The sequence below is a fragment of the Uloborus diversus genome, chromosome 7 (assembly GCF_026930045.1).
Source record: "Uloborus diversus isolate 005 chromosome 7, Udiv.v.3.1, whole genome shotgun sequence".
Taxonomy (NCBI): Eukaryota; Metazoa; Arthropoda; class Arachnida; order Araneae; family Uloboridae; genus Uloborus; species Uloborus diversus.
This window is the reverse complement of record NC_072737.1, coordinates 136506979-136576170: the sequence shown is the minus strand read 5'-3', so window position 1 is coordinate 136576170 and position 69192 is coordinate 136506979. Positions and strand designations below refer to the sequence as shown.

The 69192-nt window shown below is 33.3% G+C and overlaps 1 protein-coding gene across 1 annotated transcript; it reads right to left on the bottom strand.

The window, feature by feature from the left end:
- Positions 1-33714: 33714 nt before the first annotated feature.
- Positions 33715-54019, bottom strand: LOC129225630 (uncharacterized). The gene is made up of 4 exons (XM_054860097.1): positions 53526-54019; positions 50304-50444; positions 42336-42453; positions 33715-38898 (listed from the first exon to the last, which is right to left on the bottom strand). The coding sequence occupies exons 1-4, from the start codon at positions 53684-53686 to the stop codon at positions 38788-38790; spliced, it is 531 nt and encodes a 176-aa protein (XP_054716072.1). The 5' UTR covers positions 53687-54019; the 3' UTR covers positions 33715-38787.
- Positions 54020-69192: the final 15173 nt, after the last annotated feature.

Genomic DNA, 69192 nt, shown 5'->3' with positions numbered 1-69192 from the left:
CACTTAAATATTGTGATGTAGACTTTTCATTATTATTTAGCTACTCAAATATTTTAAAGCTAGTACAAAGTATAATATATTTATTTTTTAATTGTCGGACATGATTGTGTATTGAAAAGAAAAATGATTTTCGTTGCTTTTTGTATTTATTTGCTAGTCAATTACTCGTTCTGTAGATCTAGTCATTTTGTCGAAAAGTCTTCATGTACGAAATATTGTTTCTCCGAACTTTTATTTTGTGTTTTATTGTATGTGTGTATGTGGTAGTATCTATCAAGGGCAGGGAAAAGTTAAATGTCATATGACTTGTGCCCTTTTTGCCGTTCTGAATAGATGTATGAAATGAACTAACCACTGTAATGTAGAATCAATACAAACTACCAAAATTAAAATATAAAAAGCTTAAGTGAGACTGATCTCCTCCTCAGTAGTGGAAATCTCAAAAGATGCATTAGTACCAAAGTCACTGCTAGTGTGCAAGTGATGTAGTAGGCTAAATGCACCTAACACCCAAAATTTGAGCAGGCATTGTAGAAGCAGCAAAAAAAGTTGACCATTGTTAAATCAATAATAATAAGCACGTTTGAATTAATTACACTCATTTTTTCCTGCTGCATCTTCACTGTCTGCATGCATTTAGGGGGCATTCATTGCTTTTAGCTCAATACTTTACTTGTAAAGTAGCAGTAACTTTATTTGGTACAAATGAACTTTTTGAGACTTCCACTGCTAAGGTCACTAGTCTCATTTATTTTTTTCATAGTTTCGTAACTTGTCTTAACCCTATAGTTATGGTGGTTAGTTTCTTTTTATCATTTATTTTATCTATTTCTGTCTTTGCGCATTTTCAAGGGAAAGTTCATTTTACATTTTCTTTTCATATTTCTTCCATGTGTTTGGTTGTATTTGTCTATTTATAAAAAAACAGGGTTGGAAAAATCTCGGGCAACTGAAAAAAAAACCTTGACAACATGTTTTTTTCAAACCAAGAATTTTTCAGATGCCACATTACACTGAATTTTCCAATGAATTCAGGCTCATTGTATGACTCCTAAAACTTTTTTCTTGGCTTCCAAAATATTACCATTTTTGTCCTTTTTTGTGTAAAAAATAGCTAAAAAAGAAAATGCAAGAGTTACAGATTCTACTTATTATATTTTTCTGGATGTGTTATTCTTACACCCCACTGTTTTTCTTTGCGACAAAAAAAAAAAAAAAAATAAATAAATAAATAAATAATAAATAAAAATAAAAAAATAGCAAGAGACTGGAGTCACAAACACAACATATATATAATCATTTTCAAAATTTAATCATTTAGTTGTTAAAATGCTATAATATATAATTTTACTTGTTCTTAATTCGTTTGTTTTAAATGTTTGAAAGGAGTCATCATATTTTTGTGTTTTGTTTCTTATGGAACTCGCCTACTTGTTACTGATCATGTATGCTCACTTTGGGTTGAAGGGACCATTTTGTCTTCATTTTCATTTTTCTCAACCAAAATCTTACTTACTTTAATGTCTGTTGTTGTTTTATTCTTCTTACCAAATACTGAAGCTTCAATTTGAAGAGTACTAAGGTGTAACATTTAATGAGAAATAATAATCAATAAAAACTGATTCTAACAATTTTGTTTCTGCAATAACCTAAAATGAAATTTGAAATATACTGTGTAGGTATGTACATTTGGACGACAGGAATTGCTGCTGCTTTTTCAGCGAATTCAGAAGAATTGCTTCCTTTTGTTCATTGACAAAATAAAGAAGAAAGAGACCTTCTCTGTGCAATACTATATATTTCCAGAAATGGTTTCAAACTTAAAGCAAAGTTTTTTTTCTTCATATTTTAGGCTTTATTATTTCGGGAGACAGAAGAAAAGAGCGATATATATCTGAATGAGCGATATAACGAGGGGCTACTGTATGGGCATTTGCAATGCTTATTAAGAAAGGCAGCTGTTAACATCTGTAGGATTTGTGTATGAACTGTATTGACAATCTTGGAAATTTTTCAGTGTAACACAGCAGTTCTGTTTTCCATTTTGTCTTGAATTTGTGATAGACAAATAAAGCAAATAGGCTGTGGCACAAATTTGCAATGGAAATTGCTGTTTTTTTTACAGCAAAGTTGTTTTTTTAATTTTTACATGGCAGTTGATTATAAGGTGATTGTACCTAAGTTGCAAGACTATTATACCTTGGTCCTGTATCAAAAATGCCACTTTTTTGTTCGTTTTTTAACTAATACGAATTCTTGGTGGCTTTAGTTGGGATGTTTGATGCCATTTTTTAAAATTAATTCTTTATTTGAAAATGCTCGTTTTTTCTGCATTAAGCTTATTTACTCTTTTTTTTTTTTTTTTTGCTGCCTAATATTTCAACTTCTCCCTGAATCGCATAAATAACCCTTCTTAAAGCATAGAATCAGTTTTTATTCATTATACAAATTGTGTAAAACAAATATATTTTTAAGTGCAATTAAACACTTGAATTTAATTCAATTTTAACAGAATAAGATTTTGTCTGTGTGCTGGTTTATTTGTACTGGATCGCCATTGTTTTGAAAAAATGTTCTGTGATTGCAATTTTACCTAACATTTTAATAATTGTTCTCACACTATGGAAGGATATTTAGTACTGTAATGTCCATGCAGTAAGATTTAGATTATACTTGCCTTTGAAACCATGAGGTACAATTTACTATATCATCACTTTACTATTGTTAAGGAATGCTAGTATAGAACTGTGATTTTTGTTGTTTTATTTATACTTAATTGTTTTATGTTAAATGGAATTTTAAAAGTTTTAAATTTTTGTTTTGTGACTGTACTTATTTATTAAATGCATATTTAAATTTTGTTGATGATATTACTGTTAAAATATTTTAGAGTAATAAATTTTTAAGAAAAACTGTTAGTATAATTATTATTTTTCATTCACAACCATATTATATACAGTACTCCAAGTATTTATTTTTACTCATTTATCAGATTATATACATTAGATAGCAAAAAAAATATATATATATTTTTCTGTATGAATCAACAAAAACATTTTTGAGCCAAAGCTGCAGCTTTAATATTTCATATTAGTGGCGTGGTAATTATCCAGTTTGGGGAAAACTCAACTCGTGTTATTATTTTTATTCTGCTGTCTCTCAGTTCTTCATTCACTTACTAATCTTTAAAAAAAAAAAGTTTTTATGTTTTTAAATGCTATTCAAAAACAAATGCAATTGTTATGCTGTGATACACAAAACACTACAAAACCTCAATTAGTTTGAAAAACCATACACTATGCGCACAAAAATTTTAAACCTTTGTACACTGCTATATTTTCTCCCCAAAAGTGTTATTGACAGTGAGTGTGAAGTGGTGTAAGTCACGAAACGCTACGTTTCATATCTCGGTGAATATTGGTCGTACTAATGTCAAACTCTTTGTGTTGGAATTATTTTTCAATGGTGATGACTTCCCTGAATATAAGTTGGAGGATCTAGGGCTTGTATAAAAAGTTAAATTTTGTATTATTTGACTCATTTTTATTTTTACTTCAAACTTTCAATACCTTAACCCTGTACCTGATTTTGAACATTTTTGCAATTGGAAGTATGCATCTAGGACGAACGGTTTCAAATATAGAGGACTTGCAGGTGAAAATGGAACACCCTGTACAATCAATGTACACACAAACCTGTTTTTGTGCGGTCTTTCTTTTGTACATTTTTTTTTTCTTTCCATTAATATAGGCCTAATTGATCCATTTTTCATGGGAAATTATTTTTTCTTTGTTGCTACAATCTGCACATGTTAAGCATATGAAAACATGTTCACTTCTTTTTTTACATTAATTTACATCCCTGAAATTCATGTTCACGGAGGTGAGAAGTCAGAATAACCATACCAAGTTTTTGAAGCAAAATCAATCGTTTTGTTTTTCGACGAAAATCTCACAACTTCAACTAAGGCTGAAAATAAACAAAGGGGCGCCCTTGTATCATGAAAAATAAAATTTGATGTCATCACTGTTACGTGTTAATGAGGAATGGCATTTTGTGTTTAGGTAACGGAAGTGAGAATTTATTGTGTGACATGACTCCTTGTCCTACTAAAACGAACTAAAACACAATATTAAAAAAAAATATATATACTTAAACAATTAGCATTTGAGACACTTGTGAAAGGAACAATAAATAAATAAGTATATACTTTTAATTAAACAAGTTATTAAGCAACAAAAACAATCACATAAGGTATGTGACATGCCACGGAGGTGAGAATTCACATGTTGTAAACCAAAACTTTTCTAAAATAAAAAATATTATTAAAAAATTGTTGTGAGGTTTAAATAGCATAGCTGCCAAGTGCTCCGTTTTTCCCGGAGTTTCTCCGATTTTTATTGCGTACTCCGAAAATCCGATTTATTTCAAAAAAACTCCGTTTTTTGACTTGGCTTGTACACTTTTCGATTTCTGAGGAAAAAGAAGAAATTTCCCTATCCTGGAAGGTAGGAATTGTGCACAAACTCAACAAAAGAGGAGGCAATTTTATGCGCTGGAAGCATTAGTGTCAAGATAAACACTGAGTGGGAGCGCTAATCGATCGGAGAACATCGTTTTTTCATTGAGCATTTCAGCTGCGTGCAAAACGTAGCCGCCATTTTTGGTCATTCAGAAGATGGAAGTAGACGATGCTTAAGTGCTTCCATTTTCAAAGACAAAGCAGAATTGGGGGTTTCTTTTAACTGCAAACTAATGAAAATCAGCAAAATGTGCTGCAAAATGTTTTTTTTTTTTTGGTTATTATAAATAATTTTATTGAGAAATGAAAACAAGTATACTATTTAAAATTTCATCTTATCCCTATTGCTTTGGACACGAATGTGCTAAAGAGTCTCAATTAAATTGTAGTTTCATGGGGATTTTTTATTTTCAAATTATTTTCATACTACAAATTCAAAATTTTATATCTGAATTTTTGACTTAATCGCCATATTTGGTCATTTGCGAGATTTAAGTACACAAAACTCTTAAAGTGGCCAAGTTTTCAAAATCGGAATTAGATGTTTATTGCAATGCAAACTATTGAAAATAATGCGAAATGGACTTCTTTTTTTTTTTTTTTTTCGGAAAATTCTTAATTTTTTTCTTGAAAAATGGAAAAAAATTTTCTTCAGAATATTATGTTATCCTGATTGGTTTGGATGCTAATGTGCTAGAAACTCTATTTCATCTAAATTTTAGTTTTTTTTTAAGGATTATTAATTATTTATAATTACTTTTAATGCAACAAATTCAAAAATCTATCATCTTAAATTTTTTGCATTGTTGCCATGTTTGGTCATTTGCAACATGGAAGTAGACAAGACTATTAATAGCCTAAGTTTCCGAAAACAGAATTGGTTGTTTGTCTCAATGCAAACTATTAAAAATAACAAAAGGCAAAAAGTTATGGTTTTTTTTTTTTTTTTTTAATTATTTTTTTGAAAGAGAAATTGTATCTGTATTTGATCCTTATTGCCTCGGAGGCTTTGTTATAAGCTGAAACCATTTTCATCTAAAATGAAGGTTCCTGCTGACTTCTCATTTATTTATTTATTTTTTTTTTTAATAAATCAGAAATCTATTTTAACTTGAATTTTCCATGTACAAAAAAAGTATTGAATGACTCTATTTTAAAATGTGTGAAGTCCTATTCATCTATTTTTTTCATGAAAGTTGTAAAAACTGCCCCATCTCCCCTCCAGTTTGTGTTTCAAAACTTGGTGACAGTGGTGGCCACTAAGTTTTTGGAGTCTAGTGGCCACTGGCCACTTAAAAGATTTCCAAGTCTTTACCTTTACTATGAAGTTGCTTTACTTCCAAGTATGAGAAGTAATCGTGTTTTTTTTTTTTTAAATCTTCAATATGTTCTTATGCAATGCATTTTCAATACATGTAGGATATGTATAAAGGAATATTTTTAAAAAGGGTTGCAGTTTTATTAAATCAAACAGTAATCATGTTTTTTTTTTTTTTTTAAATTTTCAATATGTACCTACGTAATGATGCTTTTTTAATGTAAAATATTTTTATCTTATACTTGGTTGTAGTTTTGTTGAAAATCTAACATGAAAATTCAGAAACACATTGTAATGGTGCTTAGAACTTATAGAAGCTTACGGTACAGAAGGAAGGTTTAGCACAGGCCACGATTTGGTGCTCCTATTTTAACCCTCATTGCTCCTATTTTTTCCCTTAAGTGCTCCTATTTTTTTTTTTATCTTGAGGTTGGCAGATATGAAATAGATATATTTTTGATGAAATTAAAATTCATTGTTATAAGTGAATTCTTCCCTAAAGTTTTTACTGTAAAAGCCGTGTGACAGAAAAATTACTTTTTGAATAATGACCCTTAAACATAACTGCGGGCCCACCCACTAAATTAAGGCACGAGCAGCCACTGGTAGTAACTGCCACCTAGATGTTTTACTGTCGTCAAATTCCCATTTTCAATGTAATACGCCGTTCCGTAAATGGAGTGAGTTCCATAACAGATAGTTTAAAAAGAAAAACTATCTCTCCCATTCAAATGCCACACGGCTTTTATACTGCTTTGGAAAGTTCGACAAAATTCTACAACTTTTTCATATTTTCTTTTTATTCATTCACAAATCTTATCTTTCAGAAATGGAGGGACCATATACTTCATTTGAATGTAAGGGGGTTGTGTATTCATTACAAGAAACTATTTACAGGTTACATTACTAGGACAATTTTAGATGAAAGGTAATGGAATAAACCCCAAATTTAGCCAGACTACAGCAAATTAATCACAAAAATAATTACTATTTACAGAATTTGTAACAGTATTATATCATTCTTCAATTTATATGCATATATTTTTCTTTTAATGCCTTTTTTCAAGCCTCACAAAAACACATCCCTCCCCCACCCCCTTTTTTTTTCTTGTAAGACAATGTTTTTAAATATTCTGCTCTCATTTCTACTACTAAGTTTTCCTATAATATTGTCTATTTTGACAATCTGCAGCAAAAGTTTGCTCTAATTTTAGCTTTATTATTTTTTTGAGCAGACTATTAATTTTATAAATTTTTCTTTTTTCGGTTAATTTTTGGTTCACAAGTTTCAGTCTGGCGCATAAGTTGAAAACAAGCTCAAGATATTATAAATTAGACTATAGAATGACAGTTTGATGCTATTGACTAACTTCAAAGTCCGACCCAGATATAACACAGGGTGATATTTTTCAATTTCGATATTTTCAAGAGAAATCCCTAATTTCAGTTAGCTCCATTTCTATTTGCCAGAACTTTGCATCAAATAGCCTTTATGCGTCTTTTATAGTGTTTTGAGTCGTACTCATGACTGAAACCATAAAACCTCAAAGTAATTGAAAAAGCTCAAAATTATGAAAATAATGTATTCTATTTATAGCTTTATTATTTTTTCGGACAAGCTTTGGCAGCAGATTATCAAAGTAGACATTCTAAAGTAACATAGGGTATAACATTAAAAACACTCATTTACACAAAAAAATGATATTTTTGTGGGTTTCAAGAATTGCATTTAAAAAATACTTACGGTCTGAAAAAGTAAAAATTGATAAATAACAGAACACTAACCTTCCCTTAACCCATCCATAATAAATTTTTCTTCTAATATAATTTTAATGCGAAAAATGAGACGTTGAAAGTTAATTGAAAAACTCGAATGTCGTAAACAAAGACAACCGAATCATCAAAGTGCTAAGTTCCGACTGCTGGCAACTTTTTATGGATAGTTTCAATGAAAAAAGAACACTTCCACATAATCGTGTTTATCCACCTGTTTTGAGACTTAAGGCCGATACCAATAAGCAAAGTTGACATTTCGACTTTTGGCCAGCTTTTTGGCTCAAATACCCTCTGTGCGATGGTAACTATATATTTCCTTTAACGCAGTCAGTCTTTTATGTTTTAATTTACAATCAGACATTGTGAAATTATTCCAAGTGTCGGTTTTTGTTTCAATGGTATTCTTTTAAAAGAGTTGCACTGAAGTCTGGAAAAAATTTGTTAAAGTCTCTTTATTTCAACGGCTGTTTATGGAAAATTTGTCCCATGTATAGGTCCCACTTACATACCACGCAGCCAAAATATGTCGCCTTTATTGGAGTACCATTGCATTAATTATTAATATAAAGTAAAATGCTTAAAAAATGGGGACGAAGTTCCCAAAATTTTCGAAATTCAGTTTTCAAAGCTTTTTTCTGAATCTGGCGACTTTTTTTCTTTTTTTTTTAGAGATTTTTTTATATTTCAGGTTACTAAAGCTAAACTTTTTAGTAGCGAAACTCATTGGCAGCTCTGTTATTAAACTTAAAAGTCAATGAGCAAATTCGCTTGGAAAACAAGTATCGGCTTGCTTTGAAAGATTTTTGAACAAAACAAAATCTGAAAAATACAAACCAAAACACTTGGTAAACATGTTTAATTCGTTAAAAAAAAGTTTTTCATGAAGGTTGTCGCTTTGATCAGTGTTCTTGTATTATTATTAGTACTGAAAAATGAGGCTCAGTGACGGAACTTTACGAACTTTTGGAATATGACGTTTATGTGTGACGTCTTCAAAATAGATTTTTATTTATTAAACATTAAGCATTTTATGTTTAAATAAAAAATCTTGCGTTGCTTTGAGGACCTCCTTATCCCTTCCAAAGTGTATTTAACTTTCTCATATAAGTTGAAATCTTTCTTTTTTCTTCACACTGATAGAACAAATTCACGATATACGTAGAGGTCAGGCCCGGAACCAGGGGTACGCGTCTAGGGCGGCAAATTTCGAAATTGAAGCTTTTTTTTAAGTTTTTAATATCTGTTTCAGTGCTATAAGATACGCAGCTTTAATGCTAAAAAAAAATAATAATTTAGAGTTTGTACCGGTGTTTGAATATGCAAAACATAGTTCGGAATTCAATTAGAAATTCAGTTTAATTTGAGAGGCGGCAAATTATGCGATTTAAAAGTCTGGAAAATATAAATGCATGTTTCAGTGCCACAAGATGCGCTACTTTAATGTTAAAAAAGATAGTTTAAAGTGCGTATCAGTGTTTGGATATGCAAAAACCAGTTTGGAACTTAATTAGAAACTCAGTTTAATTTTAAGGGCGGCAAATTACTTGATTTATTTATCTATTAGCGGCTTTGCACGGTCTACCTCGAAAATATAAGTTATGTCAAGTGATGCGTGCTCAACAACTGGGCTCAAATAATAAAAGAAAAACCATACTGTAAAATTTCCCGTAAAAAATGATTTTTAAATTATGTTAATAGTTAATCTTTAAGTCCTGAGTAAATTAAACGCAACCCTCCATTAATGCAACTAAAATCCTTGATTATCTTACACTGACAGTAGAGCCCGAAAATATGCAAAAGGGAAAATTTTTACCTCAAAGCAAAAGCAAGAATTTTGTTTCTTCACAGTCGAGAAAAAAATTGCAACAGATCCTAAATGATTTTATTCACGTTAATTTAAACTGAGCTCGTTGGCAAACGATAAATTTCCGACTTGATATGGATGTTCCATCTGGCTTAAAAATGCTTATAACTCTTTTGCTTCGAAAGAAGTAAATCAACTTGAGCAAAAATTTTTGCGGGACTTCGAACAGTCCTAAGTCCAGAAAATCGGATCATTATTTCGGGTAGAAAGAGCCATTTAATGCCATTTTGCTCCACAAAATGTTTGTCAGATTCTGGGAAACATTTTTTATATACATGTTTACGATTAAAAATGTTACTTTTTACTTATTATTGTAGAAAAATATCAACAATGTTTTATAGTTTCCATCAAGGACTTTTACTAAAATGTATCTGAAAAATGTTACATTAAACATTTCATTTGAACCATTTCAGGCGTACTGGTTCTCCGCCCTCTTCTTTCATTTATTCCCCTTTTTCTAGTTCTCAGAAAATAAGAAAGTCTTCTAACGACCCGCGAAAATCGTCTCTCTGATATCACCAAAAGGACGATGAAAATTGAATTTTTAGTACTACAATTTCGAAAAATTTAGAGGGAAGGAATCTCTAAACCTCTTCCGATACCATCATTGAAGAACGCTATCTAAGACTTCAATTTCGAAAAGTTTCCAGTGGAAAGCCCTAGTATCTCCTTTTTCCCTGACATACTGAAGATTTGCTACAATCGTGTTTTTGGAACTTCAATTTCGAAATGATGTAAGGGAGATATAAATCAAATTGAAAAATCGATCAAGTACAATCTCTGAGACATATCATTTTCCATAACGGTCACCAATGTAGTAAGTACAGGGCCTGATTACCGCACAGGTCAACTAGGCCTAGGCCTGGGGCCCTATGTTCCTAAGGGGCCCCGAATTTTTTAAAAATTAATTTTTTTTGGGGAAAATTATAAAAACTAATTATTTATTGATTGAAAACATCCTCTTTTAAATAATATTGAATATTATTTTGCATTGACTTGAAGTGATAGAATAGAGAGGGGGCCTCCATATTATTGTGGGCCTTGGCCCTCACTTTCAGTTAGTCGGGCCCTGGGTTAGTAACCGCGTTTTAATGACATCAATTCCGAAAAATTTCCAGGGATGGTGTATTCAAACCTTTTCTCCTTTTAACATTACCATAGATCTTCAAAAACTTCGTTTTTAGAACTTGAATTTCAAAAAAAAATTCCCTGGAGAACCCCCGGACCCATCTATTTCTACCTGCTCCGTCTTCGAGTACAGACACCGGCCGCTTCCAAAACCAGAAGTTTTAATCACCTCATTTACTCCACACACAATGTATACATTAGATGATTGAAAAAATTGCTGGGGAAAAAGAGAGAGATGGAATGGAGGATTGACGTCCATTTTAAAAGAGAAAATCTTGTTAAGTACCCCTCCCCCTTAAATTATTTTCTGGTTGCGCCATTGCTTCTGCCTCTTGGATCCCAGACACTTCCCAGTATGAGATCCTGCTCCCTTTTGTTTTACAAAGTTTCTATGCCACTGATCGCGACTTGTTTAGAGAGTCCAAACCGGTCCCGGCACTGTTTTAAAAAAATTATAAGTTTTTATTTATTTAGTTTTAAATGACAAACGGGAGAAAAGCAACAGTTTGAAGTTACAGGATTACTTTTAATGTAACACCAGTCTATCTGAAGTATTTGATTCCGGAAACACAGTGTTAAGGCTGGGATATAAGTTAGGATTTTATTTCTTTGTTTATTACCGATTTGTATTTGAAAAACTTACCTTAGAAAGAGCAATATGCAGGCCGATCCTAGGGTGTCGGCCGCCCATGTACAAAGACCTAATGTGCCGCCCCTCAAGAGTAATTTGCATATTTTGACTAATCTTTAACGTCTATATAAATCTTTCTTTAAATTTCTATGCCAAGTTCGAATTAAAAAAAGGGGAGGGGGACAGAAGAATGATCTTATAAAAAGGAAGAAATTTTTATAGTCAGAAACTCCTTAGGTACAATTTATATCTTTGAAGAAAGTAATAGATACCAAAATTTACTACTCGTAAAAACGCATTTTATAGTAAGATAAATAAATACCTTTGCGCTGTTGTAAAGTAACGAAAAGTAACAACGTATAAAAAGCACAAATTCGCAGATTACCATCTGCGAATTAGTGCTTTTTATTCGTTGTTACTTTTCGCATTTTATAGTCTTTTTTCGGTGACATCAGAAAAGGGACGGAGGAAGGGGAAGCGTGGTGGGAGGTGTCAGGGGTTCAGGGGAGGAGGATTGCTCCAAGAAAATTATCGAAATTGGCGTATGAAAAATATTTTTAGTTAATCTTTTATTTGTGTTTGGTTGCAAGGACAAAAGAGTCAAGTATATTCAAGGTGCATGGAGAAATTTTCGAAATTGACGTCAAATATAGCAATTTTAGGAACTTTTTCGAGACTTTAGGTGAAAGTAATGTTGCAGTTCTTTCCTAAAATTCTTTCAAAATTGAAATCAATTTGAAGCTATTTTTTAAGATCGTAGCTTAGGAAAAATCGGCGTTCTTCCCGAAAAACCGTGAAATTTTAAACCCGCAATTTTGGGTTTCCTTTGTTGACGTTGCAAGAGGGAGGGAGATTTAATCGTCTCCCATCGAAAGATTCCGAAATATAAGTTTAAAACGCAAATTTAGGCCATCTTTGATGACGGTAGGGGATCTGGCGACTATCCTCCGGTAATTTCTCGGCACTATTTTTTCAAAAACCCGTTTTTGGCTAGATTTGAAAACAATAGGGGAAACGTGAAAATATTCCGAACCAAAATATTTTTCGGAACTAAAATCCATTATAGGCTATTTTTGGGAAGGAAGGATTTTGGAGCTCTTAAGCGGATATTTCTAAAATCGCAATTTTATATTATGTTTGGTGACGTTAACAAAACTGGGAAGCTTCTACGGATCTTTCGGATGTTTTTCAACATTAATATCTGAAAAATATAACTATAGACTTTTGTTCACCTCACCTCGACGATTGATGGATATGCCCTAGCGCCGTAAAAAGTTACATAAGCCTGGCAGCTCTCCTCCGGAATTCTTTAGAAATATAAGTCCCAAAATCGTATTTTAAGCATTGTTTGATAACGATGGGACTAAGAGCGAGCGGGGGTTCAGTGTGCCCGCACGAACTGTGTTTTTGAAACTGAAGTCAATTTCAGGCTAGTTTTGGCAGGAAGCTGTGGCTCCACTGAACCGTCTAAAAACGAAATTTTCAGGCATAGTGATTGCGTTAGAGAAAAGGGGGGTCCGGGGTCTTTCCCCAAAAGTTCTTGAAACTGATGTTTGAAAAACGCAATTTTAGTTTGTTTTTCAATACGTTAAGTGAGAGGGGGTGGAATTAGGGGCTTCTCTAAAGACGCTAATTGAGACGGTCTTTGGTAGTAATGTTTACGAATGGATTTCGGAGTCCCCACTGCAAAAATTTCGAAAAATGCCGAAGCAATTTTATATGACGTTTGATGATAGGAAGGGCTGTCGTCTGGAAACACGTTTTGGATTTTGGAGCCAATATTTTTAGGCTATGTTTGATTAAGTTATTGTGGAAGAGGTGAATCAGAGACTTAATTGGGTTCTTAAGATCGATGGTTCAACCAGCGAAATTTTCCGAAAGTAAAGTCCTAGAAACGCAATTTTAAGCCTTCTTTAGTTTCGTCAAGGAGGTCAAGGCATCCTTTTGGATCTTCGTTTTGGAGCTACATTTAAATTTGCTTCCCTGGGCAAGGGTCCTGTCCTCCTACTTGATCTGAAACCGGGCAGTTCATTCAAGATTTTAATCAGAAAAATTGTCGTAAAGGGGGAAAAGTACAACATTTTAGTTCGTCATTCATATATGTTACTCTCAAGGGAGTCGCAATTTTCCACTTTCTCTCCACGCATCCACACATAAACACAGAGTTTATTACATAGTTTGTTGTTTGAAATGCTTGCGAGAGTATCTAATCAGTATAGCTTTTTTTTTTTAAATAAATAAAATATGTCTTCATTGTTTAGGTCTATAAAAGCTTGGGGGGGGGGAAACATTAGTGGCCGCCCTCGGTGCTCCTTTTAGACGGGACCATTTCATGCTTCAGAAGGGGGCATTTCCCCTCCCCTGTATCAGTGCCTGATTACTGGTTCTGTCACAAACTTTGCAACCAAATGAAGCATGTGTGTTAAGAGTAGATATTAATGGACAATGAACTAACACAATGTTTCCTAACATTTTTTTTTTCTTAAATTATGCTATGCTGTCTGGAAATCGACATATATTTTGACAATTGAACATTTAAAAATCAGCATATTTATTTTACTTATTATAAGTTATCTTGTGAGAATTTCTTGGGGAATTTTGCTTGATTATAAGAACTATATGATGCGGCCTGCGGCCGCCCCTTGCTTTGGCCGCCCTTGTGCGGCGCACACTCTGCACACCTGCTAGGATCGGCCCTGGCAATGGTGGAGAGGGGGCACCACTTGCCAACCTCGCCTAGGGCGGCAAAACTACTAGAACCGGCCCTGGTAGAGGTGCCCCCACAGATCTACCCCCACTTCTCCCAAGAGCGATTGTTAAAATTTCCCTCTTAAATGCTGCAAAGTATTCCCAGACTGAGAGACCCCCGAAAAAAATAAAAATACCCCGAAAACACCTTCCTTCCCGAATTTCAATGGCGCATCGACCCCTCACCCCCGTGGGCCAACATAATACTGATATCTTAGTGCAATTTTGGAATTTTTTTAATTTGAAAATTTAAATAAGCGGCGATCTTAGTGCAGTCTTCTGATACAGACTGCAAATAACAAAAAAAGATAACCCACTTTAAATTACTGTGGAAACATTTTTAATCTACGACAGTTCCGACTTCTGATAATTTTAAAAGTGAAAGTTGCAATTATTTCCTAGGTATTTCTTTCTAAGAAAGCTGGCTTTTAATAGTGACCGTTAGTGAGCGCTTGTTGCACGAAACGGAAAGATTGTGCACTAATTTTTGCTGGACTGCCCTTTTAGAGGAGCTATAATATTGAAACCTTTCACAGCTTGTTTCTTTTGCCATAATATGAAGGCTTTCGCTATGCCACCGTTAGCTATTTTATTTCCTATGCTGTTTATTACAGCATTTGCCGAAACGATGGCAAATAAGTACAGAGGACTTTCGTCGAAGTTTTCTCGTTTGATGTACATTAAATAATGTATAAGTAAAAAAGTAGAGATAAGTGTTTATAATATTGTGAAGTGAAATATTTCATAAACATTATGGACAGTTATGACATAAAGTAGATATCGTGTCTCGAAGTCACGATACACATGAAGACTTTTCATGACACTGGATTATGTTTGCTTAAAATAACTGAAGGCATTATGCGAGAAGAAAAATTAACCAAAGGTATGTTAATATGTTTTTGTAACAAAACAAGTTTAAATTTATTAAAGAAGATATTAACCAAGTTGATGGGGGGGGGGAGTATTTCAATTTATGCGAAAAGTTGGGGCAAAGGCCAACCTGGTAACGTACATAACGTCATAACGATGTGATCCGACCAGGGAGTAAAAGGAGCCTCCCTGGATCCGACTTTTGAACTGGGAACCCTTATCTGTTGGTCCCAGCAGAGCCCGATCATTCTGATATTGGACATGGGGCACATTTCTATTTCAGGCCCCTCCCCCTCTAGGGTCCAACTAAGATTTTTGAAGACTGCCTCCGAAAATCATTTTGCCCCCCCCCCCCCTCCAGTGCCTGCTTATTCTATATAATGAAGCAATAAAATATTTCGATACTTGCGTATTTACACAACCATGCTAAATTTGGTGGTACACTTCGTATCACAATATAGTACTTATACATTTTAAAAGTAAAAGAGATATAGTATACGATAATTATATAAGATGTGGTTAAACTTTGCCAAAGGGCCGATCCTAGCAGGTGTGCACCACACAAGGGCGGCCGAAGCAAGGGGCGGCCGCAGGTCCATCACAGTGGCGGATCCAGCCGATTGTTTTGGGAAGGGCCATTCGAAATTTTTGAACAAACTCCGAACTCCCTAGAAATTTTATTAAAATGAAGTTTTAAGAACTCAATTTTCGGGGTATCGATACGTTACTTGAGAGGGTGGTTTTAAGACTCTCCCTCGAAAATGTTTCAAAATTTAAAATTCCGAGTAATTTCTGAAAATTAGGAAACTAAAAACGCATTTTGTCTATTTTTGATTATGTACGGAGAAAGGCCAGGTTTCAGGCGCTGGCCCCAAAATACTTTTTGAAAATAAAGCTTAGAAACCAAAATATTCTGAATATGTACATTGAGAAGTCAGAAGAGGATGGGTGCTCTTCTAGCTCTTCAGCTGTCCAGCCTAAAAATGCACCTTTAGGTAATGTTTGCTTGTGCAAAGAAAGTGTGAATGTGTTAGAATCCTTCCTTCCTGGAAATATTTTGCCTTTAAAACTCTAAAAATTCGATTTTTTACTATATTTCTACATATTTTAGAAAGAAATGGAGGATTCGTGAGCTCCTCCAAAAACCTCCTTTTAAAGCTATCATCACGATATAAACAAGGGAGGGAGGGGGTCCTATCAAAAATCGTTTGTAATTAAAGTCCCAAAAAAAATCATTTAAGTTGCTTTTAAGCAAGTTAAGTGATAAGCTAGCTTCCGTTGACATTTTTTCCAAATAAAGACTTAAAATGCAATTTTTTTCTATATATCAAGGCATTTGTGAAATCAGTTCCCCTAGTTTCGAAATTAAAGCCATAAAAACAAAAAATTACGCTCTCTTTGGTCTTGTGAACAATAGGTATACTCTGAGAACAGCAGCATTTAGAGATCGTGCAAGTATCTGTAATTGTAATCAAGTAATGATTAAAATATGGAGAAATTTTTTGAAAATAATAGTTTTGTTTTGCGGATAGGGACAAAATTTATCTCCCAATTAAGGATTATGCTTTTTTTTCAGTAAAACGCATGTGTTAAATTTTTTTTTTTATCTTCTCATAATATTTTTTTTCTTTTTTTTTTCTTAAAAAAATTCCTACAATCACAAGGATTTGGGAGGGGCCATGACCCCAATGGCCCCCCTCTAGATCCGCCCTGCCGCATCATGTAGTTCTTATAATCAAAAAAATTTCCTCAAGAATTTCTCACAAGATAACTTATAATAAGTCGAATAAATATGCTGAATTTTAAATGTTCAATTACCAAAGTAAGTGTCGATTTCCCGACAGCATATAGCATAGTTTAAGAAAAATAGAACGTTTGGGAACATTGTGTTGGTTTATTGTCCATTAATATTTACTCTTTGCACACATGCTTCATTTGGTTGCAAAATTTGTGACAGAACCGGTAATCAGGCATGGATACAGGGGAGGGGAAATGAGGGAAATGGGCCCCTCCTGAAGCATGAAAGGGTGCCTTCTAAAACGTGCACCGAGGGCAGTCACTAATGTTTACCCTCCAAGCTTTTATAGACCTAAACAATGAAGACATTTTTTACTTATATAAAAAAAGCTATACTGGTTAGATACTTTCATCATAAGCATTTCAAACAACAAAATCTGTGTTCAATAATCGTGGATACGTGGGAAGAAAGTGGAAAATTACGACTCCTTTGAGAGTCAAACATATATGAACGACAAACTAAAATTTTGTAATTTTCCCACTTTAAGGCAATTTTTACTTCGTTTTACAAGAAAGGAAGTATTGTATTCGCAAAAAAATTTTCACCCAAAAATCGGCCTTAATTTCCATTTTGCATACCCCCAAATGAATGTTGAGTTTTTTTTTCAACCCGACCACACGTGGATATGTGCCTAGGAATGTACAGAGACCCGAAATATCCATTTTGACTATCCCCGAGTTAATTAGAACGAGTTTTCTCGTGACGTCTGTATGTACGTATGTATGTGCGTATGTGTGTAAGTGTGTATGTATGTCGCATAACTCAAGAACGGAATGTCCTAGAAAGTTGAAATTTGATACGTAGACTCCTAGTGGGGTCTAGTTGTGCACCTTCCTTTTTGGTTGCATTCAGATGCTCCAAAGGGGGTCTTTTGCCCCTTTTTGGGGGGAAATCATTGTTAATTTCGATGTAAACTCATGTGGTGTTATAATTTGGTGGACACTTCACGATATACCGCCAGTATTTTGGTCACCAACTTGGCGACAAATTTGGCGATTCATTTATTTATTTATTTATTTTTAAAATCTGGTTTTAATTTGGCCACTGTTGGTGATATTTAGAGAGTAAACAATTGAATCATATTAAAACTGCCAATAATGAGAAAATGACATTCAATTGGAGTAAAAGGAAGTCATGTGATGCACACATCAGCTCGTTTCTAACTACAATCCCGAATGAACTGCCTGGTTTCAGATCAGGTAGGAGGACAGGGCTCTTGCCTTGGGTAGTACGTTTAAACGAAGATCCAAAAGGATGCCATAACCTCCTTGACGAGACTAAAGAAGGCTTAAAATTGCGTTTCTAGGACTTTAATTTCGGAACATTTCACTGGTTGAACCACCGATCTTAAGGACGCAATTAAGTCTCTGATTCACCTCTTCCACCTTAACTTAATCAAACATAGCCTAAAAATGTTGGCTCCGAAATCTAAAATGTGTTTAGCCTTTCCTAATGTTATCAAAAATTGCTTAATGACATTTTTCAGATTTCTTTTTCGAAATTTTTGAGATGGACTTTTTGCAATTTTCTACCAAAGACAGTCTCAGTTAGCGTCTTTAGAGAAGCCCCTAATCCCACCCCCTCCCACTTAATTTATTGAAAAACAAACTAAAATTGCGTTTTTCAGACATTAGTTTCAAGAACTTTCGAGGAAGGACCCCGGATCCCCCTTTTCTCCAATGCAATCACTATACCTCAAAATTTCGTTTTTAGACGGTTCCGTGGAGCCACAGAAGCCTTCCTGCCTTAAAATAGCCTGAAATTGACTTCAGTTTCTAAAACAGTTACACACTGAACCCCCGCCCGCTCTTAGTCCCATCGTTATCAAACAATGCCTAAAATACGTTTTTGGGACTTCAATTTCTAAAAAATTCCGGAGGAGAACTGCTTGGCTTATGTAACTTTTAACCACGCTAGTGCATACTCATCAATCGTCGAGGTGAGGTGGACAAAAGTCTATAGTTGTATTTTTCAGATATTAATATCGAAAAATATCCATGAGACTCGCTGAAGCTTCCCAGTATTGTTAACGTCACCGAAGATAGTATAAAATTGCGCTTTTAGAAACATCCGCTTGGAGCCTCAAAACCCTTTTTTCTAAAAAATAGCCTATAATGGATTTTAGTTCTGAAAAATATTTCGGTTCGTTCAGAATATTTTCACGTTTCCCCTATCGTTTTCCAATATAGCCCAAAATAGGTTTTTTAAACAATAGTGACGAGAAATTACCGGAGGAAAGCCGCCATATCCCCTACCATTACCAAAGACAGCCTAAATTTGCGTTTTAAACTTCAATTTCGAAAACCTTCGATGGGAGACGATTGAATCTCCCTCCCGTCAACAAAGGTAACCCAAAATTGCGTGTTTAAAAAATCAGTTCCGGAAAATTTTCGGGAAGAGCGCCGCGCCGATCCTGCCTACATTACGGTCACAAAAAATAGTTTCAAACTGATTTCCATTTGGAAAGAATTTTAGGAAAGAACATCAACATTACTATCTCCTGAAGTCTCGAAAAAGTTCCTAAAATTGCGATATTTGACGTCAATTTCGAAAATTTCTCCATGCATCTTGAGTATACCCGACTCTTTTGTCCTTGCAACCGAACACAACCAAAGATAATCCTAAAACTATTTTTCATACGCCAATTGCGATAATTTTCTCGGAGTAATCCCCCCCCTCCCCGTATTCCCCCACCCCCCCGCTTCCTCCTCCTCCGTCCTTCCTCTGATGTCACCGAAGACAGACTATAAAATGTCTTTTTAAGACTAGTAAATTTTGGTATCTATTACTTTCTTCAAAGATATAAATTGTACCTAAGGGGTTTCTTACTATAAAACTTTTCTTCCTTTTTATAAGTTCATCATTCTTCTGTTTTTTTTCCTTTCTTTTTTAAATTAGAACTTGGTATAGAAATTTGAAGAAAGATTTATATGGACGTTAAAGATGAGTCAAAATATGCAATTTACTCTTGAGGGGCGGCACATTAGGTTTTTGCACACGGGCGGTCGACACCCTAGGATCGGCCCTGCTTTGCCCGTTGCAGTAAATCGTGAATATCAAAATTATCTATGATAAAATCTTTAATTGTAAATACAGACTAAACTTGGAGTGGTTTTTGAATTTGCAAAGAGATAAATTTTTGAAGGGGAATTTTTATCAACAAATGAGGAGTTTACTTTCAAAACGGATAATATCCAGTTTTTTATTTTTTTGGCAAAACGAAAAAAAACATTTTACGCACAAACATTAACTGTTAGAAATTCGAATTTTTCAATGTTTTGGTAGAATAACAAGTGACTATTGACATAAGTCTAGAAATTTTTCCTCAATTTTATCAAACCTAAATTTCCAATTTTATTTTGGATATATTCCCTTTTGGTATAAAACAGTGGATATCATCCCTTATGCAAAAAAAGACGCATTTTCTAGTGTACATTCAAAAAAAATTATATCCAGTTTTATGGGGGGTTTTTTTTTTTTGGCAAAACGAAAAAAAAAAAAAATTAATTTTGACAATTTGAATTCAAATTATGTTTTTCGCAATCACGAGTGTGTGTATGTAGGCGTGTGTGTTTGTGTGTGGGGAGTATGTATGTCTGAGTGTAGGGGGTATGTGTATATGTGTGTAGGCATGTGTGTTTGTGTCTGTGTGCTGGCATATGTGTATGAATGTGTGTGTGGGGTATGTGTATGTGTGTGTAGGCATATGTGTTTGTGTATGTGTGTGTAGGCATATGTGTTTGTGTCTGTGTGCAGGTATGAATGTGTGTGTAGTTGTGTATGCATGCGCGTGTGTGTAGGCCATGGATGCAACCTGGAGACCGCTTTCGTAATAGGAACAGCATCGTGAGGAGCCGGTCGACGGTGATGGTGCGGAGGGTGGCGGTGGGAAAATAAAAAGATAGGACGCCAAAAACAGTCAAATGAAAGCAATAAGCAATCGTGATTGCTCAAAAAAAAAAACATTTTGCGCACAAACACTGATAGAATTTCTAATTTTTAACAATGTTTTGGTAGAATAACAAGTGATTATTGACAATAAGTCTAGGAATTTTTTCTCAATTTTTTCATACCTAAATTGCTAAATTTTTTTGGATATACTCCCTTTTGGTGTAAAACAGTGGATATCATCCCTTTTGCAAAAAAAAAAAAAAAAACACGCATTTTCTTCAGAAATAAACTTTAAAACTGAAACAAAATATATTCAACATTTTTAAATATATTTTTTTACTCTACTTTATTCCTCCTACTTACTTTTTTCTTTTCATTGAACATTTCAAAAAAAAAAAAAAAAGGACCTTCGATCCAATTAAGTATGAACAATGAAACAACCCTAGCCGATTCTAGTAACAACGTTGTAGGTATTAATATATCACAATTTTTAACCCAATTAATCAAAATTTTTCAATTAATCACAATTTGATCATTGATTAATCATAATTTAATAGTAACATCAAGTATTTAATATTAATTTAGTTATCAAAAATTGAGTTCGCGCTTGCCTAACTGATAATTAGAGTCGCACAGGGGGGTGATGTGATCTCTTAATACGGACGGGTATCATGCTTGATTTGAAATGCCCAGCCAGTGTCTCACTCCGCTGTTTTATTTGTGAACTACTTTTGAATAAGTGGCAAATTCAAATTTGGACATGTGCCCTTTTGATATGAAAGTGAATGTGTGGGTACTGGCAAATAAGGGATAAGTTCCACTTTGCTGTATAAAAGACATGACGAGAAATAAGGGGATCGATTTACACCGTTTAGATGGTAAAACCAATGTTTACGCATTTTTTAACAATCAACCACTTTGAGAAGAAAAAAATTCATGGGTCGATAGGGCTTATATTAGATCCTGGAGAAAAGAAAAGAAAAAAAAACAATTATTTTTTTTTTTCTAAAAGTGGATATAATCCGTTTTGAAAGTAATCTTCTCAAATAAGATTTATTCCTTGTTATGTTTTTCCTGTTGCATTTCCAAAAATATCAATGATATCATTGTACTCTAGATTCTGAGTGAAATCATTACTTATTTTTAACTACAAGATAAATTAAGGCGATTTTGAGTCCCTCTGAAATCTAAAGAGGGGCCTGTGCCCCTGCCTTGCGGTAATCAGGCTCTGAGTCCCAGATGAAATTTCTGGAAGAGGTTTTCAAAATCTAAAAATGCAGTGAAACTTCGGCAAGTTGAACTTTGATAAGCCGAAAACTTTCATCTAGCCGAAGTAAATACTTATTCCCATCTACCTGAATGGAGAACGTATGCTGTTTATTTTCGATCAGCCGAATTTCGTTTGGTCGAAATATAGACTTGATTTAATGACCTTCGTCAAAGTTTCCGTGCTAACTTGACTCCCATAAGTCGAAATCGGTCCCCCCCCCCCCCCGGTCCTCCGAATAGTAGGAAAAAATAAAAATAAATAAAAAACACGACACTATTGTATTGCATCAAAAGGCAAGACAAAGTGCATCTAATAAATCTATAAAACAAATATTGTGCACATAATTACGCAAAATTTTTTTCATTTTGTTTTCAATCCTAGTTTACTTTATTTCTTTTTTTAGAGAAGAAAAACGTGCACATGTGGTTGGTTTCCCCATTTGCAAATCAAAGCTTTGTTGGTTTTGCTTTGATTTAGAGCAACCCAAACTTAGGATAGAAAAAAAAAAAAAAGAGGGAGGAGGCACATATCCGTCCAAATGTCCCCTATTCCCTCTTTGATTACTGAAAGCTCTTATTTTCGCGAAAATGAAGATATGGATGATTTCGCGAATTTTATATGAACAGAATCGAAAGTTGAAGGAAAAAATCTTCGCGATAACGATGGACACGCGAAAATAAGAGCTTTTACAGCATTTAATGTAAGAACAAAATTTTTTCCGATCAGAAGCAATGTTCGATTAGTTTTTTTTTTGGGGGAGAGTAAAAATTGTTATTCGTACAAACATGAATTTCTTTTCTAATCCATATAAACTTTTGAATTTGGTTATGTCAAGTGTGTAATATCTTTGATGAATTATTCTATCACTGTTTTGCTCATATAATTTTAATGAGTTTCAATGGTAGTATTTTATTAAATCATTAGTTTTGTTTACGTATTCGATAAGCCGAATTTTCGTTAACTCATTTTTTTCTCTCTTTTTCCTTGCATATTCCTTTACTTTAAGTAGATTAATTAGCTTTAAGGGTTCTTAAAACATTTTAAAAGAACTTCATAAGAACTTTTTTAATACAGTGAAATTTGTATGAGCGACCTACTCCATTGAAGGCCAATTTCCTAAAGCACCGATATTCTCCTTTATCTAAGCAATGTTAATAAACCCCTGGGAACGACCTTCGAAACCACTCACAACGACGGGCAAATCGATCACAAACAAAAGAAAGAATTTTCAGTTAGAGAAAACCAAAAGAGAGATAAGGAAAGAAAGGACAAAGTCAACTCTTGCTTATGAAAGTGGATAGAAATCAGAATAAGGGGGGGGGGATGGGGTCTTCAAACAAATTCCTTTCGTAACCTGTACCCTTCTGTTTCGAGTCCCAAAATTGCAAAAGGAGGGCATAGTTTTGGGCACCATTGGGAGTCTATGGTGACACCCATATCTTGCTGCAATCAGGCTTGCGTTCGCCATTGTAAAGTTTGATAAGGACAGCAGCTTACAAACAGAAAGAGTACATGCCCAGGTCATTTTACTGGTCAGAATCTACTCTTGCGCATTTAAGCAGTTGAGAAATAGGCTGATGCATGGAGTCTAAAAGAGCTAATGGTTGCTCTCAGATTACACTAATAACAAAGATATCAATATTTTTTTTGCAGCTAAAAGATAAATTTTTTAAAAAACATCGAAGAATCTGAAAAAGGCAAATCTCTTCTCAAATTTTAAAGCGAATTACTAGTTTCTAAAATAGAAAAAAATGTTTGAAGTATATTTTGAATTTAAAAAGAAAATTTTTAATTCCAATATGTATATGTATTTTTAACATAATGTTCACAACATAGTGTAACCAGAACTTTAATGGGTGTTATTGGTACTATGATTGTTTTTTGCATGTTCAAAAAAGAGCTCTCAGAGCGACCAACCTCCATTAACAGGGGTAGAAGTGACCGACTTGTCACATATAGGACATTTTCCACAAAAAATATAGGACAAATATAGGACACATTATATGAATAATTTTGCTATGAAAAAAGAAATACATATCATATATTACTTAGTTATTCTTATAAATCATTTCGTTTAAAAAAAATTTCAAACAAAATTATAACTTACATCTGAAATGACTTTCCTGTAGATGAAAGAAATATTTTTAAAAAAACAGTGTACTTTACAGACTAAATAACTAAACAAAATTTGAACAAAGATAAATTTTTCTTTTTTCTTTCCCACTTATGATCCAAGTACTAATTCCACTGCTCTTTGATTTTATATCTAAACTGAACCCTTTACCACTTGTATTAAAAACAAACAGAGCTTGAGAAGGATCCTTCTGGCGTTTTTCAGAGTTTTCTTTATGCTGAAATGTTTTAGCATGCAGCCTCAATTGCGAAAATCCACTATTGCTTATGGGCACTGAACAGTTGCAAAAATGGCAAAAAGCGGTAAAATCATCTTCTCCTTTAGTGCACCATGCACCAAAATTTATACAAATTAATGTCCTCCTGATTCAATCACTCCACACGAAATTTTGTTGAGCGATGCAATTTTGCCATTATAATTCCACTTATTACCACAAACTACGTTTTAACATCATAAGGAACTAACATTCCACGATCCCAAAATTCCACAAAAAAAAAAAAAAAAAAGATTGCAAAAAGAAGATTAGAACATTCCGATCAGAAAATGCACTGAACGCAAAATATACCAACGAAAACCATGATGGAAAACAAAACAAATGGCTGTTGCCCTCTCCCCCCCCCAAACGCAAAATTCTAAAACCAACTTCAGATTTAGTTCTTGAAACTCCACCCACTATAGAGTGACGTCACATTGCTGTAGCCAATGAGTGAAGATGCCTGTTGTAGGATTTAGTCAGTTGAGTTTTTTAATTTGAAATTCATTTGGGCATATATTTTCAACGAAAAATCCGATGTCAGAAAGTTTATTTACTGTTCCTTTTAAAAGATATATTGGGTAAAAAACGGGAATATAGGAAATATAGGACATTTTTGAAAAATATAGGAAATATAGGACGATTTTGATGCCTTTTTTGAAAATATAGGAAATATAGGATATATAGGACTACTTCGACCCCTGCATTAACAACCACTTTTTTCAGAACGGAGTAGTCACTCCGGAGAGGTTGCACTGCATAAAAAATGTAATGGGGGGGGTGCAGTTTTAACTTTCCAGTGCCCCTTCAAACATTTCTGTATCCGCCCCTGGTAGCACTAGAGTCCCTATATGAAAACGTAGTTTTCAGAGTTGCGACAACAGCTACGCTCGGAAAGCGCAACCGGTTACAGGGGGAAGATAGGGTTGCCGCCGAGCTGCAAGATTGCCTCCTTGCTCGCTTTCGAGTTTCATTTAAAAAAAATAGTCGCAAACGGGAGCAGAAAGAGTGGCGGAAACGGGTTCTGAAGGATATAAGCACGCGGATTCGAAAATGCATGCTGTCAATAAGTGAAACGCTCGATTTTGATTCAAACATTAAAAAAAGACAAAATGGCCCTGTGTTAGCAGAATTAAGAGCAGATTTTTTTTCTTAAACCTTATTCTCTTTAATACGATCAATTTTAAATTAATCAAAAGATTCCGAGACAACGAAAATTATATTTTAATTTTAAATGATTCAAAATGAATGAAAGAATAAAGACTGATTAAGAAAATGAAAATAAATAAATAAGCAACAAATAACGAACATAAAAAATTGCTTGCTTTTGCTACATTAAATTAAGCTTTATAAAGATTTTTGAACATAGAAATATTTCTTATATTGATATCAAAAGCATTACTTATTTCTTTTTTTTCTATATAAGAAAAAAAATACAATTTTCTGATTTAAATGGAACAAAGTTTAGCATTAGCTTAAAAACTCCGAAAGGAAATATATGCCAGGGATGCCCACCTACGGGGGGGGGGGGGGTGTTAGGGGTGTGGCACCCATGTATATGCAAAGGAAAGTTTGAAAGAGTAATACTAGAAATATGTAGAAGCTTAAAACAAGGTATCCTATCCAGGCCAGGATCTATACATTTTAGGTCTCCCTGCAACAAAATCTGTATAGACCCTCCCCAAAGGCCATCAGTGTATATTTGTAACGTTATATAAGTTTTAGTGCTAGGTTTTTTCAATTTTTTTCTTTCATTTCAGAGGCCGTTGGACCCCTTAAGACGTGGGGCACCCCACACTGCGAGGATCCTATCTTGCCCCAACCCACTCCAAAAAAAAAAGAGATTAAGAAACTCTGAATATTTTAATGGTTTAGTGGACACACCTAGTTAATAGATTAATTTGTATAAAGTTGAAAACTGAAATTATATTAATCAGAGGTCATTTTTATTTGAAACTAGATGCAGATAGAAATATTCAGAAAATAAATTGGGAAGTTAAGGAGGGGGGGGGGGTATTTTGACACATTCTATTTTTTCAACATTCTTATATGCATAAGAAACAGATGTCTCCATTATTTTATATTTATTTCTAGAAAGTATACTATCTATTATTTAAAATTTTCAACAACATTTTTATACCAAAACAATACTAGAATGAAAGGTAGTTAGATAGTAGACATTTTTTTAATGAAACAAAATTAAAACAATTCAGAGCACCAAAAAAAGGACTTGTACTTATTTTGAATTTTTATGACAAAGCAAAAGCTAAAAATTGAAAACAATTTAGCATGAGGAAAACTCATTTATTTCATCCTAAGTTTTCAGATCAATAGCATGATCTTATTGTTATAATCTTGTTGTTGTTGTAAACAACATAGATCTCTGTTGTTCAATTTACTTTTTGGTGTTATTGTATCTATAAACTTTATTTAAAACACAAAATTTTCAGCATTTTCATCCGAAAAAGAAAACATTAGTTTAATTAAAAACTTCAGTCACTAATGGGCTAATCTTCAAAAAGTGCAACTTTGCTGTCACATGCCTTTTACAGTTAAAATTAAGGAATAATTTATTATTTTGTAATTTCAGCAAAAATATATCCATTTAAATCTGTCGACAGTTTTTTTTTTTTTTGTAATAATTTTTATTTCTTTTTTTTTTATGGTTCGCAGCATGTGAATTCTCACCTCCATGTGTTAGAATTTAATTGATTCAAAATAAATAAAGAGATTAAAAAAAAGGTAAGAAAATGAAAATAAATAAATGAATGACAGATAATGCACATTAGAAATTGCTTGTTTTTGTTTCGGAAAGGCAAACGTTGTAAAGAGTTTTAAATCTAAAAATATTTCCTGTAACCATCTAAAAAGCAATATCACTAATTAAAATGGTTTGCTATTAAAAAAAATGCTAATTAAAATTGCATGTTTAAGTTTACCCTGTACAATTTTCTGATTTAAATGTGATTAAGTTAAACATGAAATTAAAAATTTGAAAGATAAATATGCAAAGGAAAATTTGAAAGTTCAATACTAGAAATAGGTAGATGGTCAAAACGAGGTAACTCCTCCCCCCCCCCCAAAAAAAGAAAGAATACCAAGAACCTCTAAATATTTTAGCGGTTCAGTAGGCACTCTTGGTTAAAATATTAATTTGAATAAAGTTGAAAAATATTACTTTAATTTGATGTAGATAGAAATATTCAGAAATAAATTGAGGAATTGAGGGGGTGTAATTTCAAACATTACTTATTTTCAACTCATATGAATAAGAAACAAATGTATCTATTGTTATTTATTTATTTCTCTGCATCACATCATGCATCTATTACTTACATTTTGAACAATATTTTCAAATCAAAACAATATTATGAAGAAAAGAAAGTAGACACTTTCTTAATGAAACAAAGAAAAAAATCATTCCCAGCACCAGTAGAGGACTTGTACTTATTTTCAATGTTCGTGGAAAAGAAATGTTTACATTTAACTTTGACAGAGATTTTAAATACAACTTAGCATGAAGAAAACTCATTCATTCCATACTAACAGTTCAGGTCATTATCACATAAAGATTACAACAAAAGTCTCTAATGTTCAATTTATTTTTTGGTGTTGTTACATCTGTAAACTTTATTTCAAATATAGAATTTCTAACATTTTTACACACAAAAAAAAAAAAAAAAAAAAAAGAGAAGACAAAGACATTTTTCTCAATGAGGCAATTAAAATCAAATTCAGGGTACCAAAACAGAATTTATAGTTTTTATAGATTTTGGGGCAAACTATTATTGTCAATAACTGCTTAAGTAACAAAATAAGCAAAGATTAATCTTTGTGTTTTCTGAAATGCAACGTAACTTTAAAATATTCACATGTTCAAAATGTGGTTATTACTATCAAATTTTTAAAAATTCTTTCCTTCAAAGTATCATTTCCTAAAACTAATAACTATGAACAAAACACAAGTTTAATCAAAAATTTCAGTTACTTATAAGCATAAAGAAAATGAATTTTGTTATAGGCTTTACTCCCATCTACTCAATTAGGGAGTTTCGATTAGACAGGGCAAAATATACTGATGCTTGCAATTTATTCTTTTATACTATTTGTGAAGAGAATGTTTGTGAAAAAAAAAAAAAAAAATCCTTGATCCAGAACTTTAATGGGTGTTATTGGTACTATGATTGTTTTTTGCATGTTCAAAAAAGAGCTCTCAGAGCGACCAACCTCCATTAACAGGGGTAGAAGTGACCGACTTGTCACATATAGGACATTTTCCACAAAAAATATAGGACAAATATAGGACACATTATATGACTAATTTTGCTATGAAAAAAGAAATACATGTCATATATTAATTAGTTATTCTTATAAATCATTTCGTTTAAAAAAAATTTCAAACAAAATTATAACTTACATCTGAAATGACTTTCCTGTAGATGAAAGAAATATTTTTAAAAAAACAGTGTACTTTACAGACTAAATAACTAAACAAAATTTGAACAAAGATAAATTTTTCTTTTTTCTTTCCCACTTATGATCCAAGTACTAATTCTACTGCTCTTTGATTTTATATCTAAACTGAACCCTTTACCACTTGTATTAAAAACAAACAGAGCTTGAGAAGGATCCTTCTGGCGTTTTTCAGAGTTTTCTTTATGCTGAAATGTTTTAGCATGCAGCCTCAATTGCGAAAATCCACTATTGCTTATGGGCACTGAACAGTTGCAAAAATGGCAAAAAGCGGTAAAATCATCTTCTCCTTTAGTGCACCATACCAAAATTTATACAAATTAATGTCATCCTGATTCAATCACTCCACACGAAATTTTGTTGAGCGATGCAATTTTGCCATTATAATTCCACTTATTACACAAACTACATTTTAACATCATAAGGAACTAACATTCCACGATCCCAAAATTCCACAAAAAAAAAAAAAGATTGCAAAAAGAAGATTAGAACATTCCGATCAGAAAATGCACTGAACGCAAAAATATACCAACGAAAACCATGATGGAAAACAAAACAAATGGCTGTTGCCCTCTCCCCCCCCCCCAAACGCAAAATTCTAAAACCAACTTCAGATTTAGTTCTCGAAACTCCACCCACACACATTGCTGTAGCCAATGAGTGAAGATGCCTGTCGTAGGATTTAGTCAGTTGAGTTTTTTAATTTGAAATTCATTTGGGCATATATTTTCAACGAAAAATCCGATGTCAGAAAGTTTATTTACTGTTCCTTTTAAAAGATATATTGGGTAAAAAACGACATTTTTAAAAAATATAGGAAATATAGGAAATATAGGACATTTTTGAAAAATATAGGAAATATAGGACGATTTTGATGCCTTTTTTGAAAATATAGGAAATATAGGATATATAGGACTACTTCGACCCCTGCATTAACAACCACTTTTTTCAGAACGGAGTAGTCACTCCGGAGAGGTTGCACTGCATAAAAAATGTAATGGGGGGGGGTGCAGTTTTAACTTTCCAGTGCCCCTTCAAACATTTCTGTATCCGCCCCTGGTAGCACAACTCAAGCTTTTTAAACAGCTCGCTTGTGACGTCAGCTCTTGCAATTTGCATTTGGGGGTGGAGACTCTCCATCGTTCAAAACATTAGACTGGGGCTAAAAGCAGGCATGGAACCAGGGGGGAAACTTGGGGGTCATGAACCTCGCATAAACATACCATAAAGCTCCATTTTGGGAACTTGTAGCACGAATTTTTTTTTTCAATTTTTATGCCTAAAAATGAGTTATGACACCTCCCAAAGCCAGAAGGAGGATCTGCTCTTGGGCATAGGGGTAAGGGCGAGGGGCTTGGGCGAGGGGATAATTTCTGAGATAGTCTATGAAAACAAGCATATACCATTAATATAGCTTCTAAACTATTATAATATCAACTAGAGACGTACCGAGTACTCGGTAACTACTCGGTACTCGGCCAATTTGCCGAGTACTCGGTACTCGGCCAAATTCTGATTAGATACTCGGCCAATACCGAGTAGTTGCAAAAAATTTAATATTGTCCAAGACAGATACTAAAATTTATAAAAAAAGAGCAAGCATTATATTCTGCAATCATTTACAGTTAAAATTTATAAGTCAAATTTAAATTTTGAGAATAATGAAGTTTGTGGAATAAATCTTTATTTTGATGTCCCCAAAGTTAATAAAACTTATTTATTAAAAATTATGCAAAAAAGGTATGTATAGAAAATATGGAATTTTTATATTAAAAATTGATTTTTGCTACAAACAAAAATTAGTTATAAAAATATAAATTACCTTTGCTTAAAAAATAAAAGGAAATAAAACAACGTTAAAAGCACACTGCAGGAACACTGCAGACACGTGTTTTGGCATTACAAGGAATTTCTTTTTCAATGCACAAAATGGGAGCTCGTGGATTTAAAGGCATCCGACAAAAGTCGGATTTTTTTGTCGTATGTCTTTACATTCTTTAGCTCACATGTTATGCACTGAAAAAGACGTTCCTTGTAACGGGGGGTCAGAAACACGTGTCTGCAGTGTTCCTGCACATTTGTTTTATCTGCTTTTAAAAATTATTTATGTTTGGCGGACTAGAACTATAATTGATTGGTATACAGTGAAACCCCTCCTAACGGACACCCCTCTTATGCGGACAATTTTTAATTCCCCAGTTCCAATGCAAATAACATTATTAAACCCCTGTCCTGCGGACACCTCTCTATTGTGGACAAAAAAAAATTGTCCTGTTAGTGTCCGCATTAGAGGGATTTCACTGTAATTTGTTTTAATTCCAACTTGATTAATCATACCTTTTATTTATTTATTTTGAATTTTAAAAATAATTTTTTTGTAAAATTTTTGACACAAACAAAATTGTTTATATAATGCGTAATTAAATTTCAGCAGGAATTTAGTTTTAAAAACTATTATATGGACAAGGAGGTTTATACTACTATTCCAATAAGTTCAAAATTCATCACATGTGTGTCGGTGGTTCTTCTTAAAACATAATTGGTACTTGGTAACTCGGACGAGTAGTGAAAGGCCGAGTACTCGGTAACTCGGCCGAGTAGTGAAAGGCCGAGTACTCGGTACTCGGCCAAAGTGCTACTCGGTACGTCTCTAATATCAACCAAGGGTCCAAAATACATATAACAAGTGAACACTAATAACATCATACAAAACCAGCACTAACTTTTACTTTAACAAGACTCACTATAATGCCAGCTCCGCACTCTCCCTGAAAAGCACGAGAGGTTTTTTTTGCCGAGAGATCTGTGACGTCATGGCGAGGGAAGCGTTGAACGAGAGAGCCGTTCACACTCTCGGGCGAGGTGTTTGCGCACGCAGAAGCCGGTGATGTCACGAGCATTCGCGCGCGTTTCAACTGTCAATCCGCTTGTTTGTTTACAAAATGAACCACGAAGTAGATGCAGATTTTGCGATGTGCCTGTATTCTTTTTACATACAACTACCTACACATTTACAACACCAAGAAGGCAATAAAGAAGTCGAGGAAGAAGAGATGGTGGTTGACAAATATGTTTATCCGCTATTTTTATGACTGTTTTATGACAACAAATGTGAATTTAAAAATTAAGATTACAACCAAAAATGGCCACAATATTATACAATATAGTTATAAAAATAAAATATAAAGATCTGTACTCATGATTTTCATAGCATTAAATTGCACTGTGCGGCAAAAAAAAAAAAAAAAAAAACCTTCGAAATGCTTCTGACATTTTGTCGGCTGATTCTTATGTAAAATGACCCCCTGAATCCGAATATGACCTCCGTTTTCCCCCTATACGTCCCAATTTTATTAAAGTCCAACTTCCCCCCCCCAAGTTTTTTAAAAATTTCCTTAGTTTTTGAGCAAGTATTTTTTTTTTTTTTTTTTGGAGGTGAAAGGAGCTTTATATTAACTGCTAATAATAGTTTTGATGGGCAAGAAAAGTTCAAAGTTCAAGATTATGGACACCGATCGCAAAAAGGGGGACTTGGGGGTGTATACCCCCCCCCCCCCCCCCACCAATATTAGAAAGATAACGAAAAACGATCTTTTTATTCTGCTTTTTTAAAAAAGATGTTTGTAAAAAAAATTTCGGTGCAGAATGAGAGTATAAGACTCTCTTCTATGAATGACTCCTATATCCAAAAAAGATTTTCGCTATGTAAAACAAATTTAAAAAAAAATGTGTCTTGTGCATGTGGCACGTTGCATACGAGTTGAATCGCAGGTTTTCATTCGAAAAGACATTCTTCTGGCTGATTCTAAGGTAAAATGACCCCTTGTTTCCAAATACGACCACTTTCCTCCCATCTCGCCCCCCTTTTTAGAACTTCCCATACCCCTCCTCTGATTCAGAGCCATTTTTTTTTAATTTGGAAGGGGAAAAGAGCATTATATTAACTGTAAACATTAACCGTAAGAGATGTGCAAAGCTCAAAATCTTGTGCATATGTGGCAAAAAGGAAAATATGGGGGCACTCCTCCCCCCCCCCCAAACACACTGCGCAGCGAAAAAACTTTCAAATGATTCTGAGGCTATTCCGCCTGATTATTCTGCTAATTGACCCCCTGAATCCAAATATGATCTCCGTTTTCCTCCTACACGTACCGATTTTTGTAGAAAATCCCCCCTTTTTGAATTTGGGGGGGGGGGGGGGTCAAGTTTTATTTGTTACTACATATGCACAAAATTTTGAGCTTTGCACATCTCTAGTCATTCAGGGTAATGTTTACGGTTATTGTAATGCTCTTTTCCCACTCCAAGTTTTAAAAAAATGGCTCTGATTTAAAGAAGGGGTGGGGGGAAATCTAAAAGGGGGGCGAGATGGGGGAAAGGTGGTCGTATTTGGAAACAAGGAGTCATTTTACATAAGAAGCAGCCAAAAGAAATGCGATTCCATGCATCAAACCTTTTGCTTATTTTTATGATCCGTGTGCTTTGCGTTCCAAATTATAGGCTCTGTTCGAAAAATTTCCAAAAATTTCAACTCCAAAGAGTTGTTCCAAACCTAATTATTAGACATGGCGAACTGCGATTTGCTTTCTGAAAACCAAAACAAAGCAAATTCCGCGCGGCGGACAGATGGCGCTGCAGTAGCCTCTCGCGCTCCTTTGACTCGGGAACAATTTACCGACATTTACTGGAGGCAACGCGAGACATTCGCGAGAGACACCAAGAGGCGCCGAGTTCCCCATCCACACTCTACCCCTTGTCTTGTCTTGTGCTCTCGTTGGAGAGTCTGGAGCCGGCGAGAGTCTTTCTGCATTTCCCACTCTTTGATAATCGAAGAAACAGCACTGAAAATTACAATGTATATCATAAAAATATTGATGGATCAAATAGAAACGAAGCAAAAAGGAATGACCAAATCTCAAAGCAAAATCAGATGGACAAAAAAATTAAAAATAGCTCTTAATCTGAAGCTTCTAGATTCAAAAACAAGACAAAAAACAAAGTAAACAATTAAGGAACAAGCACCACTTCTTCTCAGTATGAAATATATATTTATTAAAAATAACAATAACAAAATAAGTATTCATAATAGCTCATTAGAAAATTATGGCATAAACATGGAAATTGTACATTAATGTAGAAAAGTATTTAAACTTTTAAAGTACAAACATTTAAAATAGACATTAAAACATACTATCTTAAAACACAATAATTTGATTAAATACATTTTTTGCAAACAAACTGAAATGAATTCAAGTCTAATATAAATAAGGGAAACAATATTCTGGGGGAAAATCAACACATTTGCAAAAAGTAGTGCATGAACGAAATGCAACAACAAAAGGAAACTGACAGGGGTATAAAATTTAAATAGAAAAGAAAAATATAATTTACATTACATGTTAACTTATTATTTCAACACTTTATTGTCATTATATTTTTCATTAAACGTATGAACATTCTTTAAGTAACAAGAGTAAAGTTACACAGGTTTACCCGAGCAAATTTAGCATGCATGTAATACCCTATTAAATAAGTTTTTGCCGACTTTAACTAGAGGACAAATTAAAATACATTATTGCTTTACGGTGGGTTCAGAGTAATGATGACTTCACTGAATGTTACATTATTGTATCCAAGCTGATTTTGGTTTTGCATTTCTTATATCTGAGTGTATGTATATAAAGATCGGAAAAGCATTACAATACTTCCAACAAATATGAAGTTCAACATTTAAGGAATAAAAATCAAGAGCAGGAAACATTGATGACATTGAAGGGCAAGGCAATATTTGGATGTGACTTATCAGTCTGTAGACCATCAGATAGCTTTACATTGGATACTTAAGAATTGAATTAAAAATAAAATTTTCCCTATTCTGGGCTTTTTATTCATCTGTTAATACATTTGCTGATAACTAATTACTTAGAATAAAAATTTCTTGCTGTGATCTTTATACAAACATTTTGGTTCAGGGTTAGCATTTTGTTCAAGTAGAACATGAAATGCTCATTCATTGTTAAGCTTTGTGTTTTTAAAATTTACATTACATTCTTGGTTTTTTTAAAATTTTTTAACTGCTCCTTCAGCATTCAACTGACAAAGAATTTGATCTTTTTAAGGTTTATAACTATCGTAAGACAAAATGCTCAAATAATGTAAAATGTTTTCACTGACTAAATCTTATTTGTTTTTTGTGTATACACAATTCTTAAATAGAATTTACTTTAAAATGATAATAATTTTTTAATTGAAATAAGACTAAAAATCCTATACATCAATTAAAGAGAAAAAAAAACTAATAATAATAATAAGGTAACTAAATTACAGTACATTAAAGTGCAGTTAAAAAATTAAGTACTTTTTAAAAATTGTTTTATCACAGTTATGCAGTGTTACCCTATTTCTGTTTTTTTTTTTGAAACTCATTATAAAAACTTGAAAAAAGATGGAAAAGGGTGAGTTTTAAGATTTGCTTTGGGTCGAAAAAATTCTAGATCTTGCAGATAGTATAATGTGTAGCAAAGTTACAAAGGAAAGTTTTAAGTGATTTCTACTAAACGTGACAAACTATGACACCTGAATACGTTTCAGCATAATACTTTTAAAGAAAATAAATCTACAAACAAGTCCTGTGATCAAATATAGGGCTAATGAGCTCCTTAAAAAATAATTATAAATAAGATACTGTGAAAAAAAAAGTCAAAAGGTTTACAGAAAAAAAATTGCACAAAAAAGCATTCTATTAGCACTGCTTTGTATAATGTGAAGATTTCATCTATACAGCATCAGTAAGTATAATAAATGCTTAGTAAACCAGACACACTATTTACAACACACTTCCCATGAGTCTATTTACAACAAAAATTTTCCATGATTGTCTCCGGCAACATTATAAAACTATTGCAACATTATAAAACTACATTTATAGTTCATTCCAATTCAAGAATATTGATCCAATTTCTTTCTATGAAATAAGTAGTATATGAAACTAGGAACAGTTCACAAATCACTCTAATGGATAAGTATTACATTTTACATTCCTTGTATGTTTTGCCTATACAAGAGCTATGTACAGGAGAACTAAATTTCATATCTCCCAGAAAACAAAATATAATGAAGCAAAACAAACAATGCAAAAGCATACACCTTGATTTTTTTTAAAAGTAATGCTTTTACTGTTTTTTTTTTTTTTTTTTTTTTTGCATTATAAACATACTTTCCACAAATTATCCATGCCACCTGCAAACATAAACAAACTCAAACACATTTATATTTTTTTGAAAGAGGCAGCAAAAGCATAAAACTAAAATGCTATAATTTAGCTTCTTAGCAACTGCCTGACAGTATTAAAATAATGCATTTGAAATGCAGTAAATACATATCTGCCAACAAAATCTAGTAGATAAGGGAGGGCAATGCTTCTGATTATACTACTATCAAGGATGTTCCTGAAACATTTAGGTTTTTGAAAAAGAATGTTCAAACAATTTCAGGTCATAAAAAGTTTTTGTTGTATTATACCTATAATGGCTATTTATGTGACTTTGCAAGTTATTTTTTGGCTGATTGTTAGTGAACTCTAGTCCTTGTGCACAAGGGTCAGCTGACCTCCTTGTGAATTTTTTTTTTTTTAGTTTGCTTATTATCAAACAATTTTTTGATCTGAAAAAGTAGAACATGAAATCAATGTTAACCTCTTTTTTTTTGCTTGGTTCTGTAAGGTATTTCTTCCCAGCACATCATAATACAAAGGATTGACCAAGCTCGTTTACGGGGTTATTGTTATTGGTAACGGAAAGTAACTATTATAAATTGGATAAAAACGATTAAGCTAGCAACAAATCATTACTTTTCTAATTGTTTTTAGTGATATTCTTGCCTTCTTTTCATATTTTGTGCTTGGTATGTGAGGATGCGGTTTTTTTTAATGCATTATTCTATAAACTAGATTTATTGGTTTTTCCCCCTTCCTATTTTAATTTGTAGTATTGGTAGTTGCACGTTCATTCTTTGACTCTTTACTGTTTGCAATCATTTCATATCATTTTCTACTTATAACTTTAACTTTGATCTATTGTCTACTATCTTACTTTTGTCATTGTTGGTGTTCATTTCTATATAGGAAGATTTTATATAATTATTTGCAGTAGTTGATCTAATTGTTTTCGTGCAAATAAATACCAAGTTTCCTCTGAAAATGTAGCTAGAACATACTTGTATCATAGCAGATTGTAGTAATTTAGCAGCATATACTACTCAGGGTCAGTTCCCCAGATTACGTAGCAAAATATTTTTGTGTCTCACATTGTCACACTTGGATGATCCTGAGCAGGGGTGTCCATCTCCCCAAATTCCCCCCCAAAATTTTTCTCAACCCTCTTTCTCATTTTTATTTTTTACTTTTAGCTTTCTTTTTTTATTTGATTTACTTTTAATTAATACTTTATTAGAAAGTTCTGTACTACACCAATAACATACACACACACAGCAACTAATAAATAAATTAAATAAAATATGAACATAATAAAGTAAAATAAATAATTTGATTTAAAAATAAATCCATAAATGAATTTAAATAAATCAATGTGAAAAAAATTAAAATCCCTCCCAAAATTTTGATGGCGCAACTTGCACCATAATCCCTTTCTGTGGGCACCCCTGATCCTGAGTAGTATGAGTGACAAGACAAGTTTTCTTGTGATGACTTTTCAGATTTATCAGAAGGATTAACAAGAGTTTCTACAAATATATCAGCCTGAAAGCTTTTCATTTTCGTTCAATAAGTTAAAATACACGAATGAAATTTATAAAATTCATAAAAATAAAAGGAATAAACAAATTATTAACAAAGTCCCAATCCCAATAGATATATTGGCATATTCTCGATACTACAAATACTACAAAATAGAAATAGCACTACTAATTAGCAATATCAAAAATATGCTTAATAGCTGTTGCTGTTAACACAAAACCTAGCACATGCTCTTGGTTCGTTCTCTAGTGGCAGTTACGATCAGTAAACGTTATGGGCATGTTCGAACAGACCCCATGTCTTTACCAAATGCACTGGGTGCTCTGTATAATTCGAGAATTTGATTGGCTGCCAGCGATTCAATATGGCCGCCTAAACGGAGATGACATAGAATTTAAATTAGCGATTGTTAAAGTTTTATTTTGAGATTGATGAAGCACTTTTACTAGTAAAAAATATTTTCAGGAGAGGGGGAAAATCAGGAGGTTAAAACAAAAGTTCAGGAGTTTTAAGGGCCCTTAGAAGAAAAAATTAAATTTCAGGAGTTTTTCAGGATTTTCAAGAGGTGTACGAACCCTGTATGATCCATGGCGCAGTTTCCGTCATTGAAATATTTAGGAAAGGAGGGAGGATAATTTGAAAGGGTTTTGGTCTCATTTGTGGGGAACGCTGAAAATTGGAACTTGATCCCCCCCTTACAAGAATTTCTGGATCCCTCTGCTTGTGCAATGGTAATGACAAAATTTAAAAGTTAACTTGATATTTTTTTTTTTTTTTGAATTTATTACATATATACTGGTTTGTTTGCATCAGTGTTTATAGGATTCTTGAAAAGAGAATTTGCAAGTTTAATGGGCAACAGATTTAAATTAAAAATTCATTTTATTTCCAGAGAATTGCATTTAAAGGGTGCATTTGAATTATTGATTTTCCACAACAGAAGTTTCTAAAAAAGGTATTTCAAGATTTTGATCTTTCTTGTTCACTTATAGTTCACAGTGAGAAAATTAAAAAATGAATTATATTTAACTTTCATTAACTGTATTATTATTTTCAAATATGAATTTTAAACAATGCAAATTGAAATCATTAAATAGGACACACATTTCTGCCAATTAAAACATAAGTTTAGGAACTAAACTCTGTTAAGCTTTCTAGCTTTGGCATTTTTATTTTTATCCTAGAGGAAATACTAAATACAGGTGTATAGTTTCTTTAAATGTTTACAAAGTCTACAATACAGATTGCTAGTTTTTAAAGTCTTTCGGTTGATTTTCAAATAATTGAACAATTCTAAATAAGTTCTGAGAACCAAGCCTCTGTCACTGATAAAATAATCACTTGAAGCTTTTCCCTTGTCTATGTCTTGAGACTTACGCCTTGTTGAGCTGTATTTTCTTTTAAGTAATCGACCACAAGGGTGAATTTTTCTTGTTCTCTTGTGAGTTTCAAAGCATAATCTAATGCAGTCTGAAAAATAGAAAAAGAGCAACTAAATTAATAAAATTATTAATGCCTACAGTATAAATAAAAAAAGACTGAACAGATTTAATGAACAAAATACAGGCTTAAACTTTAAAACAGATTTGATAATTCATCCTTATTTTTATTAGGGTCTGTCGGGGTAATTTGGGTAAAAAAATGACCAAAATTTTCAGTTCTATAATAAATTTATTTATACATATTTTTTTCTTTTTCTTGTTTCAGCATAGAATTATGACTTTCCAGAATAGTTTTCTACAAATTACATGTTAATAGACCCATTTACACATAAATGGCAAACATAAGTTTCACTATACACAAATTACCCCATGGATGGGGGAATTCAGGTATAGTAATGGTTAAAGAGCAAAGCACGGTTTTAACAACAATCTCACTCGATGTTTTCAAGCTTAGGTTGAATGTAGATACAATATAAACAATGGGATAGTATGAATACTTATTTTTTTAAATATTAAGATGGATTTTAGACTGAAAATGGCACAATGTGACAAGCAGTTAATGGATGGGAAGTACAGGGTGATTATAATTAAAGTTCCACTTTCGAAACACTAAAAATAAAACCACTGGTCAGAATGACCTCAAATTTCAACGGAATATTATCGAAGAAGGGGGAAAACGTATGACAAAAGAAAAATAAATAGTTAATATTTTTAGCAATAGATGGCGCTGCAAGTGTCAGAATATGTAAATCAAAACACCTGTCATGCTCCCCACTCATTGAAGTTGTTATAAAAACGACAAATACACGTTTTTTTAATCATTCCACATCTGAGAAGTTCACCACCATCTCAATGAAAGACCTGGCCGTCTGGATCACCTGATCTTAACCCGTGTGACTTCTGGATATGGGGCTATCTGAAAGCTGTTGTGCTCAGTGCTCCGATTGCAAACTTTGCTGAGCTGAAGGCATGCATTGCGCAACACACTCTAAACGTGACCCCGGAAAAACTTCAATCAGTTGTGGAACATGCTGTTTCTCGATTTCAACTTGTTACAGAAAACGGGGTACATTATATTGAATATCTTTTGCACCAGTCTCACGAAAATTAAAGACCGATTTCATTTTAACTGATGCTTTTTATGTGATTTTTGGCCTCAGGACAATTAAAAACTGATTTTTCCCATCCGATGTGATTTGACCTGTCCGTGTTGGATGGGCTTACTTAACTAACAGTATCACACCAATAGCCTTTTGCACGCTGAGTAGTACGGTGTTTTAACGTATAGTTTACACATTAGGTAATATTTTATGATTTATTTGTCATTTGAAGTCAACCACTATTAAATTATGATGCTTACAGCGCCATCTATTGCTAAAATTCCAACTATTTATTTTTCTTCTGTCATCAAGTTCCCCCCTTCTTCGATAATATTCCGTTGAAGTTTGAGGTCATTCTGACCAGTGGTTTTATTTTTACAGCATTTTGAAAGTGGAACTTTAATTATAATCACCCTGTAGTGTTTTATTCCAGAACATTTAAGGAAATTTAAACAACCTTCCAATTCATTTTTTGCATATATTACCTTGGGTAGAGAGGATGCATACATGCTTATGTTTGCAGTCCAATAAAATTATTTGGCCTTCTGATTCGTAAAATGTAATGTTAACCAAAATAACCCCATGTTTTTAAATCATTAATTTTATGAAAACTAATTACGTTAAATGTTTCAATTCAGTGCTGAATTAAACTAATTATATGCAATGTCTACATACCTAAACTTGAAAGACGTAGAGTGGCGGGTTAATTAACCGCACTATTTGGAAGTAGTTGGTTTGCAATGCATTGACGTCTCCAAAAAGTTGAATTTATTTTTTATCAATTTGAAAAAAAAGAGATGGCAACATTTTTTTCAGCATATATTCATAGATAAGGATAATGTTCATAACTGTGAATTTTTGTTGGTGTATCAAATGAATAGTTTTCAATAAAATATACCTTATACCCAAAACCCTATTCAAACTTTCCAAGCAATAAATTTTTATAATTTAAATTTTTAAGTAAATAAAGTAAAAACACCATACTAATGAACTGAAAATGATATATATTATAAAACAAGGTTGAGATTAAGTTATTAAAGGCTCTTTTAAATTTTGAAAGTTCGTTTATCGAAAATAATAAAAAAAATTTATACATTTCTTTGAATATTTTTTGGCTTTAGTTCCAGAAAATTCAATCACATTACGAGGATTAGCATCGATTTCATAAAAAACTTTGTTCAAAGAAATTAACAGCAGAGTGGTTTTCTAACAGTGGGGTTGCATACAAGGGCAAATCCAGCTTCTTCTGGTTTTGAAAAGGGGGATTAAAGATTTTGGGCACATATCGGGGCTCATTGTCGGAAAGAGGGGTTAAAGTGCAATTTTGAGCTCGAATATGGAGGTGTTGGCAGTGAAAAACTGCCTACCTATTTAAAGTTACCAACTACCCAACAGTGAAAATATATGGAAATATGCAAAAGTGTAGCCACTAGTTTCTGACACAGCTCTATGGATTTTTATTGTAGAAGAGATTGTTAGAAACTCCACATGTACCAAATTAACATGACAAATTTGCATCTTATTGGTGTTGTACTTATTCAAGTATCAATCTGTGTGTGAAATTGGCCGTTTTGGTCAATGATACCAAGTTAAAACAAACAAAATATTTATTTAAACGACTGATTAAAACCCTAATGGTTTTCTTTGATGAAAGTAATTTTGCTTTTATGTTCAAGTCAACAGGAAATGTTTAGTAAGTGACCTGCTACCAATCTGATTTTGATTCTTCTTAACTTCTCAAAAAGAAAAAGGCATCACAACCAGTGTTAGAAATAAGTGGTTGTTAGTTGTAATTTACAATCAAGCATTTTGATTGGAAGCTTAGATTTCCTACTCAAAGGTCCAAGTTTTATAGCTAAAGTTTTGGAACCTTGAAGCTTTTTTTTCTCAGCTCATAGTGATTAAGACCTGAGATTGGCTCGAAGAATAAATTTGTGAAAGTAAATTTCAAATGCTATCAATTTCATCTTTAAAAATTCTTTTTCTTTAATATATTTAACAGATATGATATTGGCTGTGTGTAGCATACAGCAGTGCATATCGGCAGCACGTTAAGTCAAAAAAAAAAAAAAAAAAAAGAAAATATATGATTCATTAAAAATGGCACATTTTTCATTTTCTAGAGTAGAAATGCATACTAGCACCATCATGATGCCTAGATTTCATCTCTTACTTCTAACACTGATCACAACCAACTCTGCATTATCTAATTTCATATCTGGCTTTCAAAAATAATCTTTGTAGAAGCAAAATGCATTTACATTCATTGTCACACAATATGATTTCCAAAGAAAAAAAAAATCAGTAAAATTATAATTAAAATGCAAATACTTCATAGCAAAATGAACTAACCTGATTTTCTTACCTTTCCCAATTTATCTCTTATATTGATATCAGAGAAAGGTTTGTTGTATTGTTTGTGGATTTCCACAATACAATAAATCTCTTCAATATTGGAGTTCAAAACAGCAAGATGCAAATTACTGGCAAGAAAAGTGATTAATTAATTAACAAATTACTGCATAACAATTAAAAATTACAACACAAGCTAGCATTTCAAATTAAACACTCAAATGAAAATAACGATGATAGCAAATACTTTTCATAACATAGAGTCTCAATTATCCCAGGTAAGGTGGACCAAGTGCATATCGGATAATCGAAAACTCATATCCGAGTACCATTGACTCAGTTGATACTGAGAGGGAAGCATTGTTAAACTGCTGAAATCAATGAAAACGTCATGAAAGATGTGAAAAAAGGCATCTATTGTGCATGCAGTGAAATCCTGTTACAATGAATACTGATACACGAAATATCCATTACAATGAACAAAACATTCGGTCCTGTTTTAAAACCATTTTGATAATGCATTAAAAAATCTCGTTTTAACGAAACAAATTTCTTCAAAAATTTGTTACAACTAAATTTTTTTCTCAACGTCAGCTTGGATATTTTTTACTTAAATCTGTTTTTCGAAATTAAAAAAGACTTTCACAAGTCGTAACGTGAAAAGTCTGTTTGTACTTTTGAAACAGGGCCATTCAATGTGCAAATCTACTCTTTCTGTAAGTTGACGTGTGACAACAAAAACCGGGGTAGTTGATTTCTGAGCACCAAACATGAGGCACCCTGCAAATTTGCAAGAGAGTCAGCAAGATTTCAACTTTTCCTGCTGTTACTATAAGTTGTGCTCATAAATCCAAATCTCTCGTAAAAAGGAAATAAAACTTTTTGTAAAGACCACCAATGAATAAAAGGTCAGTGTGCAATATTTTTGTCTTTGTTTTTATAAAAAAATAATGAGTTTAATTATATTTTAGGCTGTTAGTAACAGTAAATGTTTCAGATTTAATTATATTAGAATGTAGATTTGCAAAGTTAACACTTTTATAACAATACAGAAAGTTTTGAGACAATGCCGTTACAACGAATTTTTTTATACGTCCCTTGGATTTTAATGTAATGGGTTATTACTGTATTATGAAAATGAACAAATGGCGTTCATACATGCAAATATGTAACTGTACATACATACATAGAGTATATGTTACATTCCCAAAAATCATGATTTGATAAATTGGGGGGATATTTGGATAAGGCTTAAAATCAAAAGCGTGATTCGAATCCTGTTTAATGTAGGGAGAAACTAGACTTTTTTAATTGTTGCTTTTCACATAATTTTGATGCTCTTTAAAGTGAAATTTTAAAGCGTGCTAAGATTATCCAACATAGGTAAGATGATCAGGGCCGTCGCTAGGGCAAAAATCTGTGGGGGTGTATGCATTTTGTGGCCCCTTAATTGTTTCAAACGCATGTTCCAATATGCAGAGAGAGAGAGAAGATTCCGCTTCTGGTTTAGCAGGTATAGTCATATTAAAGGATAATATTCAGTCAAAAATAGTGGGTGTCGGAGGGCTACCTCCTGGAAGTTTTTTAAAATTGAAGATAAGAAAACGCAGTTTTAGACTGCATTTTAAGTTGGGGAGGAAAGAGAGAGGAGGTCAAGGAAAGCCTCTCCCAATAATTTTTCCAAATTTAAGTTCCCAAAACAGAATTGTACGTAATGATTGATTATGTTCAGGAGGGAAACGGAGTGCGGGGGTTCTTCCACGAGACTTTTTCAAGATTGTTATTTGAAAAACGCAGTATTAGACGATCTATGGTGATGTTAAGGGAGGAAGAGACTAGGGTTTATCCCCCGATATTTTTCCAAAATTTCAAACTCCAAACACGCAATTGTGAATTACTTTTGATTGTGACAGGTAAAGGGGGGTCCAGGGGCTCTCACCACGGGAAAAATTTGAAAATTATAGTTCGAAAAATGCAGTTTTAGACGAACTATGGTGATATTAAGGGAAAGAGAGATGCATGGGACATCCCCCCGAAATTTGTTGAAACTGAAGCCATAAAAAGGCGGTTGTAGGCTTTTTTTGTTAAACTGTGCACCGCCAGTTTCTTGAAATTGAAGCTCCGAAAACGTAATTTAAGCCAACCTTCGTTGAAAGGGGGGGGGGGGGGAGTTTTAACGGAGCTCGCACACAGAAATGTTTCGTAATTGAAGCACTAAAAGCGGGATTTAAGATGTTTATCGCTGGTGTTAGCTAGAGAGAGGGGAGCATTCTCTCGAAAATTTTTCGATCTGTAGAAAACGTAGTTTTAGAAGATTTTTGGTAATGTCAATGGGTGAAGAGGTTCGGAGTCCTCTCCTGGCAAATTTTCAAAATTGAAATTCGGTTAACACAATCATGGGCAATTTTCAATACTGTTAGAGGAGTAGGGGGTTTAAGAGATCTCCCCCGAAAAATTTTCTGAATTAAAGCCTTAACAATGAAATGTTTGAGGAACTTCGGTAATATTAGAAGGAGGACACAGGTTTGGGAGAACTCAGGAAGTTTTTTAAAATTAAAGTCCAAAAGACAAAATTTATTCCATCTTGAATAATGATGAATGAGTAATTGAGAGGGCTTTTATCGGGGGTTACGTTGGGAGCACTCACGGTTTTTCGATATTGCAGTCCTAAATACTCATGTGTAGTAGGACATCTTTAATGACGTTAGGTCGGGGTAGTGTTTGAGAATGCTTTCCCGGATTTTTTTAAAAACCTAAGTTTTAAAAACTCACATCCTTTGGGCTTTGGGGCTTTTTTTGGCTTTGGGGACATAAAAAGAAGGGTTTGGAGTTCTCCGCTCTTCCCTCAGTTTGGCTATATCCCTATTTCATTTTAAATTTTAATTATATTATTGATAAAAATATTGTATCGAGAATTTCTTTCCATTTTCCTTTGCCGAAAACGATTTTTTGCTTGAATTTCTCATAGTAAAATTTTCAACTTTCAGAATAATATTTTTGTTTCCTTGAAATACATGAGTCTGCGGCTCCAGAAAAAGAACTTTTAACATTTTGAACGGATGTGGAAATTTTTTGCGATACCTTAGGACTTTATTCCACATCATTTTATTTTAAACTAGCCGCCTTCGGCGACCAGCTGGTCCGCCTTTTGCGCCAGGGTTGCCGCCTTCGGCGGCTGCTTACACAATTTAGCGACGGTATTAATCAATGTTTTTCTCTATATATCAATATTATCATTCGCCTTTGTACGCCAATGTTGACTTTTTTGGCGGTTGCTTAAAAAAAATTGTCGATGGTATTAATCAATCTTTTTCTCTATACATCAATATTATCATTCGCCTTTTTACGCCAAGGTTGATCGGCGGCTGCTTAAATAAATTTTGTGTTGAATAAAGTATTTTCTAGATCTACCTCCCGTTATGTCCTTTGGCATATTTTTAAGGGGGGGGGGGAGGAGAACACAAAGGGCATCATACTCTTCATGCAAATTTTGTCGGAAAATAACAAAAAGCATTTCCACTTTTATGTGAAACATTGTTTTTTCAAAGTCATGGTTTGTGTTTGTGTGTGGGTTGGGGGAGGTGGGTGTGGGGGGGGGGGCTATTGATCCCCCGTTGAAGTTCCTCTATTTCTTACTGTCCATCTACTGTATCCACATCTATATTTGTCCACCTTTCGTTCTCTCTATCTATCTATCTATACGATCCATGCATATCTACCTCTGATAGTAATTAACAATCCTTTCTATGCAAAAAAAAAAAACATTTTTTGCCCACTTAATATCATCTCTCTATCTATCAAACATAACCACCAATCCCTACAAAAATCATGCAAAAAACCGCGGGCTTTATTTATTTACTTAAAATTACACGCAAAAAAAAGGCTCTATGTTCCCTGTAGTGTGCAAAAAGCAGCGCTTGCAAAAGATAAAAAAAATCACCAAAAAATCACCGCTTTTATTGAATTAAAATGGGCAAAAATATTTGAAAAAAATAAATATAGCAAACAGTGCAGAAAAAAAAAGTTGGAAAAATAAAGATATGAAATCTCTGAAAGTTAAAAAAAAAAAAAAAGTGAAGAAAAAGCAAACGATTTCAGTTAGGTCACGTGATGAGGAAGTGCGGAACTCAGCCGGCAATGCTTACAGGTCGCGTCGTGTTCTGCATTTAAAAAATTGTAATAAAAAACTTTTGGTTATTTTTAAAAACTTTTTTCTTCTGAAGGGGGCGAAATGTTTTTACTATTACCAACTAAAATTTTGGAATTGAGGGCTCATACTTTTTGGAGGATAGGTTTCGAAAAAAACTAAACCCAGAAAAAAATGTGAAATAAAGATTTTTTCAAAAATTTATAAAAAATACAAAAATTGCTCTATTTTCAAAATTTTTTCATTCATCATATTTAAAATTAAATTTTCTACACTATAGTATAAAAAATATTTGTGTGGTGCAATTGGTTCGGGGTCTGTGAGGTAAAAAGTACTAAAAAGTGCAAAAAAATGCATAAAACATTAAATAACTTTCTTCGATTAAAAATATCAAAAATCGAAGCCGAGGTGCACAACTTCAGCAAAAACTGCACCTGTATACCAAAATTCATCTTTCTAGGCCTTACTGTTTTCCCGGGATGTGCGCCACACACACACACACAAACATCTTATTTTATTATATGTATAGATATGCCTCCTGCATCTCTTGATCAAGCTTTGATTTGCTTACGATTTTACATTCAAGCATTTAGAACTTCTAATGCGAGTATTCACTGCAATACTTTTAATCTCTCTCTGCATTAACTGTTTTTTTTCTTTTCGCTATTTGAAATATATTTCGGCGACTCATGCATTTTTCTCCACTTTACAAAAATTTGTAGGACATATTTTTCATCCAAAAAATTACATATGGGAATGTTTCGGCGTCCCCAATGAAGCTATCCTATTTATCTTTTTTTCAATGAAAATTGAAAAAACTTGGTTTTGTATAACCAGGTCCGCCGAGAGACAAAGCGTGAATCACGTTAGTTTTGTCGCTGGTCTTCCCTCTCATTATGCTAATTTTACTCTAATGCACTATGCTTTATCTTGAGCCGGACCCATAGTTTCCGATTAGATACACATACCCACTCTGCGGCCGCGGCCTAGTGAATAGTGCACTGAATACTTTTTTTTGCGTTAAAAATTTTTCGTAGCGTACATTTCCACGGCCCTTACTTAGATAATCTTAAAAAAAGAGTTTTATGGATGTTCCTAAATTATATTTTAAGATGACATTTTCTATTCAAATTTTCAGAAAAAATGCTTTTTGTCACTATTATTTTAATTGTTCAGTTATAATAAATATTATATTTTTAAGTAACGAAGAGTTTCCCCTTTTCTTTGTTTTTTGCATTGCTAAAATGAAATTGGCGGCCCCACTTCTGAAAAACTGGGAGGGTGTAGCACCCCCCCTTGGCGCCAACCCTGAAGATGATTAGAGTAGAGATGCACTGAACAGGGCCATCCAAAGCTCTGACGGCGCCCGGGGCGAAAGTTTCCTGGAGCCCCCCCCCCCCCATACACACAGAAAAATCAAATTAGCTATAACATCAGTGCATAATACATACTTGAATTTCTTACATATTAATGAACAGAACAATCAGAGGGCTATGCATAATACAAATTAAAAGACAAGAAATGAATATGTTTCTAATATTTGTGAAACATTAATGTCCCAAAAACTTTTCGAAAAATGGAAATGTTAAAAATCTAAATATTTATCTAGTAAAATGTTATCACACTTGATAAAAAACTAACAATTAAAATTGAATTGGTTATTCATATTGATCAAACTAAGAACACAAATAAATAAGTTGCTGATTATAAATAGAAAATGTATTTATCGAAGTAAATTACATCAAAATTAGATTTCGATCTGGACTCATCCAATGATTCTTTTCAAGAGTTTTTTTTTGTGGTTTTACTTGTACCAACTTTCATATGTGTTATAAACAAAGATACTATTCTTTTGCATCAAATATTTATAAGTTTTAGGGAGAAGCCCACAAATATTCAACAACATCGAAAATCGCTTAGAATTGCGTTTTGGAGCTCTAATTTCGAAAAATCACTGCCCCTAATATTACAAACTATGGCCTAACAAATTGCGTTTTAAGACTTAAGTTTAAGAAAATATTCGTGCAAGGGTTCCCATGCCGCCTTTCTTTAATGTCACAAAAAATGGATTTTTTAAACTCTTACAAAATATTTAAGTGGAATTGCCCCTGAATGTTAAACATGGCTTAAAGTTTTTGAACCATAATTTTAAACGATTTTCCTCAAAAATGCTCCAGATTTTTCCGTCCATAAAATCTTCAAAGTTCGTCTAAAGTTGTGTTTTTGAAACTTTAATTTCGAAAACTTGCAGGGGGAGAAGGAATTGATTTCAATCTATTTAAAAAAATAATCGATCGGAAACAGTTTCTGAGCTCCCTCCCTAGCGTCAGTAAACATGGCCTATAGTCGTGTTTTTAAGGCTAAAATTGCGTTTTCAAAACTAGAAGTTTTAAACCTTTGATTGGACACCTTTTGACCTTTTTTTCCTATCAGATCAAAAAAAAAAAAAAAAAAAAAAGATTCTGTTTTTTGTTTTTTCAATGTGCTCCCTTAAAACTTTTCTGGTTACGTAACTGCAAGCAGGGCAGAATTCAAGCAACATTGATGAGAACTAAACAAAGGAGAAGTGCCTTTTGTTTGATTCTAAAGTCATATTCTCAGAAATTGTATCTGCTTCAATGATACAAAGGAAACTAATGTTTTGGAGACAGAGGAATATTTTCGTGACCTAGGAACAAAATAGTGAATCATTGCAATGATTCTGTACTTTGTGTTTCTGACTGTGTATTTATAATACATGAAATGAGGGGGCGCCGCAAGGCGGCCCAAATTTTATGCAATTGGGGCATTTTATACGATGCAGGGCGCGTTGCTGCGCCCCTCATTTTGTGTTAATGTCGTTGTGTTCCGTTGAAATGAGAGGCACTTTGCGGCGCCCCCTCATTTCGTGGCTCCCGGAGCGATTGCCTCGCTCGCCTCCTCTTGGGACGGCCCTGGCACTGAAATGCTAAAATTCTTACACAAATTTATAAGGGGAACTGAATATCCTATTTGTTTTAACTACTTTTAAAATGAATACACATTTCTTTTGTGTAGAAATTTATTTATAAAACATTAGAACTTTCCAATATTTTCTCCCTACATTTCTACTAATTTTATCTTTCACTTGCAATTACCTTTACCATTCAGGTCTGGCTATTTGCTACACACATTAGGTGGCTAAATGCACGCAAATTTTAATAACAAGTTCTATTTAATAGTTGAACAAAGAGCTAATACAAATGTAAGAACAAACATTAAATGCATTTAAAATAATTTCTGAAGTAAAATCAGCAACCCCTAATGATTTCTAGGAACAAATTAATATCTTTTTTTAAATCACTCGAATCGACAGAAAAGTGATTGCATTTAAATTATCACAGTAATAACTCATTTTACAGCTAATACCTAACTAACTTTCTAACAGCATAAAAAATAGGCAATTTTATTTACAATAGAAAAAATTTGAATAATCGCCAACCAGCCAACCAGAAGCAAGGACAAACGTTCATCAGCCAATCCTGGCCCAGAACCAAGGGAGAGCTAGCCTCCTCCCACATAAATAGTGACAACACTTCGATATCTGCATCAGTTGCTAGGATGTTGCTTCCCTGGAAGCTTCGATCATGGTAACACTGAAGATAGTTGCCGCAGATGCAGCCGAAACGTTTGGAGTAACAACACTCAGACCACGGCACAACAGCCCGGAACCTTGCAACACTATTGAATAATCACTGCTATGACAAATAATTATAATTTAACTAATACACTACCCCATAGACTGAAAAACATTTACTTTTCAAATTAAACCAATACACACATGTGCACAAAAAATATATTAGAAATCATATGCACCTTTGATCTTTTGGATTTTCTTCTTTGGGAACATAAATGATTTCAGTATGCTGTTGCTGTAACCTTCTATATATTTTTTCCTTTTCTTCTTCATACTTTTCTTTGTATAATTCAGCATATAACCTTTTCTTTGCTACTTTTCTAAACAACAAAAGTAATTTTTATAAGAATAACAACATCGAGATGCATTTAGTAAAAAAAGTATGATAAACATTACATTTTATATTGAACATAAAAACTAGTTTTAAAAGTTTACACATTGCTCAGCTAATCAATGTTGAAATAGTATCATTTTAAACTGTGTTAAAAAAAAAAGAAAAAAGAAATCTGTTATATATTATTAATTTGAACATAGGTCTCAATGAAGAAAATCAAACTCTCAATGAAGAAAATCAAAATTTCTTTTAATTAAAGGGAAGAGTAACAAAATATTGAGCAGCCAAGCAAAGATTTATCAACCTCGTAGCAAGCCAAAATAACCTCTGTAAAATAGAAAAAAAAAAAAAAAAAAAACAATAATAATCAGTATCGTTTGGTTTACCATGGTGGCAACAGGAATTGGAAAAAAAAAAGTTCCCTGACTTTCATCAAATTTCCCTGATTTACGTAAACAATGATAATGATTTCCGTTCTTTGCCTTACCTGAAAAGCATTGCATATTAAATAAAATGCAGTGTTTAAAATGGTTTAAGCTGTTAATTAAAAATATATTTTGAAAAGATGCTCCTTTCTTTGGTAAAAATAGTATATTAAATTAACAACAGAGAAATATTTTAGGAAATCTAAAACAAATACTTAACTTCCAGGAATCAGTTAACATAAGAATTCTAAGAAATTATTAAAACCACTCTTAAAGACATATCTAAGAATGATAAAACTAAAAAATTTAAATGGAAATAATCTTGAACTGAATTTTCAAGCAGTATAATTGTTGCTACAAGAGTAACAAGTGATAGTTAAAGTATAGATGTAATGTAGTTTTACTTACGTAAATAATACTACCGAGTGCAGGTAGGCGGCTGTATCTGCAGAAATTAGTTTTCGAGATATTTGAAGAAATGTGTGGTACATTCAGTACTAACAATACGAAAATGTTGGAATTAGATGTTTTTTTCGCATCTTTTTTCAGCGAAAACCAAATAAGTGAGCATGTCTTTCGTTAAATCTTTCAACAACCAGTAATAATGAACTATTCTCTAAGCAAAAACTTAGGTTTTAATGAATGAACACAGCATTTTAACTATTAAAAATAATAAAAATATTTAGTTTTGTACATAACTCAATTTCAAATGATTTCATTAGTTGTCAAAAAAAAAAAAGAAAAACCTTAGATTACTTTAGTAAAAAACAACATTGAAATGCAAAAACAACTGTTAATTTCAAAATCTATGTGTATATCGTTTTAAAATAAGTTTTAAAGTATGAAAAAAAAAAAAACCTTTTTGTATAATCTGAAGCAGTGTCAGCAATTCGGGGGGGGGGGGGGACAAGGCAACCAATCCCCTCCACCCCACTTTTTATGTTTTTTTTTCCAATTTAGAAACCAAAAGCAAAAATTAAAAAAAAAAAGCAGAAACGTCAAATTTTTCAGAACATAAATTCATTGTTTAGATATTAGTAAATCAATTGATTAACTTAAACAAGCCATACTTGTTCAATGAAATATTAAGTGTTTGTGACATCTCGAAATACTTTGGAGTAAATAATACCAGTCTAATTCATGTCTAAGTGTTTCTTCGGGGAAAGTCATTGTGTACAAAATTCATCAAAATCTTAATAAAAAGGTGAGGTAAGTTGTTACGTTTACATCAATTACCACTCATTTGCTCTCAAAACCAGCCCTAGCAAAATTTTGTACTCCCCCCCTTTTAAAAAATATTTTTGCTGCCGCTAAAAGTCCTATGGCTTTTAGTTGTCGTTTTTTTGCCCCCCCCCCCCACATCTTAGTTCCAACCGCCGCCTCTGATCTGAAGTGACAGTGAATAATACCATGGCAAAAAACAAATTTGATTTTCAGTCAACATTCAATCTTAGCAATTAAATTAAAAACACCAAGTGATAACTTTTTTGGGGTTTTATTAGCATTAATTTGAAAAACAAAGATTTTTTCTTGAAAGCTGACAACAATATGCTAATTACTTCAAGACAATGAGTAAAGGCGAGGGAGCAAAGTCATTTATGACCGCTTCTCTTTGCCTGTAGAGTTGTTTATTTTACGTAGCATGGAATGCGTTGAAGGAAAATTTAAGCTTGCTAAAACAAACAATTTTACAGACACAGAAGCAATCTTAGGAAACTCATCCTAAGATTGAATATTTTGACATTGAGGAATAAAAAAATGCACAAATATGCAGCACTGTATGCTCGCACTTCATTAATTTTACTTTTTTGAAACAAATAATTGGCGGGAAATTCATAGGGAATTAAAGTACTTCATTTTGCAAAGTAAAAAAGAAATTTCTTCATTTAATCAATTTTCCTTGAATTTTTGTTGTTTTTTCAAAATTTCCTGATATTTCCCTGAGTGATTAAGTTCCCTGTCTTTTCCCTGATCTGTCGCCACCCTGCTATACCAAGAGATCTTTGAAAATGGTTTTTTTTTTTTAAATTTAATTGTTTTCCCCCAAATGTGTCCATAAATTTTACATATGATTGGAAGATGTAAAATTTAATTAATGCAAAGTATACAGCAAAGTTTTAGAGATAAATTACACATTAATAAATTTGCGAACTTTTTTTAAATAAAATGCAAATTTGCTTCATAGTTGTTCATTTATTTCTTAAATCAATGCAACTTTTCTTATTAGGTGCATAAATATATGGCAGACCAACTATGCTTTTCAAAAATTAGATGGAGAAAGTAGTTGGTGTCTTTATATTTATATATTCATTTATTTTTCTTTCACATCTCAAAGTAGCTCAAAAAGCATATTTAAGGGAAAACTTCATTTTAATACCTAGTTTACTTAATTACTTAAGATTTAGAGATAAATCATGTGCTATTAAAGCATCTCTAATGTATAAAAATCTATAACATTTAAATTTTAAGAGAAAAAAAACCTTCACAAGCTTTTTGGCATCCACGATCGAGTCAGATAAAGAAAAAAAGATATATTAAGATAAAATTTTGATAACAGAAAACATTATTACATATTTGCTTCATTGCAAATTCTCATGAGAATAATAAAAGTTTCACATGGACTTAAAATTATGTAGACTTACCCAATTGGTTTGCATTTTAAAGAAATTTGTTTAGAACTCTGCAAGTAAGTGCCATTTAAAGGCTCTTGAACATTTTCTGGATTTTCACCTTCCAAAAACTGTTTTATTATCTCCACATTTGCACTTGCATTCAAAATGCCACCTTTATTTTCAGCTGTCATTTCATCTATGCCTTCCAAAATATATTTTTCTTCTTCATCAGAGAATGATTTGTGAATTGAAAAAGTGGAACATGACTGATCACCAAGGTGAGGAGAAGCACTAGAAGGTGAAGTTGCATATCCACTTTCCGGACTATTCAAGTTGTTCGAACAGTTTTGATAATATTGATCTGCAAGATCATTAAGCAGTGAAGGCTCCGTAGAAGAAATTTGATTTTTTATAGACTGACAATTGTTCAGTTGAATGCACTGTCCGCCAGCTTTATGCAACAATTTTTCTTTATCTAACTCAACATAAATGCAACCATCTTTTAGCTTTGCATACTCTTCATATCTTTTCTTTGAACGTTTTCGGGCCTTTACAGGCCCACGTGATCTAAGAGTAAAAGGAAAATCGTCTCTCTCACCTTCCGTTTCATCGTCTGTTTCCTGAGAATCATAATGTTCATCAGAATCACTATCACTAGACTCTTCCTTGATCACAATATTTTCTTTATTGTTTTCTAAATTTGATTTGTTTTTTGTCAAATTGGTTTCAGGACAAACACAACTTGAACTTGATGGCAATTTCTTAACTTCAACATTTGACTCATTTTTATCACATTTAAGTGATACACCAAGATCAGGTTTTACATCTTGAAGATTATCCCTCGGAGTCTTCTCATATTTTCCAGTACTAAAGTCCTCATCAACATCTTTTTCTGATTTCACAAGTTCTGGTAAATTTAAAATATCATCTGGTATGTTATCCAAATTCAATTTTTCTAATTCGTAGCTAATTAGCAATGTGTCTATATCTATGTCATCTGTCTTCAAAGCCATTGTGCCCCATTCAGTCTAACCTCTAAGAACCTTGAAATCTGAAAAAGAGCAATCAAGTTAGGTATTATTTAAAAGGATTTATGCATTTCATTAATCAGGTAAATAATTTTTTTTTTTTTTCAGTATATGTTAAAACTATTAATATTATTTTTACTGCAGTAAAAGACTAATTTCCTAAAGATTTCATGCAATAAAACTTGGCACAGATCAATGCATTTTTAATGAAAAGTTTCTACAAAAAACTTTTACTCTAAGTGTGTCAAGGCCTTTTATTTAGATATCTGATTGAAGAGCATACTAAATTTGGATCGCCATTTCTGTTATTCTAAACCTGCTTTACATCTTTAAAACATCTTCCAGATCCTATATTCCAGTTTCTATAAGGAAAATGTTCTGCTAAGCCAATGGGAAAATTTCTGAGCCCCCCCCCCCTCCCTTAGAATTTTGCATATGGGCGCCCATGACATGTAGTATCAATATGTTATCTCAACTGCGTATCTTGGCTTTAAGAACAAATCAGCAACTGTTTTGAAATTCACACAGAAGTAGTTTCTGAATTCTTCAGTAAAACTAATATGCTATGAAGTTATGATTTTCTTTATAAAGTAATTAAAAAAAACTCAAGTGAGGTATGGGTTTATTTAATAACCTTGCTCTTGTGTTATAATCATTATGACAATGTTCCTACGTAAAGCTGCTGCTCATAGTGTAGCATCTAGGTGACATTATACTGGGTTTAGTATTTAAATGGCTTGAAATGTTAAATATGTTTTCCGTCCGCAATCAAAGTATATTAGTGCACAATATTCATGGACTTAGAAGTAAATTCATTGACCTGAAGGAACAACAAAAATAAATAAATAAATAAATAAAATAAAAAATATGCTCATTTAAAAATAAAGTAATTAAAATTTTGTTATGAAACATCGAAGGTGGCGGCGGGGGGGCTATTTAATTTCCCGTGCCCCCTCCAAAATATTTTTGTGTATCTGCCTCTGGGTATGGTAATGCAACACGAGATTTAAAAAATATTAAAATGCAGCAATATTTAAATCTACCACCTCAGTGTATTCAGTAAGTTACAGCCTTATAGTCAAGGCTAAGGCAGAAATACACTGCCAGCTCAGTCAATTGCAGCCGAGGACTGCAGTTTCGTGCTTAATAGCACTCATCAGCTCAGCTTAGGAAGTGGCTGAGCTGGAGGTGGAAAATCTCTTAAGGAAGTCAAGAGTGCCAAACAAACTGGTAGTACTATAGAATTAGCACAGACCTGACAAGTGACCGAACCATTGCTTGTGCTAATTCTATAGTAGCTACCAGTTTATTTGGCACTCTTGGCTTCATTAAGAGGAATTGACTGAGCTGGTGGTGTATTTCATGTACCACCTTGGTGTTTTCTTCTTTTGGGTTAAAACTTCTTTAAATGTGATAATATTAGTAAGTAACAATTTGAATTTAATTTATGCTTCTAATATCTATCTTAACTACCTATAACTTTTATTCACTATTGAAAAAGTATGGTTTGTTTACCTACTGTTAAGTAGTTACATTTGTTTGCTATTCTGTTGATTACTATTAAAGTATTCCACCGAGCTGAATATGGAGGTTTATGAGCCAAAAACGCAGTATATCGAATACAAATAAAATATTCAGTGCATCCCCATCAAAAATCAATCACATTTGTCTAACATGTTGAATATTTAGCTTTTTTAGCATATTTTTATTAGTTTTTTTCAGTGCCACACAACAAATATAACATTAGCCAAGAGAAATTCCAATTTTTACACCACATCAACAATTCAATGCACTGCTTTCTAATTTAGCACCTAGAAAGATTTTTTCCCTGAATGCAGTCTTGTTTTCTAACCATTGTTATTCTACTGTTTGAAATACATATTTTGTAAAATGAGCTGGAGAGTACAATTTCAAAAACTATTGGGAAATCAGTATTAGGTTTTCGCTTCTGAAAATTTGAACAAACCTGCTGCAGAGAGAAAGTCATATCCAGTCTCAATTGATGAGTTAGCGTCATTAAAAAAAACCATTAAACAATTTTTTTTTTTTAAATCTTAGTTAATTTAGAGGATATACCTTACTTTCTCTAAAACAGGACTCTAATTTCAGGCACTTAAAAATTTACAAAAGATCCTTGCTGCTACAAATTCTTTTTGATTTTACACAGATGAAAAAAAAAAAATGAGTTTCAAAGCAATTATGCTGTAAAAAACTAAGTTTACAATTTAACTCAATACATGAATAAGTATATTCCATGATTAACTCATTTTACACCACTTCATGAGGTAAAACAGGTTCTAAACAGAACATTTTAAACTTGTTGATCCCATCGGTACAATTTTTTGCTTTTAGCAGAACCTTTTACTAAAAGAATAGAGCGTGAGAAATTCGGCATTTTATGTGTCAAGTTACGTGAAAATACAAACCCATGATTAATAAAATCAAAACGTTGTTTTGAGCAGATTGGAGGAGATAAGGCAGCTATCCCGAAATAAAAGAGTACATACGATTATCCTGAAAATATTTTGTACACTTTTATTTTCACTAAAGCTATTACTTAAAAAATGTATAAAAACAAACTATAAAACTCTTCCGAGAACTGCGCATTGCACAATCCAATGTAATAAAAAACATTTAAGCAGTTACAGTCAAACCAAACGAATAATAAAACTCATGGAGTAGCAAAGACCCCCAAAGCCAACGTCCTTTTCGGAGGGCTGATTCTGGTTAGAGAGTCCCTATGGAGTTGTGGAGGATATCGCTTTTGAAATATGAGCATACAAATCGAAAGGGGCAGGGGGGAGGGGGGGAGTTCATTCATAAGTGTAACGCTTTGGCACAAATAGGCGGTCCCAGGGCTCTGTGTGATTTAAGACCAGGATTCTTCAAGGATCTTGAAGAATTCCACCCGTTAGACACCCAAGTGACTGTCTCCAAAGGCGTGCCCTCCCCCCCCCCCAAGTGGCGTGTCCCCCCAGGATTTAATCCCCCTGTGTGCGGGATTAAATCCTGGGACCTTTGTGATGCTAAACCCACATAAAATACAGCTGTTGTACCAAAAAAGTGGAGGGTCGAATAAGATGTGTGTGGGAAAAGGATAGGCGTGGTAGCTGAAGTTGCTTTTTTTTCCCCTGTAAAATTGGGCTACATTAAAGGATTATAACATTAATGATTTTATAAGCTCCAAAAAATATAGAATATAGCCTCAAAAATGGACGGATGGCCACCGTAGAGATTTCCCTTCCAATTCGAAATTCCATTTTAATGAAATAAAAGATGAGAAAAGTCCATTTATATAGAAATTTTTTAATTTTTACTTTCGTGAAATAAATCAATCCACCCTATCAAAATCATTCTTCAATCGATCATTAACTTTTAATATTGAAAAGTGAGGGGACAAGGTCCCTTTACTTTTGAAAGTGAGGGGGCAGTTCAGGGCCCGATTAAGATATCAGGGGGCCCTAGGCTATGTACTTTTTCAGGGCCCTGTGTAGTCAACCCCCACAATTTTAGCCATTGGCAAAAACAGTTTTAGCTATTGGTTAATAAAAAGTAGCAATTTGGGGGCCCTTACAAAGTGCGGGCCCTAAGCCACGGCCTAGTTGGCCTATTCAATAATCAGGCCCTGGGCAGTTGCCTCTTCTCTGCAGGGGGTCCCTCGAGAGGGTGCCAACCTCAAAAGCGCAAACAAACAAATAAAAAAAAAAAAAAGGATGGTACTCAGGTTTGTGAGTTTAATGAAAAAAAAGCTAAATAGTACAGGTTTGTAAATGTAAAAAAAAAAAAAAGCTACAAGATACACACACACACACAAAAAAAAAAGTTTGCACATTAAAAAAAAAGGTGTTCGTGCAATGGCGTATCGGCCCGCGTATCGGCCTGCCACTCTCCCCTCCCCCCCCCCCCCCTTCACGCTTAAAAAATGAAAATCAACTTACCTCAACTTTAAAATCTCTATTAAAGCCTCTTTAAAGTGATTTCAAAATTTAAAAATGAAGTGAATGAAAAATGAAAATTTAATTGCTGGTCCTCTTGAAGTTATTAGAAGATTCACATAAGCACATTTTAAATAATGCATACAATGTGCGTATTCTCATATTTTAGTTAATAGGTTAAGAATATTGTTTTCTCATGGCTTTACACTTTAGCGCCATTTGTTTTCTTTCACTGTTTGAAATCAATAAATGTTTCGTTTTATGTTAACGACGATGAGGAGTTAAATTAAAAAGATATGCGGAAAACACGAATTAAGACTTTAGGCAAGTGTACATGGATTTGGCCTCCAAACAAAGCCGTATAAAGGGAGACTGGAGGGGTGACCTCGTGTGGTTACTATTAAAATCTAAGGCGTTACGCTAAGAAGTGGTGTAAACAATGAGAAAAGTATGCATAGCCTAATTTATGAAAAAAAGGGGAAATTTTTAAGCCCTGTAGTCTTTTGACTGAATTCCCGGTTTTTTGCAAAAATTCACATCGAATCAAAAAGAAGTGCAGAGTCTTATATGCAAATTAAGCTCTGCTGCCAATACGTGAAAAATATAATGATACAAAATGGAAAAAAAAATGAGCAGTAAATAATATTTTTTTCCGAATGCTAAGTACGATCCACAAAAGGCAGGCACTTAAGTTATTTCTTTCACTTTCTTTTTTTTTTTTTTTTTTTGCTTAGAAACACATTTTGATTTAAAAAAAAAGGAAAAAAAAAAACTTCAATTACTTCTTTAGAAATTATAAGGGTAAATTTGATCGAAGTCATGCTTAGAATCTCTAGTTTGTTGTTTATTGTTTTAACAACTTTAAAGTTGGATTCACTGTTCAACCCTGAACTTCCAATGTTTTCGTTTTGTGCATTAGCAATTTTATCATAACTCTTTTCTCTATTTATGACACCATCTTCACTTTTTTTTCTTCCTCTGTGTCTCATTGTTTTTTTTTTTTTTTTTTGTTCACTCATGAGTTTCTTTCAGGTCTTCCTTTCTTTGTGAAATTTCATTTGTAACTGCATTAGATTCCTATGAATCAAAAGTTTTCGTTTTTGCAAACTGCCAACTTTTGTACTGTGGATCACACAGGTTTTATATAGAACCTTTTTCTTGTTTTCGTGAACGGATTTATGGGGAGGGGCATAGGGGCAAGGCTTCCCATTTCTCCAGTTTTGGGAGGGCATTATATAGGAAAAACACACCTTAAAAATATTATAACAGAAAATCATGTTTATGTTTTATTTTTATTTATTGTTTTGAATAGTTTAGAACTGAAAATGTAGAAAGAGCGAATGTCTTTTTCTAAAAAAAAAAAAGTCCTGAGGATCGGTGGACCTGGACACCATAATTTTAGAGGCAGCAAAACAAGATACATTTCTTTCTATCTTCCCTTTTTTTTGAAACACTTTGGAAATGTGCAGATTTTTTCATGAGAGGAGCACCGAATTTTACCAGGACCTGAGCATCACTTTGGCTTGATCGGAACAGGCGGATCAGTGCCGGTTTACCGGACCAATCCCGTCGTTTCTAAAATGTTTAGGAGGGGGGAGGCGTCAAATGGTACATATTCAACGTAAATTGTACCGAAAAAGAGCAAAAACCACGCCCACTTGCATGAAAATACATTAATATCTTAAAAGACGCCAGGAGGCGCAGTTGACCTTCCCTAAATGACGGGCCTTCGCCGTACCTTCGACGCGGGCCATCGACGGGCCTTCGCCGTACCTTCGACGCGGGCCATCGACGGGCGAAGGCCCGTCATTTAGGGAATCATTGTTTCAGACAAATAAGAATGAAGCTATAATGTAGTGAACGAGAATGATGAGTTCAGATCGCAGTCTACGCACAGTTCCCGAGCCCGAGGGGCAGGAGCGGCGGCTCTAGGGTCGAACAAACTGGATTGTCCGGGGCGGCAGTTTTAGGGGCGGCATTTGGCTCTATATATCTTTTCTACGAGAAACAAAAGTGTATAAAATTATTTTTCACAGTTTATGCCGGATCTTTGGGAAATTTGGCGCAAAAATATTTCGCTCAGGAACTCACACAGGGGGTTTTGCAGTGGCCAGGCGTCCAGTCATCGATTAGTGTGTTTTCGTATTTGTATGTAAACACGTGCTTACCGTTGAGTTTACGGTGTTTCATGGTATTTGCTTAATTGCTATGGATGTTTTAGCAATTATTACCGATTTTCTTGTACATATTTGTAAACAAATTTATTGCGTTTTCGCAAGAACGGAGTCGTCACTTAAGCAATTTCTTGATGCGTGCCAGACTTGTAAAATATATATATATATCTAGATTTTACTCCCCTCCAAAACGAGCGGAGGAACGCTGTTTCAGCAATTCACTAAAGTCACTGTTTCTATGAAATGCAATTTATTATGTGCTAGCTGACCCAGCCACGCGTTGCTGTGGCTGAGAATGGAAATTATTTTTTACTCATTATTTTCATACAATCAAATTAATATTTTTAACAGAGCTGGAAGAAGTTCAGTCGATTTTAAGTCAAAGAAAATTGAGAACGGTCGAGTTTGGCCGAAATAGGAACTTATTAAATTTAGTAAGTACTAACTAAATTTTCTATAGTATAGTAAAAGCATTACTTATTATACTTACGTTTAGTAAATTTAATAAGTACTTACTTCGGCCAAACGTGAAAAATAACTTGAAAGTGGTAGGTAAAGTACCGGAATGTTGAAATTAAGCATTAACATAAAAATTTTTGTATGCACATTTTATTGATCTAATATTTAACTATAGTTTTTAATCAATGACTTCTCAAAAAATATACCAAAAAAATTGATAAGATATAAAACTGGAATTTTATAAATAAGGTAGATAAAATTGATCTCGAACTATTGTTTCGATTATTTTAAATTATTAAAATTGAAAATTATCTTTGTACTAATTTGTTCACAATATTTTTGTTAATCTGTTTTTTGCTAACATGAATAGATTTGACGGTTTTTCCTTCAAGCTTTCTCGTCAAAATTGTTGCTTCAAGAACATTTCCGGTGATCCTTTTGATAACTATACATGTATAATTGCAAAATTTAGATGGGTTTAAATTATGTAGAAGATTAATTGGTGAACCAATTTTCAACTGGAGATTGTATGGTGTCATTCATGGTATATCCAGAGAATTTGAAGTTCAGTTGGAAACTTTACAGATTCATTCTCATCAACAATTGTATCGAATGACTAGGGGCCGGTCCCGAACTTGTTCGGGTTGAAAAAAATTATCTGTCTTAAATTAATTCTGCAGATTTTTTTGTTTTAAAATATCATGGTACACATGCTATCACGGTATACTCGTACTTGCGCTTTTTGTTTCGTTTTTATGAGATTTTGAAAGAAATTGATTCACTTAATTTCCCAAACAAGAGCGACCAACCTTTACTTCCCCGTCAACAATATAATCTTCCCATATGTAACGTTGTATGTATGACCTTCAGTTTTGATGATGGTAATGGCATAAGAAATTTTCATTGGAACTTGCAATTACTTACATTAGAAATGGAATTGTGCAATTACCATGGGATTTCGAGAAATATTCCTGACTGACCTGCTGCTGATCCAGTAAGAATAATACGGTAAATCATATTAATCCATATTGATTTTACTTTGGGGTCCAGTTCATTGCATACATAAGACAAATTAAAGTTTCGCAACGAAATTATCGCAATACCGCTTTCAATTTTAATAGAATGAATATGGGCTCTTAAAAGTATTTTTAAGATACAGAGATCGTACAGAGTTTTTAAAAGGGAAAGAATTTAAACAGGCTTGAAGTATACATATTTGCACGCGTTCATAAAGTGAACCACAGGAATAGTTTGGTAAGAGTCACCGGGGGGGGGGGGGGGGCAAATGCGAAGATGACACCTCTCTCAATGTTGTCTTAATCTTATAGTTCGTTTAGAATCCACGGCTTCTATATATAAACAGTGACTCATCGAACATCCGTAATACATTATGCGGCAGACCTTTTAAAGATGTTATCCAAATGTCCCATTTTTCTCTTATGAAACGTACGGAGTCTTTCTGAAGGGAGCCATCCAAAGTAGTTTAAACGTGGAGTGGTCAGTTTCTCGACCACTAAGAAAAATTGCTGCAATTAAGTTTAAAAAGAAATAACTACAAACGCATCCTCAATCTGCCTGTTGATTTTGGTTAAATTTATTAAACTTTTTTCGGTTCCACCGGGTATGCTGAAAAACATTAATTTGCGTTCTGGTATCATAGGGAGTCGCTGATCGGTTACTGATTTAATTGCTTGGTTGGAAACGTACTCATTCAGTAGGTTGCAGTAGGTTGCAATCATGTAATTATCTTGTCTGGAGCATATAAACATACAAAACAAACTCTCTGTCTTTATAATATTAATGTAGATAAAAAAACCTCAAAGGGTAGCCGAAAATGCATGCAAAATTACAGGTTTTATAATCACGGATTAATATCATCTATCTGCACTACATAGTTTTCAAAAGAAGTCGATAAAACGAAGCGGCAAGCACGAAGTGGCACGACGAAGAAATGCCTGTGTAAGAGCCACCTGCGGCTCTTTACACAGGCATTTTTAGGTGTTAGAGGTGTTAGGTGTGGGATAAGTAAGCTCTTTTAGTGGGACTGGACTGAAACACGTGTACTAGCCACCTAAGTATAGTTTCATATAAGTATAGTAAGTATAGTAAGTCCCTATAGTAAATTAAATAATAATTTACAGAATATTAATTGCTTCTTCGTTGATCAACTACTGGCTCCTGGTGTAAGCGCCGTGTTACAACCAATAGCGCAATGGCAGTTTATTTCAGAGGGGAGGCAGTTTACGATTTAAATGATGAATATTTTTTTTTTCTTGAGAAACACCATACATCACAATAATTTTTCCTTTACAAATGTTCTATCTCACCCTTTTTTAGAACCGGGGGGGGGGGAGGGAGGGAGGATGAGCCTGTAAATTTTGCCGGAGGCATTTACAAGCACCAGCGAATAAACATATGGGCACAAAAAGGAGGTCATGGGCGCAAAAAGGAGGGAAACAGTCTTGTCCCCAAATTAAACGAAGAAAAAAATACTGTTAACTTTGGTCTGTAGTATTTATTGTGCAACTATAAAATACGAGTATTTGGAGATTTTGGTGTAACATCTGACCGGTATTACACAGAACAAAGCATTAAAATAGCAGAAGAATACTTAGTTTAGGTATTACGAAGAGGGCCATTCTTTAAACAGTATTTAGATTAACTTAGATTATAGCTGAATCAGGCTAAGAAAGTTGATATTAAGAACTTCCTGCTTACTAGCATAAATGGTAAGAATCATATACTGAGATCTCATTTTAACACAAACTTTCAACGACATTTTATTGACAATTTGCTTAGACCCATATGACAGTGGTGCAACCAAAGGGGAGAGAAGAGGCACTGGGCCCGTCCCTCCCCAGAAGGCTGAGTATATTATTATTATTATTTTTTTTTTTTTTGAAAAACATTCCATATTGTTAAAGAGAACGCGCCTTGGGAAAACGAAATAATTTTAACAGGAAAAATTATAGAATGTTGGGAGAAAATCTAAAGTCTTCAAAATGCAACACTTCAGAAGCCCCATTTCAATAGCCAAAACTATTCAAGAGTTTCTCAAATCTCGTTTCCAGGGCTTTATTTTCGCAAAATTGCAGGAGACCCCGCCTTCTATAACAACATCGAAAATCGTTTAAGACTGCTTTTTTAGAAAGTACAATTTTGAAAAACTGCTGAGCCCCATACATCACCGAATGTGGTTAACAGTAACGTTTTTAATACTTCAATTTCGGAAAAATTCCGAACAAAGTCCTCGAACTTTCTTTCTCTAAGACCATCCAATTCGACAAAACTTGGATTTTTTAAAACGACAATTTTATGAAGCGCTTAGCACGCAGTCCCCTTAAAATAGAAGGACCTTATGCTCCCGTGTAAAATCTGAAAATTAAAACACTACAGATCCAATAAATAAATAAAGGTGAGAGCTTTAAACCCCTACTCATAGTGCCACTATAAATGTTGCTTTAAAATTATGTCTTTTAGGACTTCTATTTCGAAATGTTTTTTGGGGAGAACCCCAGAACACCTTCCCTAACATCATCAAAGTTTGTCGGTAACTACGCTTTGGAATTTCAATTTCGAAAAATTGGGAGAGGAATGATGGATTTCTCACTCTAGTTTTCAAAAGAAAAAATCGATTAGAAATAGCCCCTAAGTCCCCTCCCTTTCCCTAACGTCAATAAATATCACCTATAATAGCGTTTTAAAACTTCAGTATCTAAAAATTTCCTCAGAAGTTCTCACGAAAAATTCCGTCCAGAGACACTTTAAACCTGCGATCTTAGGACTAAAATTTCAAAAATTTCTCCGGCGGGAGAGAGCCCCCGAACTCCCCTATCAAATAAGGGAAATTGCAAGTGTGCCTTCTTAAAATACCTGTTGCTCTTTTTGCTAGTGTAATAGCAAAGGTTTACAAACAACTTGGACAAAACTTTTAAAATATGCTTTTTAGATAAAATTAGATATTAGATTTTTACTTACCGTACTTTTTGATGAAATTTGAGAAGATTTCAATGCATTTAATATCTGGATTCTTTTTTTTTTTCTATTTGTAAAGGAATATGTGTTATACAATGAATAAATAAATATTTATTAATTTTTAGCAATAGTTAAAACACATCGCAATCCACCTTAAAAACACCAATTGCAACATACTGATCACATTTTGGAGCAAATCGGTTAAGTGTTAATATAGATACGAGCATTTATGAGGGCGAACTGCCGCGATCTTTGATGGCGTTAGCAAGGCCCAATTAACATCTGAAGTTATGGGGAGCTAAATCACATTTCATTGCTCCCATCTTTTGTTTTCAGAATATATTTTCTAAAAATTTTGTGCACATTGAAACAAAACTCACAAATGCTGTATGTATTATTTCCAAAAACGGCCAAACAGACTTAAAGTGTATCCACCCCCCCGGACGCATTGAATTTTTGTGCACTACTTATTTTTACTCCCATTCGCAGCAGATAAGTTGGTGTTTCGAATTATCACGACAAAAAAATTTATCAAGTGTCATAAAAGTATAGTGTAGCACATTGGGGCAAACTCCACAGATGAAAGTAGCTTACTAATACCTTATTTTATGAACTGTGTCCTCATTTTTTAAATTTCTTCCAAAATCTTTATTCAACGATTCCAAGGTTTGAATCCATTTTCCTCAAAATCCTTTCACATTCCCCCCCCCCCCCGTTAAATTTTTCAATGGCGCAGCCTGCGCCATGGATCAAATTTTCATCAAAATTTATATTTCTGCAGGCAAACATGCTGGTCATGTTACCGTAAGTTTTGAATATATGACATTACAGGCATAAAATGGTTAGAAAAAGCACACACAACACACACACGCGCGACATGTGGTTTGATGGAAGAGTACTCTGAAAAACGTTAAGCTCATTAGAGATGATTGTTCTTTTGAAAATGAACAAAGAATTTAAAATAGCGATAGCCCCAGTCAATCCCTTGAATTATGACGCGCTGAGAAGAAATACCTTACAGACCCAAACAAAGCAAGGTTTACATTGATTCTATGTGCATTTCCTATTTTTAGTTAAATAATAATCATTTTGAAATTCTTGTCACAGGGGTGTCAGCTGACCCTTTGACCCTCCCCTGAATGCGCCCTTGATCTATACGGGTATGTGCACAGTGCATCTGATGAAAAGGGGCATCCGGACGTGAAAAATTTGCAATATTGCAATTTTGTCCCCAAATTGTCGAACCGTCAGACAAAATTTGCGGAATGAGGAAATTTTTGGGAGGCCACAGTGACCTCCCATTGGGCACCCTTGATCTATGTATGTAAAACGGTAACTCACAACCGCCGAAACTAATTGTCATTCGTTTTTTCCTTCTCAATTCCTTTCGCAAGCATATCATTGATAGGGTTATCAAACATCCGTACTCCACGGGGGAATTTATTATCAACTTACATACATTAAAACGAGTTCTAGATTACGAGTGTGTGATCAGGCAACGTTCCTTACTCCATCATTAAAAAATACGTTTTATGAGTCAGTAAGTTCGAATTTTTCGGATCAGAAAAAAAAAAAAAAATTGAGAAATTGTTTTCTTTTAATAGCAAAGAAATCTTCTTTTTCATCGCATCTACTTAATAGTTCACTTGAAACCTATCTGCATATGATAAAAATAAGATGTTAATTTTACATCTTGGTGATACTACTGGATAACAGGAGGTATTGTTTTTTAATATATTTTGAAAAATCAAAAAATATGTTTTACGGATCTGTTAAGTCCTAATTTTTCGGATCTAAAAATTTTTGTTTGAACTTTTTTTTTTAATAGCAAAAAAAAAAAAAAACTTATTTTTCCTCACATGTACTTAATAATTCGCATGAAACCTATTTCCATATGGCAGAAATACAGAAATAGGATGTTAGTTTTACATCTTGGTGATACTACTGGATAATAGGAAGTATTGTTTTTTTTAATATATTTTGAAAAATTAAAAAATACGTTTTATGAGTCTGTTAAGTCCTAATTTTTTGGATCTAAAAAATTTTGTTTGAACTTTTTTTTAATAGCAAAAAAATCTTATTTTTCATCACATGTACTTAATAGTTCGCATGAAACCTATTTCCATATGGCAGAAATACAGAACTAGGATGTTAGTTTTACATCTTGGTGATACTACTGGATAACAGGAGGTATTGTTTTTAAACATATTTTGAAAATTTAAAAAACACGTTTTCTGAGTTTGTTAGTTCTAATTTATCGGACCTAAAACTTTTGTTTGAATTTTTTTCTACAGCAAATAAATCTTACTTTTGTATGTTGTTTGTTGAGGTACTGCTTTTAAACATGTTTTAAAAAAATAAAAAAAATGATTTTATGAGTCTGTTAAGTCTTAATTTTTCGAATCTAAAAAAAATTGTCTGAACTTTTTTTCCTCATAGCAAATAAATCTTTTACTTTTTTATGTTTTTTGCTAAAGTATTGTTTTTGAATATATCTTGAAAAATTAAAAAATACGTTTTATGAGTTGCTAAGTCCTAATTTTTCGGATCGGAAAAGTTTTGTTTGATTTTTTTTTCTAATAGCAAACAAATCTTACTTTTCATCGCATATACCTAATAGTGCGCCTGAAACCTATTTGCATGTGGTAAAAATAGGATGTTAGTTTTACATCCTGGTGAATAATACTGTATAATTGGAGGTATTCGCAACTCCAATGAACTATAGGGGCACTGCAGCTACTGTCTATAATGGCGGATGAAAAGGTAAAACAAACAAATTCCGTAACATATGACTTGCTTTGACGCTTAGTGAATGACAGTAATTTTTCATCGTGTTTGAGGGAAGCTTTCTTTTCTATTCTTCTGAAATTATATTACACCACAAACTGTCTGAAACCTGTAATTTACCCCAAAGAAAACACGTGGAATGAAATGTTTTACATTTTTCGGTAGTAGTGTTAATCACCGCAAGGTAGCGTATTCGAGCTCTGGAGTTGCGAATTGCTTTTTAACATATTTTGGAATTTTAACATATTTTAAGCATATATAGCTGAGTCACTTCATATTTTGTTATGTAACTAATACCGTTTTTTTTTTCAATATGCTTATCGTTGTAAGGGGGAAGATTTATTTACAGATAAACTGTTTATTTACATTGATCATGTTGAGTAGCATTAGAGTGGAAAATCTACTCTTAGATTCTTAGATAAAAAGGATACTTTGTTACTGAGCAATTCCGCTATTACTTTTATCTGGTATGAAATTCAAAGAGATGAATCATTAAAAATGTAGACAATTTTAAGCATCAAATTAATCATACTTTTAGAATGCAAAGAATTTTTATCAACTATTTGAATAACCGTTGAATCATCAAAATGTATTTCTTTATAAAGCTAATCGCAATTAAGCGCGAATTAGGTCCATTTCATTAAAACAAAACGATAATTTCGAAATTAAGGTCTTATTATTTTTTGTGATTATATATACGTATTTTATTCTTTGTTTCATGTCGTTGATTAGGACGTTAGACTAGCAAATGAGAGAACTTTCGCATGTTTTCGTTCTTAGGAATTGAAGTCGAGATAGTTCCAGAATTTTGTTTTTTTTGTTTTTTTTTTTTTTTTTCTAGCCGGACGTCCGTATTGAAGCTTTATCTTCTGAGCTTGTGCGTCGAGACAAAACAAAAAAACCTACTCGCATCTGCGAACGGAAATTATATTAATTTTGCTGTAGAAAACTATTGGAACAAGGCAAGGCCATTTTGGAAGAGGATCAGTTAGTTTAGTTAATTTTAGTATGTAATTTATCAAAATGACCATATTTAATGCTCTCGTTTGTAACTGCTACTGCTTCAAGCCCATTTTAGATATACAATAGACCCTCGTTTTACGTGGGTTTATTTTACGCGGTTTCGGTTATACGCGGCTTAAGATTTGACACCTTTATTTTATTTTCTTTCGGGTTTTACGCGGATGCGGCAATGCAAACAGATAAAATTTTCCCATCTTTCAAAATCCAAACTCCTAAAAATTTCAGATTACACGTAATAGATTGCATTTTGACTTGCTAATAATCGAGCTTGGGCCACTGGATTTTATGCGATTGGTTCCAGAGCTCTTTCCAGAAA

Bases quoted from the DNA above. Each gene is read 5' to 3' on its own strand.
- LOC129225630 (XM_054860097.1), bottom strand. From the start codon at position 53,686: ATGACAGCTGAAAATAAAGGTGGCATTTTGAATGCAAGTGCAAATGTG. The intron at 50,445-53,525 runs GTAAGTCTACAT...TTTGTTGTTTAG, and splicing joins TTAAAATGCAAACCAATTGG to AAAAGTAGCAAAGAAAAGGT. The intron at 38,899-42,335 runs GTAAGAAAATCA...TCTATTTTTCAG, and splicing joins TAAGAGATAAATTGGGAAAG to ACTGCATTAGATTATGCTTT.